The sequence below is a fragment of the Numenius arquata genome, chromosome Z (genome assembly GCF_964106895.1).
Source record: "Numenius arquata chromosome Z, bNumArq3.hap1.1, whole genome shotgun sequence".
Lineage (NCBI taxonomy): Eukaryota > Metazoa > Chordata > Aves > Charadriiformes > Scolopacidae > Numenius > Numenius arquata.
In genome coordinates, this window is record NC_133616.1 from 73,415,257 (window position 1) to 73,487,345 (window position 72,089).

A 72,089-nucleotide genomic window follows, 5' to 3' on the forward strand; every position below is an offset into this window, starting at 1 on the left:
GATGCTGTTTTGCTCAGGGAATAAGATAAGTTTTTACGTTGGTGGAAGGGGTTGTGTCTAAATTGACCTGAATAATTAGGAACATAAAAATGGTTTTACTTCATTGGGGTCTCACTTAAACTGATCACTTAACAGAATGCAGGTGTTTTGTTTTCTTTACAGAAGAAAACAAAAGGAGTTGATATTTCCACTATGATTTCCAAGATAACTTAAATTACCCTGTACATTTCCCTCCTTTTACCTGAGCTGACAAGGTAGTAATTGCAGTCAGCTAGAAGAGCTCCTGCATGGTCTCTGGATTACTCCGTTGTCAAGCAATGTCCTCACCTTGTGCATTATTTTTTCAGAACTGCTCGTAAGTCTTTATGCTGGCTTCTTTCCTAATAAGCTAGTAACATTAGTGTGGCATTGTTTAAAGCATCCCACATGTTCTTAGGTGTTTTAGAGGAATGCCAAGAGTTTACAAAAGCACTGTGTACTGTGTGGAGACTTTTTTTTTAATTTGTGCATGCGTTTTTAGTGTTCCCTATAAATGTTTACATTCAATGGGTAACTTGCCCTTTTTTCCTTCTGTCCTTTTAGTGCAGTCACCAGGACTACCAAGCTTTTTTTCTGATAGCAGAATTCATGTCTATACCGATGGCTGTTTCTTGTTTAGCTGTCTGCAGTTGTCCACTTGTCATCTTATTGCCTACCTGGAATGGGCGAGTCTGTCTAGCTGCCTCTTCATCCTCGCTGAAGGCTTCTGCAGATTATCTTTTGTGGCACCAGTCACGAGAATGAGTTAAAATGCCTTTGCTCATGTCCCATATGACTTTTTTTTCATATCTTCCATGTCCTCACTTTCTCACCCTGCCTTTGAGGCCAACGTATAGAAGTGTTAAGTAGTACTGCTTAGTTATTCATACAAGAGCCGGTGTGAAATGGTTTCCTTCCTAACCTGTCACCTTGGGGAGACTGTGTAGTTGGGTTGTTGCTCCATAGGATTCCTCTGCTTTCTGGTCTTAGAATTGCCCGTGTTTACATTAGTAACTTTGTAAGTTACTTTGAAAATGTTGAGACCAATTTATTATCAGAAAGTAGTTCTAAGTTTTCTGTGAGGTGGTGGGGTTTTTTTCCAGTCTTTGATCAGTATGGTATCACAGAATTCTTCCTCATAGCTCTACATAGATCAAGAGATACTCTATTGGTTGGTTCTCTTGGGCTGAGTGAGTTTTCTCCTGGAGCAGTACCCTAATCTAGTTCATGCTACAGTTTTTTTTCCAATTGTGTAATGAAGGGAATGGCACAAATGAATTGACATGCAAAGGGAGAGGGCTGCTAATGGAGAAATGCTGGTTTAAAATAACAGTGAAAATACAGACTAAGAAATCAGGATTGTTTAGCCTGTTTGTACAGACTCAACAAGCACAATATGTGCTGTTAAACATGTGGACATCAGAGTAACCATCAAGCTCTCCTTGACAACTATCCTTCCTACAAGGAAACTGAAAGAGTGAGTAGTGTTTTGTTCTGACAAGCAAGGTTGTTGACTTGAAGAGATGCCCTTTGGGTTTGTATGTGCCTTCATCTGTAAAGAATTTTGGGGTCTTCTAGCAGCCTATGTAATGTTTGCATATGTTGGGTTCAACAGCCTCCATTATCTCTTATTGGCACAGATTTTTTGAAAATGCGCAAATGTTGTGGTTTTGTGCAGGCTTATAAGATATTTGACTATTGAAGAACAAAAATAAGCCTTTCAAATTAACACTCCAGTAAAGATAAAAAACAGTAAAGAGGAAGCATTAAGAATTACAGCTATTCAAAGTACAAGTAACTGTGCATTTAAATATTTTTTTTCAGAACTGATGAATTTTTTTTTGCTGAGTTCTGTTTTTTTAAAGTGAAATTCAGCATCTAGGTTATGTCAGAGCTATTGCCTTTTACTGAGCCTTCAAATTTTTTTCTTCTTGTTTAAGGTGTTCAGCAACACTTCACAGAGACAACAAACAGCTTATCCTTGCTAAATGACCTTCATTACCTGTTGTGAGTCAAACTAGGTTGTATAAATCATCTGTAAAACACACTGAACATTTAAATTTAAAAAAAGAAACTTTTACAAGCTCAGAGTAAAGTTTTGGTGTAGAACTTCATATCTGGAAGATATAAAGGACCTTGTATTCAGCCATGGTGTTCTGATTGTTCTGCTATATGGTATTATGAAAACAAAATCTAACATCTGCTTGCCCAAATAACATGTGATAATTGTCCCATACTTCCATTGCACTGGCTGTATCCAAGAGGTCAAAGGGCAAATACTAAATTCTAAAGCATGTTCTGAAAGTCTCCTGGTGTGTAACTCTTCAGGAGGGTCTTCAGGACCATTTTTAGGATCTCCTAGGATTTCATCAAGAGCATTGTATGAGCAGTGACCCTTGAGGCTGGAAGCATCTGAGGGTCCAGCTTCAGTTGCTTCTGAACAGCTGGAGAAGGCAGAGGTGCTTAATACTTGGTTTCTGGCCACTTAGATTCTGGGTGCTGTTTTTTTCTGTAATCACCTTTATGTAATAGTACCATTTAGAAGTATGTGGCTTAACAAGGGCAGGCATCATTGCAGTCATTTTTCATGTGGTGTCTATAAATAGAAGTAAATTCTATGTATAAAGCCTATGTGAAATAACTTTTTTTTCCCTCAATGACAGGAGTGCACAGGTATGAATCAAAACAGGTGGTAGAAAGGTTTTAGCCAGAAGTGTGATGCACTAGAGGTTTCTCCCTAGTATATATACACCTGAGGTGGTAAGTGGTTGAAGGCTTCTCTGTTTTGTCAGCTCACCTTGGTTCTGTCTCAGCATTGCTGGGAACCAGTCTCAGCTTCCATTTATCAACTGAACATGAGCAGTAAATTATGTTACATACCAAAATCCCTGTTTTGCAGGGAAAATTAGTAGACCACTGTGACTATTGTTTTGCTGGTCTACATCTTGCTAGCTCCACTTATTTTTGTAAAGCTCTCATACAATAATCTACTGTTAATACAATTGAAACTGTTCTATGGCAACCAGAACTAATCACTTAAATGATACGGCTTTTTAATTCCTGATATCTTTAGTCTTTGGAAATAAAAAAAAGCCTAGTTGCTTCTCTGCTAGACCAACCTTACTTACGACTTGAAATGAAGCTATTTAGAAACTGGAATTCAGTTAATGCCACAAGCAATGTTTAAGAGTGTTTGGATTTATAATCTTAACTGTGCTTGGTGAATTAAAAGTAACTTCTTTGAAAGGCAGATGGTTCCCATGTACTGTATGTTAACAAAGGGAACCACTCACAGTTTGCTGAACTGAACAACTGTCTTTGGTTCTGCTTCCTTTCAAGACTGTAAAGAAAGAGCAGATTTCCTTTTCCAACTTAATTTACTTGTTCTCTTCTTAATATGAATGTATTTTAAGACAAACTTGCATTTCTTTAAGAGGCATAGAGCTCTGTTTCCTGAACTTACTGATTTCTTAGGTTTTTGAATGTGGTAATTGCTGAACTATTTCAATAATACAAAGTGCAATACTGTCTTTGAGGCTAATAGTCAAAAACTATTAACTTTTTTAATGATACCAGTGATTCGTTGGAAGTTCGGTATTTTAAAACTCTTCTTGGAGACTGTTCACAGCTCAAACTCTTATGTTAATGTGCCATTTTAATTTTAAAGTAGTGTTTAGTCTGAAAACTAATTTTGAAGAAATAATACTTTTATTTGGTGTAATTGGCTGTATCCCTGTTTTTTTTTTCAGGTCAGGATTGTAAGTAAAAGGGTAAGAGGTCTAGTTTTTCAAACTAGATGTAAAGAGCATTCTGTACAGCTTTGAAAATAAAAACGGTAAAAAAAATCAGTAGAGCAAAACTTGGTTTTAAAAGATAATGGTGTAGTAATTAGAGAACTGACTTGTACATTGATGCAAGTACCTTGTGGAACACTTCACTGAAGATAGATGTGTTATGCAAACTGGAAATACTTCAAATGAGAGATGTTGTTTGCCTTTTTGAGGAGTGCTGTAATGCTCAAGGGCACAGTGAAGTCTGTCCATCGAGTATACTGAAATCCTGTACACACAAGTAAGCTGTCCTATTGGAGTTTTCCATCTGCAGCCTATGGTTCACAGGAAGCAAATCATCCATCAGGTCATGCTGCATTAAGAGCCATAGAGATCCAAATACGTCATTTTATTCGCATCACTACAGTCTCTGTAGGATAGAGAATTCTGTAGACTGCTACTTTGATGCAGTCTCCTTAATAAAGCTTGTCTGGATGTCAGTTGAGACTTCCAGTTTTTCTTCATGTAACAAGCAGTTCATCAGACATACTTGCCTGTATACAATGGAGAGCTTCAGAGGTGAAGTTGTTAGCATGGGTTTTGGCTTGAGATCAGAGAGAATGGCTTGCAAGCTTGCAGCTGATACAAAAGCCTCGGTGTTTTGCATAAAAAGAGGTGATTGAAGGTCTTCATCAATCTAAGTTAGAAATAAAGACCAGACATGAAGTCAGCCAACCATATGGACTTCAGTAGCAAACTGAAATGAAGACTAATTTACATCGTTTTAAAACAGGAAAAGTTGTTTTGAAGTATGTGTTTATAAACCCTGGATGCAGAAGCTTTCCAAAACCTCGGTCCTTGGGGTTTTTGTATCAAGTTTAGACTTAACCTCATCTGCTAACCAGGGGCAAGAAGGAGCTCTTTTATTTACACCGGTCTCAAACTGTGGCAACAGTCAGGAGTCTTCCTGTTTGTGCCAGTATTGTGGTTACATTTAACATCTGGACTACTTGTAATCATCTGCAAATGGCCCATTAGCTTTTTTGGTATCCTCCTAGCACTGTTCAATTAAAATCCAACTGGGTTTGCAATGGTGTTCTATTTAAAAGCAAACAGCAATGTGCTTGGTGACAAATACCCTTATGAAGAACTACTTTGTGCATATTTTGCTCTAGTTACTTCACTTGAGACATCCTTGACTCGCCTGCCACTTGTATGTCCAGTTAAACAGCTATTGTGAGGAAACTTACTAAATACCATCAGTGCAGATTGTAATTTACTTGATTTTTAAAATCTAGGATTTTAAGAACAGACTGTTCTAGCGAAGTAGTTTATTGTCTTGTGTATTTTTTTGTAGACTGGTAAAGGCATGTAAGGGGAGCTGTTTTTCAGTGGTGCATGGTCATCCTCCATGCTAATGGAAAACCGACTCACTGCGTTTTCGTTCTTTCCTCTTCCTTTGGTCTTGAAGATTTAATAATTTGTTTTGTGGTATAGTTCCTTTTAGGTATGATGTGGTTCTGGAGGTAGTTTCCAGGGTAGATGCAGGGGTAACTAGACTTATCTTTTAAATCTTACTAAAAATAAATATCTTATTTCGTGTAAGAAAAAAACTTTAAAACTGAATTTGGAAAGATTAGATTGGAATTGCCTCAAATCCAATTAAGCCACACTGCATGGACGTGCTGGGAATATAAATGCAATTACTGTAAATTTGTACAAATTGATTTGTTGCATTATCTTGCTAATCTAACATACGGTACTTTTTGTGTCCATATTGCAGACGGCAACTCCAAACTAACATGGCAGTCAGACTGTGTGATGTGGCTTCTCTGCTTAGAAGTGGTTCGTGGGCAGCAGAGCCTTGGACTGGGGTCTGTGGGATTTTTCTTAAATTCTGTAGGCTTTTTTACATGTTAATAGTGCTGAGGCCATACCAAACTCTTTAATCTCCCATTTGGAACGTTAACTCTCTTCTATGTTTTGTTATAGGCTGTAGGTTGTGTCCTTATTCTGAGAGAGCCTAGAGCGCACTGGCGTACCATGACAACTTTTACTATAATATGGTGATCTCCTGTAGAAATTATACTGCAGTGGCTTGCCTTTCTTTTAATGTCAATTAGATTTTAGTATTAATTCAAAATACCTGGTGGATAATTGAAGAGTAGCATTGTACTAAAATGGTTTTGGTATGGTCTGAATACTAAATTGCAGTAACTTTAAAAACTTGTATACTGTGTATTTATGATTACTATTTTAAAAGTATATTTACAAGCCTTATTCTAAGAAATTGTTTGAAAACTGTAAATTTATCTCTTAAACTATTTTTCTGGGTGGAAAATATTTAGTAACTGCTGAAGTGCGTTGTGTTTTATGAACAGTTGTATTCAACCTATCAATAGAATATGCATTATTTGTAAAACATTAGTATCACTTTATTCAGAGCAGATGGTTCTATAGCTGAGAAATGCTGTAATTTCAGCGCACAGAGGCTACTGCAGCTGTTCACTTGAATGTTGGCTTAGTATCTCATTCTTGCCACCTGAACATGAAAATAAATGTGCAATTAAGTGAGGATTGTTTGTTGTCTTTGCTAAATCCTTCTAATTTTGATCAATGAACACTTCAAATTTGAGAAAAAAGAAAAAGAGGAGGGAAAAAATCAATCCTAAAGAGCCTCAGTCAGAGCATAGCATTTGTGGTTGCTAACTGACAGATATACTAGTGCTTTGAAAAGTAATTTATCTTAATTGGGATCATCTACTTTGTCATCTTTTCAGCAGACCTGTTTCATCACAGGGCTAGGAGCCAGGTTACCCCTTCAAGTTTGTCACAAGGGAGGAAAATGCTGTTCCAGTTGTAGTTCCTCAGGAAAACTAGATCACATTTTTATATTAAATGTTCCTAATAGATGAATCTTCCCTTTTTTGTATTTGCTGAACTAATCTCTTGGAAAATACTTACACATACAGAGCATAGAAGTGCGTTCCCAGGAACGTCTGAATTGCAGCTTAAGACACTCAACCACTTTCATGTTTTCAGGAAATTCAGAATTGCACTCCCTGAGTACAGTTGACCTAATCAGCTGTTTGGGTACGCATGGATTACATATGTTGCTTTGAACAGGACAGATAACCTCCAGAGGTCCTGACACTATGCTGTGATTTTACAGTAGGCTTTTTTGTGTGAGAACTCCTGCTAGAAATTTAAGTATGAGGTTGGATTCAGTGATTGCTGGTTTTTTTTTTAGTGAAACTTCTTGATTAGTCTTGCTTCTGTGTTGACATGTTTATTCCTGGAGAATTAATATATTGCATTTTCTGATGGATGTTGTTGTATAGTTGCTTTCAAACACGGTAGGCTGCCCAAGTCTTGGATATTAGGCTGCCATTAAAAGTTCACTATATTTACCAACTCTTACCATTCAGTGACTGACTGAGGTGGCAGAGCGAGCCTTTTGTTCATGTGGTAGCTTGTAAGGAAATACTGACACTTGCCAAATGATGGCTGCTGTATCTGCCAGTCATATAGTCAGTTACTTTGAGGTGAAACACAGTAATTCCTGGAGTGTTGATCACTCCCTTTTGATGTCTAAAAGTAAATTTCAAGTATCAAACTTAACTGTTTTCAGGGTGCAGGGGAAGGAAGAAATGAGAGCCACGAATTGTCAGTTTAATCAAACAAAAGCATTCAGAAACCAACCTTCTGTCACCACAGGTTGGAAGTAGACCTAGAGGTTATGAAGGAAGAGGTTGTTTTCCATCCCAGCACATTCATATATCTCTTATTCCATTAAATTACTAATCTTGCTTTCTGCTATTGCGTATGAAAAATAGGCTTGGGATACAGTTAACACCCACTTCTTTTTGAAAATAACCAAATGTTATCACTTTAAAATACATTTCATATCACTTCAGTTATCAGTTGTAAGTTAGTAGAACTGATTACCGTTGCAACAGGCCAATTCTGCTTGGTAATTTCTGTGCTAGAAAGGCTGTGATACCCCTAAATGAAGGGAATGGGGGAGCACGGAAACTAAGCTTTGAGTGTTGACTTCATTGAGAGAGCTCCTAGGAAATTATAGTGACAACTTTATTTGCCTATGAGTTTTTAAAGCATTACCATGGCTAACAGTTAAAACCCTTCTCTACTGGTGGGATATTTTTGCATATAGAGGCAGTATATGGCCCTGGCAATGCTACTTCTGCATAGTGACAGGGCTTTTAGATTGTTGTCTGGACTGTCCTAATAGATGGTGAAATGTGAATTTTGATGGTTCTTGTTTTCTGTGTTTTTCAGCAGGTGGTTGCTGCCATGGAAACACAACTGTCTAATGGACCAACTTGCAATAACACAGCCCATGGTTCAAGTACCATAAACAATTGCTCATCACCAGTTGATTCTGGGAACACAGAAGACAGCAAGACCAATTTAATAGTCAACTATCTTCCACAAAACATGACACAAGAGGAGCTGAAGAGTCTGTTTGGCAGCATTGGTGAGATAGAATCCTGCAAGCTTGTCAGGGACAAAATAACAGGTATGTTAGTTTGGGGATTTTCTGCATCTTTTTGTTTGCCAAGCAGTGAACTGTCAGATGGTGTTTTGCAATTCTCTTAAATCATGGAATAAAGGCAGAAAAGACCAATGCTGATGTTGCTAGTCAGAAGGAACTTAGGTTCATCGTTACCTAGATTCTACACCCAAAAATTAAATGTATTTGCATTTCATCCAGGTTTGTATGAGCGCTATAATGCTAACGGGGCATGTAAGTCTTCTGACTTTAGAATCTTTGGAAAGAAGACTCAAATGTGGAAAAGCAGATATTTATACAAGGTTTACTTGAGGTTTTTATTTAACTACATTGAAGTCATGACTTCATCAGCCCTAGCTGATGCAAAACTTCCTTTTTCAGGGATGCAGGTAATTAAACTTGTACCTTGGGAAAAGGGTGGACTGCATTTTTTCAGCTTCATAGGTAAAGCTGCTTTTGCAATGCAGCACAGTAATTTCTTTAGGATGGACACTTGAATCAGTATCTACTGTCTGAACTGCAGTGTGATGTATTCTGTTAGTAGCTGGGTTTAGTAACAACTAGTGCACGTGTGGCATGTATTTAGACCAGTTGTTTAACTTTGGAAGAACTACCGGATGGATGCCTGCACTTTAAAACAAGAATAAAAGAATAGTTGGCAAAGTCCAGTTTGTCTGATCTCCATTTCTCAACTCTAAGCTTTCAAATTAAAAAACATTGATATACCACTTATGTCAACATTTCATTAGTTTTGTTCAGAAATGTTGACTTTGATACTTTATTTCCTGGCTCTTTTTTTTTCAAAGTCCTCAAATATCCAGCTTTCGAGAATACATCTATAACTTACGTTCTTGATTGCAGCTCTTGAATGTGCTAGTTAGCTTCTGTGTGCTTAAAACTACACCTCTTTGAGACTGCATGTTCTCTATGCTTTGGTTTAAGGGATGGAATAAAATACTTTCCTATCACTGAAAGGCAGTGGGCAGAACACGGACTTTTTTCTCACTCTGTAAATGAGTAAAAACATTTTTGTGATTCATTGTTCCCTGAGCAGCAACAGTGGAAGGCAAAAGCTTTAGTTGACACAGATTGCTTTTGGCTTCAACCCCTACCACACATTTGTGTTGATGGCTTGGGTATGCTGGAGAGATGTGTTCCCCAACTGTGTATGTGAACAGTGGAGGACAAGGCCTAAAAACCTTCAGGCAGCTCTGGCACCAAACCCAGGACTTGTCTTTGGCATGCAGTGCATGCTTTCTTGTCGTGATAGTGTATTTGCTTCTTCAGTGTGGCAGAAGGAAGTTACGCCACCTTTTCCCACATTAATGAAGACACTGCTGTTGTCAGTACAAGGATGATGCTTAAACACAAACCTGGCAGCAAAAATATACCAAGGGGAATATTTCCCAAGTGTTTAGTTCATCTACATCTGCACTTGCTTAGAGTGAGCAGAGTGAGCTAAGTTAGGGATCTCTTCTAAATCTTATCATCTAGTCTGCTGCCCAGTGAGACTTGTTTTGAATAATACAAAGTAGTTTAATTGCCACTGCTTATACCTGCATTCTGCTAATACCCAATTAGTGAAAATACTGATGTGACACTGAATAATCACCATCTTTTTTGAGAATGCTTTTTTTTCCTCTCATTATTCTCTGCATGCTGGAGAGAGCATTTGTAACCATGTGTGATAAGTTTTTCACTTGTGCATGGTGTGAGAGAATAACCTGTTGCATATAAAAGGATGTTTTTGGCGTTGGTCACTCTTGATTGTTGGTCTTGGCTACTGTCCTCTAAACAGTTTTGTTACCCTACACTTCGATGTCCCCAGTCACAAGGTAGATTCTCAAGCCCTACTTGGACTTCCTGCAGTTCAGCTCTATACAGCATCAGTCAATTTTATGTTTGACTTCATGTACCTTACAAAGCAGAAACTGAAGAGAAGGAGCAAGGTCTATAATCGGGCCTAGTGAGAGGAGATGCTGTACTTCTGAGGCTGCAAGAATGGGATTTTTTTTAAAGTCTTGATTTCTTCTACTGACTATTCTACACAGAGTTTCTTAATTTGAAAGCAAATTGCCCTAAAACAAGGGAATTCTGCCTGAAGAGTGTGACTTCTAAAGGACAACTGCCAAAACATACGCTTCTGTCTTGGTGAATTCACTAGGCCATGCTTCATGGCTATTCCTCATTTCGATTAGTGATTGCTGATAGCATACCCTCCCTGAGATAGGGTGCATTTAGTGGCACAAACTTAGTCAAACTAAGACTGCTTAAAGCCCAACGCTGATCCTTTGGCTTCCTTCTCATTGAGTAGTCTCTGAGTTCTGTGCCTTTGAATGAAGGCTGCTGTTGATCTGAGTAGCTCTTCTTCCCATAGCAGGTGGCTTGCTTTTAATACATTAGGTAGTGGAGTGGTTAAATCTCTTAAGTACCCTGCTTCAGTATGGTAGGCTTGGCTCCTGAAACTGCAGCTTTAAGTTTTTCTAGGCTAACCAAACCTCAAAGCAATCTCTGCTCTTCACTGTGAAGAGTACCTAATGCTCTTGGGGATGCCAAAGAAAGTAGGCTGTGCTCATGCCACACCTTGCTGTCTTCAGCTGAAGGCTGGTTGATGTAGAAAAAAGTCTGTCTTCTCTGTAGGTCATGGCAAATAAGAAGTCACTTCACTGTTTCCTGACCTTTTGTTCCAGGTGTGGAAAGATGTAACTGGTACTTGATCAGTTAGTGAGATGGCTATTCAAAGTGTTTATCTCTGTCTTGCAGATTTGAGTTCACGTATTTAGCATTCCTTATTAAAGTTGCTGGAGGATTACATGGTTCTCCCAATTAAGAGGCTGCTGTAGGCACACAGAACTGAGCCTCAGGGTCTTAATGATGGGTGTGCAAATTGTCCACATCCTTAAATGATGGTTTTGATGTTTTATATCCTAGAAGCTCACCTTGCTGCTACTTAGTGTCAAAATGGGACTGGGACTTAAACGCAGACCTTTTGTTTGAAGGTGTGATGTCTTCTATATAGCATAAAGTGATGCCTAAGAAGGATCCAGAATTTAAATTAGGGTTGGAATTACGGGAGATATAGTTTGTTTCTCCTTTATCAGAAAGCAGCCCCTCAGCTTTGAGGCGTACTTTCAGCTGCCAGCAAAAACATTGCATCAGTATTGTTCCAAAAGGCTTTAATATAAATGAGATTGAGAAATATGGTGTCTGACCTTATAACTGCATTGGGAGCAATACTTCTGATTTAAGTAGCCTGGAGCAAGATTACCTTGTGTTAGCGGATGCTGGGGAGATGCTGTAGTTCCAGTCCTGTTCTTACTCATTTTCAGGTTTTCTACAGAGAGTTCTTGAAAAGCAAATTTTCCTTTTCTTTCTGCAGTTCAGAACATAGATTGTTACCAGGTTGCTGTGAATGAAGAGATTTAGCATGCGTTTCAGAATTATATTGGTTTAATTCCTGTGTTAAAACAGTAATTTTTTCAACGTAAATGAATTGTCACGAGTACTACATACTTGGTGAATATCTTTAATTGATGAGAAGTTTAGGGGAGCTTAGAAATTGAAATACACTTTCATACAGGCTAAATTGTGAATGAGAATTGATAAGGGGCAAAGCTTTGGTCTGCATTTGACTGTTTAATTCGGGTTGTTCCATATCAGTATTGGGTGCATCCTCTCGCTACTTCATGAGGTGAAACCTCATTTATGACATGCTGGAACTGAGAGCTGTTTGCCAAGTGGATAAGACAGCTTCAGTATAAAAGCGCTAAGAAATCTGGTATTATCTGCATGAGTGGATGAAATTAAGCATGCGGGTGAACTATTTCTCAGCAGCAAAACGTTATTAGATGAAGAAAACAAATTCTAACCTGTCTGTCCATGTTAGCAGGCAGTGTCAGTATCACAGCGCTGGACCATGATGCGATCGACTAGTAAATTTTAAGACATGAAGTCTGCTACATTCTGGGTCATGAATGCCATGTGTTGAAATTCAGAGGCATTAAGGATGGCTACTGCCATCTTGACCCAAATACTTGTAGGAGTATCCTGTGGATTTGAACTAAGTTATCTCCCACCCTGTTATTTAATATTCAGTCTGCGGTCAAATCTGCGATGCTGGAGTGCATTTAATACTGCATTATAGCAGTGCCACAATTCCTTGAAGCTGCCTGCACGCTTCAGGGTTGAGATGAGTTGAACTTGAGGGCCTCTTTGCCTCTGGAAAACCTACTGGGGGGAAGGGAGGCACCCTGGAGGTTCCCTTCTTAATTTCGTGTGAGCAGTTTGAAGCCCTGTTTCAAAAGGGCTGTTCTAGTAGTCTCAGTAATGCTTTTCAATGGAGTCAGATTTGCTAAAACAGTGTCTTTAATTGTTTCAACCAGTGGTTATAGTTCCTTGCAGTGTACTGTCAACATAAAGTTTGTGTCACTTACTGATTTTTATCTAAGGGTTTAGTTGTGAGGGAGGTAGGGAAGAAAGCTGAACTGCAAAAGGTTCCAAGCATGCAGTTCATGGGCACAACTGGCTGTTGGTGCAACATTGGTAGCTGAAGTGAAGTTTACTGCTCAATTAATGGAAAAAAGAGCACTGAAAGGGCTCTCAGCAGGAATTAAAATAGCTGATTTCCGTTCTGTTCTACTGAAGGTAGAGAAATAAAATCTTGATACTAATAAGGATTTTAGAGGGTGCTGAATGAGAGTATATCTCACGTGAGAATCCCATCAACAAGAGCAGCATCTGAGAAACGGGGCATGAATGTCACTTATCTTCACTTGCTAACCGGAGGGTCTGTCTGGAATGAGTCATAGTGCCCACATATTCTGGTGTCTATTAACTCCTATGTGCTTTTGACTAATGCAGATGTATGTATATAGAAGGTACAAAACTACCACATGAACTAATTATAGCTGCACAATAGGTGGGAAACCCTGGTCTCAACAAAGTATCTTAACAGTTCTTATCAGCTGCTCTAGGTAGCTGTTTAATTTAGTTTCTTCAGTGTTTCTACATATTTAAAAGCCACGGATAACATTTTACTTAATCTAATGTTAAATGTGTAATTATAAAAATTAAGCTAAAAATACTTTACACGTAAGGGAAAAAGGTAAAATGGGATGAAGGCTAATTATCAAACTGCCCCTGTTCAAGCACTTAAAAGCATAAGCTTTCTGTTCATGCATGACAGATGGATTTAGCACCTGTTGACAAAATGCAAGGGACAGTAGTAGCTACCACTTGAAAATGAACACTTATTTTAGTATGGCAAACTACATTTTCTAGATCTACTTTTCTGAATCTTGAATACAGTTAAAAATGGCAATTAATGTAGTGTCTTACAAAAAAGAAGGCCCATTGTCTTTAGTGCAAATTTGGTTGCATGTGTGGAAGACAAATGTTTAGTTTTCATGTTGTGGAATAATCGCCATGATTTCAGCCCTTTTGCTTTTTGATTATTTACCCAGGAGTACTTGCAGACTTCTTAGCTAAACTGAAACTTTGTGGAATTGAGACTCATTTCAGAGAGCAGCTGAAAACAGATGTCATAAATTTGTGAGAATTTATTAGTTTTCTTGGCTTCAGAGCTGTGGTACCGTTCTCCTGTTATAATAATCATATGTTCATCAAATTAACAGCTCTTTCTGAATGAGAACCAGTTTGTTGATAGGTCAGTTTTTCTTGTCTTTTTGACAGTGTTTTAAGTTGTTAATATTAATGTTAATAATAAAGATATTAATGGTAATATATGTAGACTTTGTTTGCGGTTTAGCATACCTGCTTGTACTACCTAGAAAACGAGGCAGAATGTATTTAGAGATCTAGCCTGGAACAGTAGTTCACTTCATAGACTTGTATAGCTGTGAAGCTCTGGTAACAGACTGTTCCGTTTAGTACGAGGAGCCTGGTGCTCCCCACCTGAAGGTTTCTTTTTGTGTCGCTTCCTGTTGTCAAACTTTCTGCCTTCTAAACCTGAAGACAAAGAGAAGGTCTATTTTGGGACACTCTTGCTGATAACTGTTATATGGGCCTGTATCTCAAACTTGATCCAACGGCCTTACTGTGAAGCTTCTGTGTTGATTGAAAGCCTGATCCTTTTGCACACCTTTTTGCAAAAACCCATGTTCCCATTTGGCCTGTGGCTGATAACCATCATCTTGCAGTGAGGTTTCTTTATGGTCAACATTATAGGCTCTCAATAAAATGCTTCAGGTTTTTTTATGTGACCCTTAAAAATTTCAAAGACTTTTACAATCTAGAACTGGTACAGTGTGATACAGGCATGTTGAAGAAGGGTCACATTTCTTCTTCTGTCCTGTCAACTTAAGTCTTATGGAAATGGGTGTATCTTGTTTAACTGTGGGTATTTCATCTTGCCCTCTGCAGATACTAAGTTCTAAGATATTTAGAAGTGTTGTCCTGTTACTGTTCTGCACATAGTGCAGATGGAAAATGCAGCACACAACTCAGCAGGTGTCTAGAACTGCAGTTCTAAAAAAATTGCCTAGAAGTTGAACACTTCCAGAAGGTTGTTGATGCAGCTGTAGTGAGTATGTTTGTAATTAAGGTTGGTACAGAAATAGTTTTTAGTCATTATTACTGACATTTCTCGTGCACTTTCTCTGCTTTTGTTGATGGACCATGGTAATGTTGTGTTGGTCACAGAAGAAAATAGAAAACCTGTATGGAGTTGGACATGGTGTCATCGGAGTTGAGCTTATGTTGTTAACAGCAGTAGTAGCTCTATAACAGTAGTCATAACTCAGTGTGTGCAATATACATGCGTACAGTCAGTGCAATGTTAGGAGGGACTCCATGCTGTCAGATCCTTCGTTATAAAACTCTCTTTTGGTGCAGAGTCTGAGGAAACACCTGGTGACAGCGCTGAATTGTCTGCCCAAACAACTGAGGCTGTGAGATGGAGAAGGGTTTGTCTTTCTGTGGGGTAGGTGCTCTGTCTCAGCAGAGCATGGGTGAAATGCTAATCTCGTAGTGATAGCTCTTATGCTTGCTGTGACTTCCACAGCAATCTTGTAATCAGGGGAAAGATACTGTGTGTCCTCGGTGGAAGCAGTAAAATACGTGTTGTCTGACTGGCTGCTTGAATCTAGAACATGGGAAACTTGATAACTTCTGTAGTTTTCTCTTCTGTCATAACAAGGCGAAAACTCCTAGCCCATGTTAGTGTCTGGCAAGAGCAGAACTGTTGGAAACCTTATCTCGTGTCAGTGCTACTGCAAAGCTCCTGGCTTGTTCTGTATGTGAACTTCTAAGTTCCAGAGTGATCTAATTGTTCAGTTGAGCTTAATCTGAGACTCTAGACTTGTTGCCACCTTGAAGTAATTTATGTGGAGATAAGGTAGGAGACAAACTAAGCAAGTTGTTTTCCTTTCTTCATGTCCCAGTGAAAGCAAGAAGAGACAAGTAGTATGGCATATCTGAGGAGTGGCTTAGTCTGCAAAGTGACTATTTATCTACAGTGTAGAAAGCTTTAAACATTCCCATGGCAAAAATGAAAATTTTGAGGATGGTAGGGCAGCAAGTAGCTGGAATTCCAGGTATTTGCTTATATAGCACAAGTGTGTGATACAGGGAAGACCACATGAATGAACAGGCAACTATAATTTTGCCACTTCCCAAAAGAGGTTTGCTATTTTTGTGAAGCTCCTCAGCTCTTCTTCCTTCTCAGCCTTTACTTTCAATGTGCACGGTATTTACAGTCCTATACCACTCTAATCCATCAGATGTTTCTGCAATGCTTTGAGGGCACTCACAGTGGGAGAGTAGTTTGGCAGCTAAAAGGGGAGCTAGCTGAAGCTGGCTGCTCTTTTGGGCTCTGCTGAGTCTGTGAGAGGCAGAGGTTCTTGCTACCTGCTGCTTAGTGGTGTCCTGAGGTAAGGAATGAGTTCTGGCAGCCTGGCAGTTTCTGGTTTGAGCAGGGATGTGGACAAAAGGTGTTGCTAGGCAAACTGTTATCTTGCTGGCAGGATCCCTTGTGCAGAACTTGACTGAAATACGAAATCAAGAGTAAAAACCCAACGGAGTTGGAGGCAAATTTATATTTATATATGGTGACTGTTTGATCTCTTCTCTGGAGCAACTTGCTTAAGACCTTGAAGCATAGATTTTCTGGGTGTTGGTGTGAAGGGGAGGGTTGTTCTTAACATCAGCTTTTTAATTTTCAAGATGGGCCATGTGTTGAACTCTGCAGCTGTTAAAATGCAGCTTCTGATGTGGCCTAGGGACTCAGTGTGTTGTAGCACAACAACTAATTTTGAATTTTGTGTGCTTTTTGGAAGTACAACATGAGAGCAATTGGTCTACTTAGGACAGTACTCCAACCACCAGCTATTGTCTGGACTTCAGGAATAATCTTGAAGTTACATTTTCAAGGAAGCCTTATGTGTGGATCCAGAGCACTATTAATGGAGACTTGTCTTAAGCCTGTTAATACTGTATTCTATAGTTACTCTTATTTGATTCTGCATATTGCTATTTAATGTTATTGAAAAGGACTTAGGGGCGTTAACTGTGCCTTTTCGTCATAAACTGCATAATTTATTGCACTTTGCACATCTCCTGAAAATGAGTCATGCAAGCAGGTGGAGATGAAGGAACTTGTTTCATCTTACGTTAATCAATATAGCCTTTTATTGTCTTTGTACTTGCATCCATTATCTTTTCACTCTTTTGCAGGCACCACCGTGTTTTGACTTTTCTGAAGTTTATAGGCTTTGTTTTTAAAAATAAAAAGGATGAAAAAAACCTCTCTTTTGCTAAACCTGCATAGCCTGTTACAGGGATTCAGTTAAGGTGCCTAGTTAGTCAGTTCTTACTACTGACGTTGTGGCAACATAGAACTTTTTAAAATGGTTAAACAGTTTATTCATCCGTACATTAACCTGAATTAATGAGGTGATCTCAATGTACGAAATGAGCAAGGACTTGATGTTTTAAAACTGGAACTGTTTTTATAAGGCTAAATATGATTAGGGACCTCTCTGAACATAGTGAATTGGAACATCATCTTCATTAAATCACTCTGCTTTTCATTAAATCACTCTGCTTTTCACTAAGCACTGTGCTATTTGATGGGAATTAATGCAATATACATATTGTTGCACTTTTCTGCAGTCAAAATTCACTCTTGTCAGTGATTGCAGTAACCTTTAAGAAGCCTGTGAAAGCATTGGGTCTTGCAAATTGGCACTGATCCTCTAATGATGTGGGGTATCTTATGTGCTGTTAGCAGAGGTAGTGCTCTTTGCTTCCTCCTTGGGAGCCCCCAGGCTGCCTGTTTGGCGTGTTTTATCACTGCTTACTCTTCCATAGGTACTTGTAGGTATATACTGCTGTTATGTCCTAGTGATTCTAGGCCAGCTCTTTAAATAAATGCTAATTCTAGTGTATGTTAAGTGTATGTATGTACACCTCAAGTAATGTGAAGTTTTTATAGGCGTCTCACTGTCTTTCAGGGTAACTGTGCTGTGAGATTAGTATGAAGTACTTAAATAATCGAGGTGTGTTTTAGTGAAGTCTAACTCTGGGTAGTAATGTTACTGACCTGCACACCCTGATGCCCTTTCACTCCAAGGATATCATGTGGACTTTAAGGACCTGGATATCTCTACAGAAAGTGAGTACTTCGTCTCAGCCACCACAAGCAGAGTAGTAAGTAATAAGACTTCAAGCTGCCGGTGGTCCTAACTGGTTCATGATTGGTCCATTATGTATTGAAGCAGCTAGTGTATTGCATTATAGAAACAAGACCTTAAATTACATGCAAGAAACTTTCTTAGCTTCATGTATTTATACTTAGTCTATGAATGTACTTTGTTTCTACATTTTATTTATTTTCATCATGGTACACTTCAGCTGGCAGTTCTTACAATACAAACTTGCCTGACATCATCTTTCTTCATGCACAACTGCAGAAAAGGATTTATTATACTATTTTTAATGCATTTTTTTGTCATTAGTGTGAGTGGAAACAGGTAGGAAGTTGTAGAAGGCAACAGAAGAAAAATGTGGAAACCTCTGGTTTTAGTAGCATAATACTTTAACCCATATGTAAAGGGAAAATAACTGACACATACATCTCAATCCTGCATTTAATTTTGATTCCTTAAACAATTTTTGTAAATCTGTCAACTACCAGGCTTATCAAAGGCACAGCCATGTTACTTTCAAGCTTTCTATGCCACTGACCAGTTGTTTCAGTTGCTTTGTTTTTACCTTTTCTTACTTGAGACATTTGGTAGAACTGACTGAAGCAGAAGGAAACTTGTAATCTGAATTCTTTCCTGTATTCTGGGTTTCTGGATCCGTTGAAGATAAAAGTTGCTTTTTATCTCATGGTCTTTCTGGTACCTAACGCTTCATGCAGGTTAAGCCACAGCCTGATGTTGCTGCTCAATGGTTATGAAGTCTTGCATCTACGGCAAGATACATTGATTATTTCCTCCCACCCCCCCTTTTTTTTTAATAATAAAAGCTTTCTTCTGGAAGAATTTTGCCATGTTCCAGTAAGAATTACTTTGTGTAGACGTGTTTCAGTTTCAGGTAATGGAAAACAGAGTTTTTGAGCTTTTCTCAGCATATCCTTTTCATGTGTGTATTTACCAACTACAATAAGAAATGGCTTGTTTTCTACTACTCTGAATTGCAGATTAATAGTAGTTCTTGTTTGTTAATCACAGCTACAAAAAACTGAAAGAAGGATATTCTCCTTTGACATACTTTCAAGGACCTATTTTTTGAGTTGACAGTTAACACTTAGGCTAGGAAAAGAATTTGTCTTTTGACAACAATTTATAATTTTGTTACTGTTTTTCAATTATCAGTAGAGACTAGAAAAAACCCCACATGATTGAAAGCAACTGCAAGTTAACTTTTCTATAATAAGCCCTAGAGGGGAAAACTAGTTTTTAAACTTTTTATCATGGTATGTTTCAGGATGTCTTTCAAAACTCTGAGATTAAGTAGCAGATAGTCTGAAAGAAAAACAAAACGTCAACAATAGTATGTGTTAGTGTGAAGCTTGGGAAAAGAACTTACATTCCAAGTGTCATGCTGTTTTTTTAGTTGGATGCACCAATTACTGCATGCTTCTGAACACCTCAGCGGTAGAACAAGGTGTTTTATCCACCTGCTTATTATTTGGTGTGACTAAGTGGTACAATAGGGCAGAATATTTAACACTGCTGGCCATATTCCTGACAAGGAACAAATTGACTGTGAAAGACAAAACTTCTCAGCTGCATAGAACATGTTACTACTAATAGTGGTAAAAATTAAAAGGTAAAGCCAGCTTGCAAAGAAGTAACTGACTTGGCAAATTCTGTGGGATACTTTTACCTTAGCATAGTAAGGAGCTTCTACTTGTAATATGACAAACTAGTTTGTAATAAAGTGTGGTCCCTAGGTCAGGCGTTATTTCAAGCAGTTCATGGTTGTCACTAATTATCTTTGAACATGAGAGACCGTAACAGGCAAGACTATCAGTGTTCAACCTCCTGCAGTGTCCATAAGCAAATGCCCTATCACTTTTGCTTGTGTGAAAGCATACACCTTCCCATACAGTCCCTGCTTCTAGCTGTGTTTATGGGGTTGGGATTTTCTATTTGGACATGTCATGTCTGTTAGTAACCCTCAGTTAATGTCTGTTCTGGCTTACTGAACATCTTTCGTCAGGTTCATGTAAATCTTAGCATCCACAATAACCCCTACCTTTGACTTTCTCTGCCTGCTTGTGGTGAAGAACCACAGATGCACCCTCATGTTTGTATCTGACATCAACATGCTTGTGTTGATGAAGCAGCAGATGATGATGTTCCTCACATGTGAAGAACAAGAGAATGGCACTAAATTGGTAAAAGGGTAGAGTTGTACCTGGCTGAGATGAAATTTCAGTTTCTTATCCTGAAAAACTCTCTGACTTAGGACAGCTCTGTTAATAGATGTTTAATTACAGACATAATCTTCTTACTGTATGGCAGGATAAACTGTTAAGTACTTTGATCAGTGTTTGATCCTTTTCAGTCTTCAACTTCTATTTTTCCAGATTCAGAGCAATAGCTAAGAAAATGGGTTTAGGAGAAAGAGGCATCAAAGTATCAAATACTGAAATCCAGTAATGATCATGGTTTATAGGCATTTTCTTGCAAGCTGATTAGCTTGCAAGCTCAGTGGTGTATGAGTTATGAGTGTTCAGTAAATAGAATCCATCTACTGGAACTATGAGCAAACTGCAGTTAAATTTGGGATCACTCAGTGGCTCATGTGGTTTCCTTCATTTTGCTGAAGCTGCTTTTAAAAATGCAGTTCAAGCCTTAATGCAAACTTGGAAGGATTGTGAAATTTGAACAATTATTTATGTTAGAAGTAAATGGGAAGAAAGCAACACTGATAGTGTTCTTTGCTTATTCCTTTAGTCTTTCTTCTTAGAGAGGCCATAGGTACGTACGTAGTTTTAGGAACAGTGCTACAGTCTGGGTGTGTGCTTCTAGCCTTATTCAATGTCAGTGACACTGTGGTGATCTCGGTGGCTTCCATCAGATGCAGTAGACAATGGTGATTTATGAAGATGCAGTAACTCTCTTGAAAAAAGCTGGTCCCAGCTGAATGATCCCCCTATGTTGGCACAAGAGTGCTCTGCGGGCTTGTCTCTCAGGAGGGTCACCCTAGCATTTTGTGGAGTATCCTGATGTCTTAAATTACAAACCCAGACAAACAAAAGGTTTGAATGATTCTTACTCCTGTGTCTGAAACTCTTTACCAACTAACTTTACATGCTGCTGAAATTGGACTACAGGCCAGAAGTGCTGTTGATTTTTCCTGTGACCACACTGGCTTGCCTTCAGGACATCATAGGCTGTCAATACTTGCAGTTTTCAGGTTGATCTTAATGCTGTGTCTTTTATGCATTGCCACTTCTGCTTTTGTGTGCTCGTCAGGGAACGCATCTCCACTCTGAAATTTTAGGGGAGTTGTGAAAAATTATATGATTCCATGAGATGAATTCAAATGAGAGCCTTTGTATATAGACTTGTAATGTTGTCATGTATGTTCATGTTAACAGCATTCTTCCACCAGTATGTGCAAGGTCAGGAGTGATGAAAGGCAGAATAAAGCCTAACATCAAGTTACTGTGAACTTGACTTAGTCCTGTTTACAGAGATGTGAAGCTGACTTGTTCTTACAGTACTTTAGTGGATCTTTACCAATTAACTTTACACACAGAGACAGAAATTTGTGGCTTTAAACAAAGTTATGCTTAGTTCATTGAATATAGTGTTTGGTGTAAAATAAACACTTGGATGACTGGTAGCAGAAAATGTATTAATATTCACTAGAAAATGGACTATTCCCTTTTAGTCAAAGACTGGCAGACAGATCTTCAATGCGTAAAGCACTGAAGGCAGCATATATAGCTGAAATTAAATTATGAAAGAAAGTCCCCAGTTTGCTAGAATTCATATGATTTTTTTTCCGTAGACTTAAAGATGTTGAGTTCTAGCTCCTAGACTTTTATTACTGATCCTTAGAAGTGTATTCTTCACTGTCATACATTTATGCAAATAGTAGTTGATTTTTTGGAAGACATGCTTTTTTAGTGTTTCTTCTGTGTGATATTGTAGTTCTTGATGGTTATACTCCTTTATTTTGCAATAAGATAATTTTTGCACAAGTTGAAATGGCCTGAAAGGTCTGATACGTCACTATACTGAAATCAATGACTGTATTGTAGAAATACCCTATTTTTTTTAAGTGCCTGCTTATCTTAATTTTTTTATTGCCCTCTGTGGAAAGTAAATGCATGAATATATATTCTTTGCTATTGACACCTCTAATTTTCAAGAGTGTCACTAGTGTGTGCTTGTGGTCATTTTTGTATTAGACCATGAAACTAGTTTTATAGCTTAGCACAGTATTATTTTCAGATGTATTATTAACCAAATTTACTTACTGTTCTGGCTTTTTTGTTTTTTTATTTAATATGCATGTCAGAATGAGAATTCAAAATTATAGGTTTGGGTGTTTTCTTCTAAGAGCATTGACAGCACTCAATTAGTGGGGCTACTTTTCTTACATTTTTACCTGTTGAGGAGATCAGTAAGTGAAGGAGGGAAGGTGGAACTTACTAACTAGCTCAGGTTGCTCCCTAAAATGAACCCATTTTTCATAGAACTCGCTCAGTCTTACCTTACCAGAAGCTGGATACATACTGAAAAGGTTTTGAGAGCTCAGCGGATCTTAGTGTTTGTTTTGGCTCTATTTATAATATTTTTTCTTTTGGAAAAAGTGATTACTTGAAACTGTTGGTTTTCTATTCTGTTCAGTCTGCATCCCTTACGTTTAAGAATTCCAGACAAGATGGAGGACTAGCTGGTTCCTCTGGTAATTTAATCAACAATTACTTCCAAAAGGAAGCTTGCTTGGTCAGCCCTGGCATTTGGGTGTTCGGTGGCCGGGATGGCAAACAGTAGCCAAGGGCTCCCTCGTGTGGTGGGTGTGCCGGGCTTTCAGAGGCATCTGGCCACATGGTAAGGGGTGAGTGTTCTAGTTTCACATGAGCAGGGAGAACACGTTGAAGTAATGCAAGTAGTTGACCCCAGGAAGAAACACAGCAATGGAAACTCTTCTGGTACCAAAGCTGCTGTTTTTTTCAGCACCTGTTAGTCATCTGGAAATAATACCGTTGTATAGTAATGGAACAATGCTGAAAAAAAAATGCCAGCTGTGTGCTCAAGCAAAGATAAAGTTCTACAGTGTTGGCTCTGGATTTTGTCTTGTAAGTTGGGCCTCTCACAATCACGCATGTAGGAAAACTATCTTCAGCAGAAGCTATTTAGAGAGAAGAATTTTGAGGACACAGATTCGGTAGAGAACTGAGCAGCATGAGACTTCAAGAACAGAAGATAAGTAGGCTTGATATTGGCCAGAAATTTCTGGGGTCAGAAAAAACACTCAGAGAAGACCGAGTAAATTGCCAACATGCTTTAATCAGTCATGAAGTAAAACTGTTATATTAATCAGTTGCTCTCTAATCATGATGTTATGTAGAAAACAATATGCATTCTTTTTCAGCAGTGATAGAATGTTGCAAGACTACTGAAAATGCAGCATTTGAGTTCACTGTGCATTTGTAGCATCACAGGGATTTTTCCTGGGTGATACAGCTCTCACAATATTTCAGAAGTACCTTTTGCAAGGGCTTACTTAACATCTGTTAAATTAAAGCTTACACTTGTCTACCTTTCAAGCCTTCCCTTTAAGGTGTAACAGATGGTAAATGACACTTGGGCAAACTCTTGCTAATAGGACTGTGTAGTTCAGATGACTGAACTCTCTCTTAGTATGCATCGAGCCCTGTAGCCTTGAGTAAAGAGGTGTTCAAGATCCTGCTTTTGGCGCTTGTGTCTAAAATAGTATTTCTTCTTGCTTCTGAGGTGCCTACAGGCTTTAGGGAATGTTTTGCCTGAAACTGAATGGTAGCTCGTAGGTTGAAAACAAAACAGAAGCATTTTTCAGCAATTCAGTGCTCCTACAACTGTTATAAAATAGATTATCATCCTTTGGGCACTGCAGAAGGGAGCAGCCACATAGAGCCATTCCTGCACATTGATCTAATTACAGAAATTTTCTTGTGTTATGTGCTGTAGTCCCACTTTTTTATTTACTTTCACCTGTTTTCCAGGTTTGAGTATAATAGTTAAAGGGAGAGGATCTCTTTAGCTTGACTTCAAGGATGCTCTCTGATCCGAAGGCTTATGTCCTTTTTGGAAGTGCAGCATGGAGGAATTTAGCTGTTATTTGGCAAGTATATTAAAGCTACAGAAGACAAGCCACTGCCTGTGGCTGCTGTAGCTGCTTCCAAAGAGAAAATGGAAGGGAATGAATGCTGGCAAGTACTTTTTCTTGCAAGAGAAGTTGTAAGGCAGGCCACTTCCCAAGGAGGTTGAGAGGAGAGGCTGTAAAACATCTTAATTGTTGGCCTGATGTGGTTGGGTTAAATGGCCCAGGTTCAGCTGTGTGTATAACTCCTTAACAGTAGGCTCATAATGCAGGTTTTTTCAAAAGAAGAAAACATGCTTGGTGGTGGTAGATAACTTAGTTTGGAATGTCTTTCAGTTTTTCTTACCAATGTAGTTGAATTACTGCTTGGAAATAAGCTCTGCATTTTCCAGAGAAACAGGAAGCTTAGACGACCTGGCAAAAATTGAGAAGCACAAACTCCTCAGAGATGGTAATTATGTATAGATTATCTAGGGAGAGTAAAACCCTTCTCATGTTATCTTGCACTTGCCTTTAACTGTTCATTAGTATGTAGAGGTGCTGCCCTCCATCCATTTGAGGCATAAATTGGTGCTTTGGACAGGCAGTAGTAGTCCAGCCCTTAAAACTGTCAGTCAGTAGACAGACAATAGCAAGGACGCACCACCAGCTTTTAGAATGCAAACACTTCGTTTGAATCTAGAAAAAGAGTTGTGTCTCATATTATAATCAGAATATGTGACCTCTCAATTGATAACAAAGTAGAGAGGAATGTGTATGCAACTGAGAATGTCAGCAGACATTGCAAAAAAAAAAAAGTGATGTTAGGTTCCCATTCAAGTAGGGGACATGAACTGTATTTACTGTGGAAGTGGACTTGAAGTGAAACCTTTAGACTAAAGCAACCTGCAGGAAAATGTGACCTGTTGATCTACACTCTTCCTTGATAATGCCCTATTAATTGCCCTATCTAGGGCAATCTCTATGCTTATGTGACCAGTCGTGCTAGCTAGTTTGCCAACACTGAACTGGGAGATGCCTCAGGACACCTAGGCTCTTTCATGCAACCAAGTATGTCATGCATCAACACTTCTTTTTCATGTTACTGACTTTCTTACTTCTCTCTCCAAGATGAATAATCTGGGTAGTAACAGGGCAACAGGAAAAATTGCATTATCTCTGGATCTCTTATTCCTCCCCAACTTCATAACAGCTTTGCAAAAGCAATTAATGGTGATCAAGTGATCTGGATTTTTTGAGCATTCAGTAATTCAGCAATAACCTCTTTTAGTTGGTGTAAATAGCTGTGCCTTATGGAAATACACAGTACAGTGGAGTGGTGCAGTTTTTTAATCCCACAATCCTTCTGAGTTACCAAGGAAAAAACAGACTCTGCTTGGATTTTGCTAAACAACCCATTAAGTTTCTTGATATTTGTCATTTCAGTTGTCACCCCTCTGATAGTCCAACCTAAGTCTTCATTGGGATTTTTACTTCTAAAATAAAGTTTGTACAGCAGCCTGTCTACTTAAAAGTGTTATAGCAGTTACAACCAAGGAGTGCTTTCACATAAGTAGAGTTCTAGAGTGAGATCATTCCTACTCGGAAAGTTGAATTTTTTTTTTGATGTTGTAAGAAGGAAGAAAATGTTGTTTAACCAATTCTATTAAAAGGACTCTATTCTGCTTTAAGGAATATTGCTGTTACTTTTAAAGGCAAAACATTAAGAGTGGACAACAGGCATCACTCTCACATCTACTTTGTATGACCACTTCCTCTGTGGAGATAGCATGCATTTAGGCCCTTCTCTGAATGTTGTATAGAAGAGGTTTTTCTTTGGGCTTGTACAGGTGTGTGCAGTATTTAAATTGTCTTCATTTATAGGAAATGAGTAAACACTTGTGAAACAACCGAGGCAGGATAGAACTAGTTTCTTTGTGATTTGTCCTCTAAGTATTGTGAATTGGAGCCTGTGTGTTTTTAAAGCAAAAAAAAAAAAAAGTTACATTTTTCAAGGCATAGTAGTAAATTCAGGAGCACTGTGGCCATGACTATGTTTTCCTACTTGTTTATTCCCCTCTTCTGACTAAAACTTTTTTTGGTCTTTTGCTGACCAGTGCCTGTGAAGTCTTTCTACTTGGCTTTCCTAAATACAGAATCAATGCATTCTATACTTGCTTCTTATTTAATGTTAAATTACTTTGCTTACACTTAGAGAAGTGTGCATGTGGATCTCCACTCAGTCTCTTGAGCAGTCCTTTCAAGTACTGATTAGAATTAAATTGTTTTAAATTACTTTTTGCCTCTCTCCTCTCAAACTCCATTCTGTATATTGACTGTAATGCCAAAAAGTAACTTGGCATTATTTAATAAATTACTATCTAATTTACATCATCATGGTACGTGGTGGTCAAGTGATATTTATGAAGCTCATAAACTTGACACCTAAGTGGAACAGTTTCCCCTGATAAAGTAAGTAGTATAGTGCTTTCACATTCACGTGTTCTCGAAGGTCACATCCTTAGAGGATGAACATTTATTAGGGACCCACTTAGTGGTGGATATAGCATATCTAGGTTCAAAGAGATGCCTGACTGAAAGGATTTTTTGCCATTTGTGCTTGAATTTGACTTTGTTGCAAGTGTTAGTTACATAAAACACAAAATGTAATTAATGAAGATGAACTTTGAAATCATAACCTTTGCTTTAAGTCCTTCATTATCTTACAGGCTTGCAAGATGCACTGCTACTGCTATGTGGGGTTTGTTTCTTATCAGATTTTGTTGAAGCAAAATTCAAGTCAAACTGCTTTTCCTCAGTCATTTTGTCATTCCTTCCAGATCACTTAATTACTTTGACTTTCTCTGCTTCAGGCGAATCCTTCTTTTACCAATCATTTAGTTAACTGTTGTTTTATTCTACACTACATTGTCTAATTTTCATAGTGTCCCAAGCATAAAAATCTAGTAGAAAGTGTACAGAAACAGCTTTAAACAGGGCTGTGAAATAGCCATGAGAACTGTTGAGGAGAAGCTCCTCAACTGATAGTTTGAGCATGTAACTTCTGTATTCTGCGCTTAGGAAGAACTGAGCTTCTAAGTTCTTGTAACCCAGTTGATGCTTTCTCACTGAGAAATACCACCAGCTGTCAGACATACTTTGTAATAATTGGGGTATCCGATGGGTCGTTGAAATAGCTGCTTCTACTGCATTTTGTGAAATTGTTGTCTGGATTTAACGAAACTACCTGTATACGAACTAGCAAACCTCTTAAACAAGCATCTTCCCTTAACATAAGAAGGAAAAATTAAAAGTGGTCCCTCGAGCACCTGACTCCAGAAATGAGGTTCAACTTCCAATTATTTATATTGCTTGTTGAGAGCCAAGATTCATCTTTCTTATGTCCTTCTGTGAAGAAAGTGATTTTTGACTCTGAATTATTGATAATGTGTAATTGAACCACTAATCTTCAGGCAAAATTTTGATCTCTTAAGAAGTTTTACCTTTTCTTAACCTTTTCAAATATATAAGGTCTCTGGAATGTCAGATCTGAACACCTTTGAATTCTAGATGATAGTCCAAATTAAACAAAACTGAATTAAATGAAAGGAATCATTCACAGAATCATTGAGGGCAGAACGTACTTCTGGAGGTATCTAGTCAAATCCCTTTCCTCAAGCAGGTTCTCTTAGCAGGTTATTTGAGACCGTGTCCAGTCAGACTTTGAGTGTCTCCAGGAATGGAGACTTCACAACCTCTCCAGGTGGCCTGCTTCAGTATTTCACCACTCTCTCAGTGAAAGCTCTTTTTAATTGTAAAATTGCGGAATAAACCTGCAGGAATGAGTTCAAGCTTGTCTTGAATAAATTACTGGATTTTGTTTGTGCAACTTCGTAGGCTAGTCTACTAGTACTCATCAGACTTAACTAATAGAATGTCTCCAGACAAACTGATCTTGAATAATATTCTTCATAACAGCTGGGTATGCTCTGTGCCTGTTCTAAGTATTCATAATGGGAAAAACAGATCGCAGGAACAGACTAGAAATAATTTCTGCACATCTTTTCCTTTTCACTCTGGAATTAGTAGTGTATTGGGAATGTCATAGATGAGATGGCTTTCTGTTTGGGATTTTAACATATTTTAAGGTTGTGGTTTAAATAGGTTCCTTCCTAGGAGATTAATCAATCAAAAATCAGCATTTCTGTATTAGGAGATAAGACTAAAATAAAAGCCCTGCACAAAAAGAGACATTTCTTTAAGTTGCTCTTTTTTGGAGACAGTGCTGGGAAGAGTTTTGGCAGACAGTGGGAGTGATGGAGGTGACAAGCACAGAAATTGCTCTACTGTAATCAAACTAATAAGGAAAAAGGTGCTTCTAGGATAAGGAACTTGGCTATATCTAGTAAAGCTTTAAGAGAATACAGAAATTCTTCTGCATATTTCCATAGTCTTTGTTGCAAAAACACAGAATTGCTGGGGTTGGAGGCACTTTTAGAGGTCATGTAGTCCAACCTTCTGCTCAGAGCAGGGTTGTGTAGAGCAAGTTGCTTAGGACTTTCTCCAGTTGGGCTTTGGATATTTTTGTTAATAACTTTGCATATATTAACCTGTTCATGATTTCAACTAGCCAATTTATTTGCATTTTGTGTGTGCTGTTTTGAGGAGGAGCTTGGGAAGAGTGGGGGTTAGCTTTGGTGGTTCGGGGCTGGGGGTGTCCTCTAACTTCTGGTGCTATGGTAGACTAATTTGTACAAAACTATGAATGCCAGCAATGGTGGGCTTGTTACTAAACCCCCTCTTGTCTTATTTAACCAATTAGAAACTTTTCATCAGTTGTTTGCTTTATATATTATTTCATACATGCTGTATAGATACTGTGCAAGAACTTGATACAGGATAAGTTCTTTTATGTCTTTGCTGGCAATAAATGAATTTGCCGCTTGTGCTTTATGTAATACTGTTTATCCTTTTATATGTTTGTATCTCCAAGCTAATGTTTCAAACTAGCACTTTGTGAATAGATATATTGGATGCTTTCCTTTGGCTTGTTGACTGGTTTTTGGGCCTCGTTGACTCTAAAAAAAGAATGGTCAAGGAGTATGGAGAGTTTCTGAAAAGGTCTGTGCTAATGAAGGATGGTATTATTACTACGTGGTATCCTTTTGCTAATGTTACGTTTTTTGTACCTGTTTGGGTTCTAATGCGCTTAAATATTTTTAAAGGGGTATGATAGTTAAGGATGGTATACTTCAGGTTTTGAAGTTGTCAAGAGATGACTACTGCTATGCTCTGTGTTTAATAAATGCTTAGACAAAATACACTGTTAAAATGGGCTGTGGTTCAGTGATCAAGAGCTAATTAAAAATGCTTTCTGTCCACCTGTCACCTGAATTACCAGTGCTAAAAGAATCTGAAAATGCTGCATTTTTGAATGGTATTTAGCTCATGACCAGTTACTTGTACCAATTGTTATCCATATAGGAAACAAATGAACCCTCAGACTCCTTGTTGCTCAGGAGCTCTGTTTAGTGTGTGAATAACACTTGTAGAAATGTTTGGCTTTGAATTTGACTCAAATTCTGATATTGAAGTATTTGAAACACACTTATTTTCAAGCACTGCTCCAGAATTTTGCCACTGTATTTTCTCTGTTAAATTAAAAAGTTCCAGAGTGAGTGAGTAGTAGATTTTTGATGTCATTTTAACGTTGAAGCTCCTGGACTTCTGCTAGTCTCTAACAAATCATAACAAATGCCTGAACTTATTTTGCGTAGCAATTTTTTAAGTCTTTAATTAAAACTGACTGTATCCATTTCTGCATTGAACTTAGGGTAGTCCATGGGAATAGAGAAAGCCAGTTAAAAAACACCTTACTGGAAAAAATAGGTGTTGTGAGCCTTTGAAGCTTTATCTGGGGCGCATACTGTTCTTTAAGCAATTTTTTCAGTGTGGTAGTTATCCATTGCATAGCACTGCAGTACTGATGATCACTCTTTTTCTCTTTAATCAGGACAGAGCTTGGGTTATGGTTTTGTGAACTATGTCGAGCCCAAGGATGCCGAAAAAGCTATCAACACTCTGAATGGATTGAGACTTCAAACTAAAACCATAAAAGTACGTAGTGCTAATCATGATTTAAAGAAAACGAAGTATTTTTACTTGATCAGATGTGTGATTTGTTTTCCCTGTCCAAGTGTAACTTAAATGTTCTACTAATGTCAATAGAATAGAGTAGGACTTCACCATGTAGCAGATGGGTAGTCCTTTGTAGTCTGTTTAGATTTAGAGAGTTAGATTAAGTATAGAAAATCTTGATATTTTTATGCACTTGATAACTTAGATGTGAGCTTGAATTGTTTTAACTGAGAAATTGTTGTATGCTCTAGTTGCAGAAATGCAATATTGCATATAGTCTAAACACTGCACTGTGTGCTTCCTTCTTATTTTCTCAAAGAAGCTGGTATAGCTTCCTTATTAACACTCCCTTTTTCAGGTTGCTAGTGTCTTGTTTCTTTTACAAATTCTTAAAATGAAATGCTGAAATAACTATTTTGGCTATCTATGAATTACTGGACCCCTGGGGCTCTAGCCTCTATGTCTCTACTGTTTGGGGTTTGTGGTTTTTTTATGTTCTAACTCCTGCTTCTCTTGTTTACTAAATTCAGTTTCTTAAATGTCTAGAAGCAGAAATTTTGAGTTACTTTTTCTCATCTACTGTCTTAATCCATTATCAGAAGAGTAAGGATACTCATTGTTTGAGCTCTGAAATATTCAGAGAGGAGATTAAATACATTTTTTGGGGGAATGCAGACATTTATTTGCACGTTTCACATGTGTTGGTGCCTGAAGGCAATCCATGTTCCAATCAGCCCATTCTTTCTCAGTAAACAGCAGGGTTTGCTAGCTGATCACTTGAGTAGTGGCTGCCCTCTAACTAGGATCATATTTGAGCTGTAAGATAAAGCTCACTTCTAAAAAGGTTTGAACTTAAAAAGCAATGCAGAGCCACTTTAAGATGACTGAGACAAAAATAAGATGGCAGTAATTAAGTTTAGGATGCCCTATCTGTTCTGGATTCATAAGATTTGAAGTGGATTACACTATTTGAAACTTAAATACCGCTATTTAACAAACAATGAATTGTAGCTCCCGATAACAATGGATGAAAGACATGGGTAGACGCTTTGCTGTAGAAAGCTCCTTGTGTGCTTCTGCAAGGCTTCTTGCCCACAGGCAGTCTCTCCAGTTTTCTGCTTTGGGGGAAAACTGAGCAAAGTAATTTTGTGTTCTAGTTTCAAGAAAGTCTTTTGGGTGGAACTGGGTTTGCATTCCAGTGGTATTGCAGGTACACTGCATCTTTGCATTTAATGTCTTGGATTGGACAAATAAAAAATGCATCTGTCCAGGGTGGTGAGTTGGATGCTCTGGTGACTGTATAGCCAGACAAAAAGGATGTTATAGACAGTCAAGCCAGGTCTCCCAAATGGAAATGATCCCTTAATGGGGTTTCCAGTAACTGACTTCATGCTGCCAGTATATGAATTCTTAATCCTCTTCACCTTGCTAAGTGATTAATGCAAACAGTCACTGTATTTCTGCAACTAAAAATTGTAAAAAAAAGTCTGGGGGGGAAAAGATGAAAATGGAGTAGATAGATGTGGGTGGTGACACTGGTGCTTTTCATTTCCTGCGTTCCCAGGACATGACAGTAGAATTGTCGGTTATACACAATAACAGACTGTGACCCTTGCAGTAAGACTAAAGCTTATGTGTAAAATTTCAGGGATTTGTACCTTAGATGTCCTTACCTAAAGAAAATCTGAAACATTTCAGTTGTCACAAGCTGAAATGATGTCCTTTTCAGCAAAATAATGAAAATCTCTAGTTAATTAGAAAAAAATATCTGTAAATGTTGCTTGTTCATGTTACAGGTAAAATTCTGACTCTAGCTACCTATATTCAGCCCTGTTTAATTTCAGCAGCATCTTTCAGTGTTAGTATGCCATGACTAGAGGGGGAAAACTGCTTTACCTCCTTCTCCTTTATTCTTCTCGGACACAAGCTGGGTTTCAGGCTGAGTTTTTGTGACTGGATTCTCCCAAGATGCTGTTTAAAGAGGTTGGTTTTAACTTCCTTCCACACTGCAGAAGGGGCAGAGACTGGGGCGATCCCTAATACGCTGTAAGACTAAGGCATTTGTACATTACACAGCTGCTTCTACTGTTAAAAGAACTAAGATGTCTGTGTGGCAATGACTTGGAAGGAAACTTACCAATAAAAATGCCCAGCCTGCTGTGAAACACCTAATAATTTACATATTCCTCTGATAAGCCTGGAGGCAATACCAAGCAGAAGTGAAGTTCGTGTCTGAGGCCTTTGCTGCCTCTGGGAGCAATATCTTGCATGGAAGGAGTCACTTATAAGATCTCAGTGCCAGGACCTTTGCAGAGGCTACTTACAGTTTATAGACCACTATATATGTTCCTATTTGTCCACAGTTGATACTTCAATTAAAAAAAAGTCTGCTTGGCAAACCCAGAATCCAACCATTAGATTTACTTTCAGCTTTAGAAAATGGATGTCACTGAGATTTTTGTATATTCCTTCCCATGAAAAATCATGGGATACAATAGTGTTAGAGGATATTTTGACTTTCAAACAAAAAAATTGGATGTTTGTTCTCTCTGTGCATTTTTGGGATCTCTGTAGAAAAGTTTAGTAGTTCAGTAGATTGATGGTTGAAAGTGTTTTGTTTTCCATTAGTCTACAAAACTGGAAGTAACCTCATTGGTTAAGTGATGGACCCTCACATTGTGGCTGAACTAAAAGCATTCCCATTCAGAGGCAATTGTCCTGATCCTCATGTGATATGTTCTAGGTTGGGGTCATGACACCTGCCTCTGATCCACTGCTTCTGTGCTAGCCTGTTAGTCATTGGATATATTTCTCTAATGGGTGCCACCTACTGTTTTCTTGAAATAAAATACATTGAAAAGGTGAACTTGCCAAATGCTGGCTTGAGTTTTTCTGTATGGGTAGTGATATTGAAACCTATTACCTGATACATTTTTAAAAAGAACATCCTGTGGAATGCTTTATGGAACGCCTTATTGAACTATTTGCAAAGTATCTTGACCAAATTTCAGATCCATACCTCCAAAGCAAATCACAGCGGTCTTGTCTAACCTAGTGTCAGGTCAAATCAGAAGGCACAACTGAACATTAAAACTTGGTGGGGGGGAAGGTATGCATTGATGTTTAAAACACATCTAGGTGTGTTGGGTACCTGAACCCCACTCTGCTAGGCAATATGTAACTACATATATTAGATGGTGCCCTCTGTGGCATAATTTATGGTTTATTTGCAATGTAAACAGGCTTGCCTGTATTGCAGGTAGCCTCTGAAGTTTGAGCTTTAATTATGCAACTTCATGAAAACCAGTTGTATCTTGGAATTTTCTGTGGCTTCTCTTTTGGAAGAAGCTTCTGCTGGGAAATACTGGATCAGTTCTATTTAAGAGCCAGTAAAAATGTGTATTTCTGTGCCTGGAGTGACTTTTCTGCTTTACCCACTTCTTTGTCCATGGCCTCTTTCATTTGAGTTCTCCTGCAAAGATAAGTTCTTGCCAAATGTGGAAAATGCAGAGGAGCAAACAGCATGTAAGAGTCATTGACTTGCACACAGTAATAAGAAAATTCAGTGCGTATTTTGCTGGCTTGGCTTCTGCTTAGGAGAGGGGAGAACCTCAGTGGCTTACCCTCCCATTGCTCCTGGGAAAACCGCTTCAAAAACAACAAAAAAAATACAGGTGAATTTATTGTGAGATTATCTGAATAGGAATATCTTTCAGTGTGGTGTGAAAGACTTCCAAACTAACAAGAAAGTGTAGTAAGATTATCTGTCTAAAGAGGAGTGGGCAAACAAATGGTCTGTCCTTGAAGTGGTGTAGAGCTTTTTAAGATCCTGAATAGGAGGCAGCTTGTTACCTAGATTGTCAGGGGTAGCAGGAGGACACAGGAATGGCTTTTCTCTGTGGATGCTAGACTGCTTGAATGATGGCCATGGTCTTTTGCTGGCTGTAGCTGCCAAGGGGACACTGCAGATGGCAGTACTGGAATGCTCCTTCCTCCCTTGCCAGGTGAACTGAGGGTGAGGAGCTTCCTGCTATCCTGTCCCCAGCCCTCCAGTGTGAGAGGGCCTGAAGTGGCAGAGCTTTTGCATGCAGGAGCTGGCAGACGGGTTTTATTACTCGTTAATGCTGGTGATACATGCATAGACATGTATGCAAATATGCATTGGAAAGGGGAATGAAAATAGGTTGCCCAGGCTAGAGGCCTAGGAGTTATCCTTCTTTATAAATAGCGTTGATTATTTAGTTGTATTTTACCTAGCTAGTGCTTCTTAAAAATCAGATTTAGTAGGGCTTCCTCCTCTTTTAAATTCTTTGGACTATTAGGGTGTTTACATGAGTAATTATCACCTGTCAGGGGAATAGAGATTTAAGAAATATTTTATCTAAAGTATTAAATCTGTAGGTTTTCTTCCCACTCCTTTATAGCTTTGCATATTAAAAAAAAAAAAAAATCAGGCTTAACATGTAACATTCTGCCAACTTCCTGTTAGAATGAAGTTTGACAAATTCTTTGGCTACAAGCACAGATGTCCTACTTTGCCATCATCACCTAGTTAACTGCCCTACTGTAGAAAGCTGTGTAATGAGAAGACCTAGTTCTGACTTCAACTGAAGAGTGAATACTGAACTATCAGCTTTACAAATGCCTAAAGAAGTACAGTACAGCAAGGGAAGACCGGAAGTGAGGGATGTACCACAACTTCATTAGTGTGCCTCTGAGGCACAGTGTCCTTAAAACTTGGCAATGCAGTTTCCCCTGGTGTCTTGAACCATTACTGAGATTTACAATAAGATTCATTTTAAAGGAATTAACCTTTAACCTAACTGCTCAACATCTCCACCCTTATGACACTATACCTGTGATAGTACTCTTGAAAACACTGTGTAAACTTAATGGAAAATAACAAAATGCTGAAAAAATTAAAAATCTAGTTTGATTTCTGGGTTTGTGCAGCAGGTATAAGATAGAGATTGTTCCTGTCTTCACCATTGATACTTGTAGAGGAAAATTTTGGTAGTGTCAGTTTTTATAGTAATTTTTTCATTAACTGGTGTCCCTGGGGAGCAATGAAATAAGAGTTGTGTAAAAAGCCTATTAAAATACCAGAGGCAAGTGAGCTGTGAAGGTGAGAGAAACCCTCCTTACCTTCTGGAGATTTTTTTTTTCTTCCAGCACTAAAGAATGTTGATCTAGTGAGTAGCAAAACGGGATCCTATTTGGAGGTTTAATTAAAGCTAGTGAGTTTTACTGGTGCTATCAATCAGCAGAGATTGAGAGAGGGGGAATGGTGCCAGACCATTTAGTGGTCTTGACAGGGTAATTAAATACCTCAGGATTGTATTCTCAAGGTAAAATTGAAGTGCTCTAGCAGATCGGAAGCAGAAGAACAATTTGTCTTGGAACAAAGGTAAAGGTGGTGGGTTTTTTTTCTTAAATTTCTGCAGGAGTTATATAAATGGTAATTATACAGTCTTTTAGCTATGTTACATTTAAAGCTTTGACAGCATTTCCATTTTAAACCCCCTCCCCACCCCACACATGCCTTTTCACCCCCAGGTAAAATTTGTTCTTCACTGAAATTCAAATCCCCTCAGACTTTGAATGTTACTTAACCAGCTTAAGCTGGCTGCTTGTTTTTCATGTTGCTGAATAATATTGAGAGGAAGATTCACTTCTAAATGCATATTGCTGTCACTTCCTGTAAAGTACATTACGGCCACATGGTTGTTCATTAGTGCCTAACCACTCCGAGGAAAATAACGAAGCATGTCAGACTGAACTATAAATTGTGCTAATCTCACCTTCAGTAACTGCATAGCTTTTTTTCTCTTTGGACCCCAAGCGCTGCTTTGCAGCTGATGAGAGTTGCTTGTGGGAGTCTCTCCCTCCTTTCCCTGGGGCAGAGGATCCTTAGACTAATGCTAACCCTAAGGCTCCTGAGCAGGTTTGCAGTCAGAAACTTCAGTGGCTGCAGTAAGGTCCTTTCTTAACCTGCATAGAGGCTTTGTGACACAGACACGGAGATGGTTAGAAGGGGCCAACAGTACCGTATAGAGTTGAAAGAAGACTGCGAGCATTCCTCAAAATCCAAGCTCTAAGCAAGTGAAGAAAGCAAAGGAAACCAATAAAAAATTGCATGTTACTACTGAGATTGATGATGCTCTTCCTGTCTTCTGCATGGGACCAAAATGCTACAAATGCTAGGCGTGGAGATCTGTCTGTTTTGTTCTTTTTTTTTTTTTTTTTAATCCAAATAGTTATTTTCTCCATAAGAATGCTTTTACTGTTGTAAAATATGGCTGCATGTATTCTTGAAATTATGGAAGTCTTGAGACAAATTGACCTGTAAGCTAGTGGCTTTGAAGTTTTTTGACAGATTAATTAAATACTGACTCTGGGTGTCTTTCATCCATGCAGAAATTGTTTTTCCTGAAAGGTTGTAAGATATTGCAGTGAAGCGATAACTGTAAGTGGCAATGGATATTTTGTGCATTTCCATAAGATGTCTGTGGAATGAATAATACAAGAGAGACCCAAGGGATGTGCTTGCCATTGTCTCTGTCAGCAGCAGCAGCTCCCTGGATGGAAACATGGGGAAGCTGGGGTATACTTTTTTCCATCAGAAGAAGGGAAAACTGGTGAACAGATTCACCTCAGAACAAGAGGGAATGGCTTCAAGCTCCAGCAGGGTAGGTTTAGACTGAACATTAGGAAAGAATTTTTCACAGAAAGAGTGGTCGGGCATTGGAATAGGCTGCCCAGGGAGGTGGTTGAGTCACCATCCCTGGATGTGTTGAAGAGACGCTTAGATGTCGTGTTGGGGGATATGATATAGGGAAGAACTTTGTAGTGTAGGGTAGATGGTTGGACTCGATGATCCCAAGGGTCTCTTCCAACCTGGATGATTCTATGATTCAACTCCAAAAACAGAAGAACTGGGGTTTGCTGTTTTGAGACTTTGTTCTTGCTTGTTATTCCTGTGGAGGGCTGGATATTATCCTGTGTACTCTTATCCTCTAAAGTATGAAATGGTATGTTTCTTTTAATTGGAAGTGTCTGAAATTTGTGGTGCTCATACTCACTGGTTGAGCATTCATCAGAACAGAATCAAGAACACAAAGTATGGAGGAAGGATTTAGACTATCTGAAGTAAGAAACTGGAAATGTTTGGAGACTGGATCTCCTTTTCTTTCTTTTCTTTGTATTTAAATTCTAAATATTTCTTATTTTTAAAGACTGATAATTATGACTGTAAATTTTAAAATGTTCTATATTAGTCCTTTTAAAGGCAAAACAGAAGAATTGCTGTTCTGTGATTGTAGTGCATAATTCCATCTCCTGTTTTAGTGTAGAAAGAGGCCACTGAACTTAGTTTTTGTCTTTCTCTTAAAGTAGTATGGTAAACTTTTGATCATATAGGTAAACTGCTGTACTATCTCAAGCACTTCTGGGAAAACCTCTGGTTCTGTTTTCATCTGTAGCAGGATTTCCAGTTGGTTGCTGTGTATGTACTATTATATTTGCTTCGCCAAATGGCATTTTGAGTCTCATGTATCAGCTTCAGACCAAATCTTGTGAAAGCCTATTTCTGCTGTTCCTTTGTGTTATGTTTGGCAGCAGTTTTATGAGGTCTTCCTCTTTCACTAGTTTGCTGTCCTTAATCAGTTATATCCTAAGGAAGACTCATGGTCCTCTTCCTCTCAGTCATATAAAGACTGGTCGTAAGTCTAAATTCTTCCTGGAAGAAAGCTGTCATAAGAGATTGTTAGCATATTGGAAATGTGTAGACCTTAAATCTAGTAAAGAGAAACAGAAGAGGAAAAAACCACACTCAAACAGAAACAAAATACAGGAAAAGAACACAATCGAGCTAGGAACTGAAGCTACCAACTGGAGATGAAGTGTCAAATTAAATGACAAATTAAAGTCGGAGAAGCACTAACCAACAAATGTGGTGAATTCTGTATTTCACATCCACTCTTATAGTAGAAAATGTGTTTAGAATTACCTGAAAATGAAACAATTAATTTAAATTCTAATAGGAACAATGCTGTTTAGGGTACATTCTAGTAGAAACAATGCTGTTTAGAGCCTATCCAACCTAGTCATTGTACCTGTCCTTTCTGTTCTTAACCTTTGCAGGAAGCAGCCACTTTTGTCCTCATGAGTGCATATAGCAGGAAACACAGAAGGAAAGGCAGTTCACCCTTTGCAAGGTGGACACTTAAATTTAAAATTCATTGAACCATCCTTGCAGAACATGGTAATACTTGCTCAGAGGTGTCCTCTGGCTTGGTTGCTCTTTCTGTCTCTCACTGACTCTCTGAGAACACAAATGCAGCTTTTTGCATAAGCTGGCCATATCCAAAATACATTGTGCTACCATTTTACAGTTGCCTAAGCAAAGCCAAAAACAAATCTAAGACGACTGCTTTTTTCTGTAACATTGGAAAGTCCTCATCTGGTACTGTGACATAATCTGTAATGATCTTTTTGCTAACTTTGGTCATGCCTTTGACTTTTTTCTTAAAGTCTAGCCATGAAAAATTGTAAGGACTTTAGAGATCTTGTGTTTTAAGACTCTCAGGGCATATTCTTAATCTGTGTCACTGATGTTTGAGGAGTGTTTTCAGAGACCTGGTAGAACCATACAAACATACAAGATACCAAGACAGTGCATTTCTTAAGAGGAAAATCAACTTGATCTGTCCTTGCTTGATGAGTCACAAATTTATCACTGTTACATGAACTAAATTCACATACCTGTGAAACAGTTGCCTGCAGAAAATTCTTGTACAAATTGGAAGAAACTTCTTTTAGAAGCCATGTTCCTCCTGAGAAATGCAGAACAAGGGGTTGTTTTCTAGTAGCTACTTGAAGTCAGAACAGGCCTGCTGATCTAATTGAAACACCCTCAGTACCTAAAGAAACCTTCTGTTGCTAGCAGACAGCCTTGTCAGATATGCAGTGAACTCTAGTTGCTGGTTTTCTCTGGCTTCTAAGAGAAACGAGGGTATAAATCCTTCTGGAGGAGGTTTAGCTGCTGGGAACTGCTGTACAGTGATGCCCGAAATCCCATAAGGATGTCACTTTCCAACATTATGACTGCTGCTTTTCCAAATGAAAGATGGTTCTTCTAGATAATGCAGTGTTACCCAAAGGTGTGGGACTGAGCTAGAATCAAGGCTCCTTGAATCCAAAGCAAAGGGCATCCATCTAGCTGGGTACTCTCAGCATAGGGTGAAGCAGAGGAAGGGCCCATTGAATTCTCTTTTGAAACTGTAGCTCTGGTCAGGCCTGTTACTGCTATGTGTATTCGATCTGATACCATTATTGATCAGTATCACTCCTGCCTATTGATGAGAACTGGCTGTATTTTATTAGAAAACACATGGCATAATGGCTGGCTTGATGATGACAGGGAAGGTAAGTTGATGACTTACTGATGAAAGACCAATGGTTCATCTCAACCATCTCAGCGTGAATGCTCACGTGCTTTATATAGTGAGTTTTCAGCAACTGGGAAAACATCTTGTCTTCACAAAGAGGTATTTTGGTACTTCATCTTAAGATAACCTTGGGAATAATACCGGGGGAAAATGCTTCCCAGACTGGAGAATCCCATGCTTGCTTACAAAATCTTTCTTCTCAAGAAGAATTAAGTATGGGCTTTCTCAGCTTCTCAGTCTGGTGGTCTTTAATGTCTCACTTGCTGTTCTAGGCCTTCATCAGTCTTCCCATCCAGATGAGACCTGCTCATGGTCTGAGTTCCTCTTAAAACTTGCTTTGCTGTGCTGAACTTGCTGCTTCTTATGCTTTAATAATGATTAAGTAGTGTCCCACTCTGAGGAAATGCCAAAGGTGAGAGGGATTGGATTAAAATGCTGAGCCTAGGGCTTAAAGCCAGAATTGAAACCAGATTTTTTCCTGAGATTCAATGCTGATCCAAATAACCTGAGCAGCTAGCTCAGTTTCCTAAGTTTGTTGGAGAACCAGGGCTTTTGGCCTGCTGTTTGCTGGAACATGAGGCAAGCAGGGGCTGTACTGCAGGTGATACTATTCCTGACTGACAAGAGTCAAATAAAGGAACACGGTCAAAGAGAGCAGTTACCAAAAGCTGCAAGAGGCTACGTCTGTAGGGAGACTTCACTTTATTTCAGTGGAAGTTAGCTGCAGAGAGGTCAGTCCTTAGTTTTGAAGAACTCATCCCTGCATTATGTTTTCCCCCAACACAAAAACTATGTTGAGTTCCTGTTTGTGAGTCTTAGTAGATGTGGTGTGGAATTTTCAGCCTACAGCTCTTTGGCAAATTCCTGTCATCTAGATAAAATTACTCGAGTTAAAAGGAAGAGCTTTATAAAATACAGGTACTCCTATGTTGGCTGGTGATGCTCATGTGAACTGTTGTACCCATCAGTAATCACTTTGAATGTTGTATTTTAGGTCTGCTTATTATATAAGGAGCTTGTAATGAACTGGGGCTTCAGCACAGTTCTGGCTGTTGATTTGGACATGGAAATGGCTGCTCTGGTCAGTGTAGCTCTCCTTGTGTGTCAGAGTTGCAGGAGATCCTTTGTCAAGAGTGCATGTAGCAGCTGACATAATTACTCTGTGCTGCAACATCCTGAGACAATTGCTGACTTTACAGGTGCCTTATAAATACCCTGTTCTATGCAGTCCTTGAGGAGAATGCTCTGATACCAGGGCAGTGTATTTATGAGCCATTTGTCTCTGAGGTGTAGCTCATCATGATCCTCCCACCAGTTACTACTTCATGGCCAGATCTGGTTCAATAACTGGGTCTGTTTTGTGGAGGAACAAACTGTCAGGTTGGTCAGTTCGGGCACAGAACAGACATGGATCCCATGGCTGACCTCAGGGCTGGGACTCTGGCACTGGCTGTAGGTGTCAGAGCTGGCACTCTTCATGGGATGTGGACTGAAATACCAAAAGCTTTTCTGATGGTGGTGCTGAAAGGCTGTTGCTTCTGTGTCCATTTTTTGAATGTGTTACCTATTGCAGGGCAGGCTGTAGAAGCGAAGTCTGCATGGGATACGGTTCTATATATTAGCTTGATCTACACACATAAGTGAAGCTGTGTTGAGTAGTATGTTTTTGTAGATCCACAGAGTTGAGTCTAAATTGCCTTTACAGAGGGAAGTCTATCGTGTTTCCAATTTGCTTTGCCCACAGAAACAAATGCTGCTGCAAGCTTGCACCACAAAGTTAAAGTCAGCACAGCATGTACATGTTTAACAAGGCAGTCTTGTGTATACTGGGAAAAGTGACCTTCAAGCTTTGTTTGGAAGGGAACTATCTTTCATTTGAGGGGAGACAGAAAGTAAACTTTGAATATACAGCAACGCACTCTCCTGTTTCAGACAGCAACCTATCACTGGCTAGTGACAGCTGAGACCCGGTCTCTGCTGTGTGCTGCAGCATCTTTTTACTAGAAATCAAATTAAGAAGAAGAGTTCTTGAGTCATGGTATCTCATACGCTAATTTAAGTGCAAGTTAAGAATGCCTGCCTGGCACAACGGTCTCAGAACATCTCTGTAGCAAAAACAAAGAAACACATCCTTCTTTCTATTGTGCTTGCCAAGGGGGCTTATGCATTCCTAATGTATTCCTCTTCCTAATATAAATCTGCCTTGTTTGCAGGAAGGTTTAACCCAATTTCAGCTGCACAGACTGTGTGGTAATTTACTTGGGATTTTTTGTTGGAATTCCCCCCCCCCCCCCCCCCCCCCCCAAACATGCATTTTAAAAGAATCAGGTACTATCAATAAGACAAACAGTGTTCTAAGCTGGGAGTTTACACTGGAAGTTACTGAATGCAAACATTTACTGAAATCCTGATTTTAAGATTTAAAGATTTCAGATTTAAAGACTTGCAAGAAAACCTTAAGTAGAGGTGTTTAGAATTTAATTAAACTTTTTTTTCTGAAGTTTTTGCAGGTAATACAAACACTGTTTGCCCTCTATACTGCTAAGAAGCTGTAAGATAAAAATGTGGACATATGGTGCTGAGGTGTCTAAAGGTAGTAGCAGATAGTAAGAAACTGAAATATTCAGGTTTTAGGGACTGGGTCTCTTTACTCTTTTTGGCATCTTCTTTGTTTAACCTGTTAACTTTCACAGTTTTGACTTGAAAATTGTAAATCAGTTAATCTTGATGTTCAGAAATGAATTATTAAAGCACTGAAAATACTTGAATTTGGTGTTGTAATGTTTGCATTTCTAGAAACAAGTGTCTTTCCTACTAACTGCAGTGGAAAATTCCAGTAAAACTGTTTTTTAAATTGGTGTCTCCGGAGTAGCTGTGTTCAGTGTTGTACAGTGTGTGTCATCATTAAATATTTAAAACTGTAGGCTTTCTGGATGCTTATAACTTGCATTGTGTTCAATGGTTTTGACATTGCATAATCTAAATGCTTATCTATTAAATATTCACTTGTTGAAGTGACTGTAGAAGTAATGTTTTAGCACAGCTATTAATTCAGTGCATATGTATGTTGTTTGAAGAGATTGAATCTAGACCTATTGCCAAGTAATTTCTGAAGGAGCAAACTGACAGGATACAGGTAGGGAGATTGATCTGGAGAATCTCTGCTTTAAATCTGTATCACAAGTGAGATATCTGGACTTTGACATCAATAATGAATAGAAACTATATTCCATACTCCAGCCAAGCTGCTTCTGCATGAGGATTACCTCCCTTATCCCCATAACATTTTGTGGTGTCCTTGCTTGTTTCTAGTGACACTGACTTGAAATAATCACAGATAGCTAGTAATGTTTTGCCAAAGAAAGTAAAACTTCAGTTACAGTTAGTTTTCTGAAGTTCTATGTTTATTTCAGATTTCTTGCCTGGTCAGAACTTCAGGTGCTTAGCAAGATGACTAGAGGTAGTGTTTGGATATTGATAATAAAGTACTGATTTTAGTTTGTATATTATTCCTGTGACTAATCTGCCAAGATTCCAGTATGCATCAGTCAGGATACAGTAGTTGTCACTGTGATACTTTCCATGTAGGGTAATCTGTGATCAGCATATGTTCTTAGATGTTAAAAATACTTTGTAAACACAATTCAGGAATTTAAAGGGAATGATACTGAAACTGAATTTATAATGGTAGTATTTACTGGTTAGAGCTTACTGCTTTCATTTACTTGCTTTCTTTAAATTGCATTCAATATAGGCCTTGACTGCTGTGTCAAGCTCTATTCCGAATAGCATTTACCAGCTAGAGCATGGGCAATAAACATAACTGGATCAATTGTTACCATGAAAGAACTCGTACTCATTTGACAGAGGAAAAGTGAGAGGAGCTTTCCAGATACAGTTTTATTTCTTGACAGATACCAGTTCTGTAGCATAAGGCAAACTTGCAGTAAGTTAGCAAATGTTTTTTGTGTGACTCAGAGTGGGTTTATATCCTTGATACGTGACAGCATGTGTCCAGCGGTATCTTCCAAAGGGGCATTCTCAATGTATCTCTTTTGAGTTCCTCTTGGAAGGAATAAGGGGGAAGTGACTATATCAATGATTTTATACAAAAAGGTGAGTGGTAAACCTCTGTCTTGGCTTTATTACCTTTACTTGTTTCAATTTACTTCCAGAGTCTGTGTAGAAGTCCATTTTCAAAGAATTACCTTAAGGTTTGTTACGTGTTACAGAATCATAGAATGGCTGAGGTTGGCGACGCCTCTGGAGGCCTCTAATCTAACCACCTGCTCAGAGCAGGTTTGCCATAAGCAGGTTGCTCAGGCCTATGTCCAGTTGGGTTTTGAACTTCTCGAGGGTTAGACCCTAAAATCTCAGTAACTTCTTCCAATGCTTGACCACCCTGTGCCATGAAAAGGTGTTTTCTTATGGAATGAAGTCTATATGGAATTTCCAAAATAACTTTTCTGTGTTTCAGTTTGTGTTCATTGCGTCTTGTCCTGTCACTTGATAGTAGAGTCTGGCTCCATCTTTTTTACTCCCTTCATCAGATTTTTATGGCTGAGATCCTGCTGAGATGCTTCAGTCCCTTAATCACTTTTGTGGCCTTTTACTGGACTCATTCTAATTGTAAATGTCTGTCTTATACTGGGGAGCCCAGATCTGGAGACAGCCCCCCCTCTAAGTGTCTCGCCAATGCTGAGAAGAATGATCACCTCCCTTGACCTGCTAATAATGCTTCCACTAATGCAGCCCAGGTGGATGTTGGCCATCTTTGTTGCAAGGGTACATTCTGCTGACTTATGATCAGCTTGGTGTCTATGAGGACTCTAAGGTTATTTACCAAGATGCTTTTCAGCCAGTTGGGTTCCAGCATGTACATGAATTATTCCTTCCCAGGGAGAGGACTCTGCTTTTCTGATGTTTAACTTCCTTGAGGTTCTGGTTTGCTCAGTTCTCCAGTTTGAGATCCCTCTGGGTGACAGCACAACAGTAATGGCCTAAAAACCACTGCTCCAAGTTTCATGTGATCTGTAAAGTTTCTGAGGGTACACTCTATCCCATCACCCAGGTCACTAGTGAAGATGTTAACTAATATTGGATCCAGTATCAGTGGATGCTGGTGATTAGCCTCTAACTGGACTTCATGCTACTGATCGCAGCCCACTGGGCCTAGCAGTTCAGCCAGTTTTCAGTCGATGTCACTGTCCTTAATACTTGTAAGTCCACTATACTTAATACTTATCAATTAGCACTTAAGTACACATAGGTGTATTTAATGTGCACTTTGTGAGGATATTATGGGAAAGAGTGTCAAGTCCATTCTCAGCACTACTGAACTTGAACTGCAGATGAGGCAGGCCTTGTGAGTTAGTTATTTTCTGGCCTACTTAAGCGTCACTGACCCAGAGGGAAAGAAGTTTTAGGTATTAAGCATTGCCTCGCAGGTCACTTATTTGATTTAAGGTTTTTTCTTTGTTTTTTCTTTGCTTTTTATGTGTGTCTTCCCGTCTTCATAAAGAACACGAGCCTCTTATTTCTGCTTACACTGTACTTCCTTGGTATTTTGCTATCTAATGTATCGAATCAGAATGACTTTGACAGTTAGCAGTGGGTGGCTGGAGGCAAAGTCCAATTACTGCATTAGATTGCTTGGAAAATGGATCTATTTATTGACATCTATAGAACTACTTCTAGAGCAAAGTCTAGATAGTTTGGAGACTGCAAAAACGTAGCACCATGAAGTATGGCTTAGGGGTTTTGGCAGACCTTCAGTATGTTCTGTTCATACAGATTTCTTTTATCCTGTTTGAAAGGAGTTTGTGAAGCTTACATTCTGCAACCTCTGTTCTGAGTGCTTGCAAGCATGCATGCTTAGAAAACAGCTTAGTAACAGCTATTTATCTGAGTTCAAAGCTAACGTAAAGTCCCCAATACTGCCTTAATTTTCAGGAAGCCATGGGGTTGGTGGTTTTTTTTTTTTAATTTCTCAGTGAAATGTTTGACCAGCAGTTGCATAGCTTTCTTGTTAAATATTAAGATAAGTCACTGTTTTTCTTCCTTCCTTAGCTGATGGTCACTACCAGGAATTCTGACTTCTCTCCAGAGGACCTGACCCAATGTATACGGGAAGAAAATCTTGTGTCTGACACCTTAAATAGGATTGGATAGAACAGTTTTCGGTGTATCTCAATTCCGGACAGAATTAAAAACTGGCAGATAAAATTGAGATGTGCCAGAAATGCATGCAGTTTCGCATTGAGTTTATCTATAAGTAGTGCCTGTCCTCACCTACTTCCATTGGTGTCAAACTTTACATTAATAATGGTTCATTGTGTTCAGTTAGAAAATGGACTTTGTTGCTGTGCCCGCTTACCGTATAGAGTTAAATTTGGGTGGGTGGAAGGGTTTCTTTCGTAAACCAAACATTTACTCAGCTGTTCAGAACTGCTTGGCTTTGAGAATTCAGGATTTTGTTGTGTCTAATCCTGTCCTTCAGGCGGTCTGCAGTCTGTCTCCATTCTCTGGCCTTGGGTCTCCTTCAGGTCATCCTGTCAAGTGTGGCATGGAGCTTTATTTCTTACAGAAGCACATAGCTAAGTAGGCAAGTAGGGCAAGTTCTTACATTTTGTAGCTGTTGTATTTTGCTGCCTCTTGCGTAGCCATCACTGTTCATACTGCTGCTTTGGCTGGATGCAGGCAAGCTTTACTCTGTTTCCCTGTCTCTGGTGTAACTTACCTCTCAAGCTCTCTTTGCACCTGGGAATATCATAGGTGTATACTTTTTCCTGTAGAAAAGTAGGAAAATGACTCAAGGTCTAGAAGCTGTTTTTTCAAATATGGATGTATGTATTGTGAGGATTGAATATACAGAATAAAAAAAATTTCAGTTTTAAACACAAGTTGCTAGTGGGATTTGGCTGCACAGCCATATAATGGTAGCAGATTTACCACTTCAGGAGAAAAAACCCTGTTTTTACAAAACTTGTGTTAAACTCTTCAGCGCAGAACTGGCAAAATCAGTCACTTGACCCAGCTGTTTCAGAATCTGCTATACAGCTGCTATTCCTCTTCTCTTTGTTTGACTTGAAAGACTGTGCTTTCTGCTTATCTTTATTTCTGTAGTTCCACTGGTGCTCATTGTCCTTTCTAAATCCTTATCTAAAGAAAAGCATGGTTAATTAAGCAGTAAGAGCAAAATGACACCACAGTAGTGCCTCTCCTTTCCTTTCTTCCTCTGAAAGGGCTAATGTTGCTGATGAGATTTGGACTTGAGTACTGAATCTACTCCAGCAAGTTTTAAGAAATCAGAATTATGTATTTACCTTTGCTGAAGGACCTGTTAAATTTCTCATCTACCTTGTTAAAGGCTCTCGGGAATGAAGTATTCTGTCATGTGCAGGAACATGACTGTTGACCTTGTGACATCTTTTGTCCGGTGTCTTGTTTCCAGTAGTTTACAAGATTTCTTCATTCTTATAATTTAAAGTGGTGCTGCATAGTCTATGGATAAATTACTTAATGGTGCTGCAAAATGGCCACAATCACTTTTTACTCCTACAGCTCTGATAATTAGAGGGATTTTCTGTGGCAGGTTACATGCACTTAAGTCCTGAACACTCCTGCTGTGTGAATCTGGCTCTAGCTAGTAGTTGATACTGTCTTCTAGGAATAATCCTATGTTGACTATTTTAAATTACAAGAATCAAGTCAAAATAGAAAACCTAATCTATCAATTCTCAGTCTACGAAATTAACTACTACTTCCTGTTCAAACTGTATCTTGAAAAGTTGTAAGAGATATCAAATATATCTTTTTAAATAAAAAGAAAACTATTAACTGATTGGAAAATACCCATTGTCAGTGTTAAGTGATTGTATTATAGAAGAGGTGCTGAGGTGGAAAGATTTCTTCAGAGTCATATAGCAGACTCCTGTTGTGACCAGATGTCAGGAATATGTTTTAGTATCTAGTACAGTCTTTTTTTTTGGTTGGTAGCTTTTTAACACTTAGCATCATAGACACTGAATCTGTTCTTGCTAAAGGGTCTGTGGTTTTCTACCTGGCACCTTGATGGTGACAACTTTCATGAGCTCCTCTGAACAGTTCCCTAATGCATGCTTCTAATAATATAAAAGAATAACAGGGAATGTAAAAGAAAGAGGACTAAGTAATCTGTAGTTCAGTGGACTTGGCTCCAGTGGAAAACAAACTATTCTTCGGTGCAGCTTTGTTGGAATTCAAACTGTATACAAACTGGGAATTTATGTCATTCCTGCGGTAAAACTGGACACTGCCAGCTTTTCTGTCACAACTAAATTCATGTATCTTTGCACAAAAAAAGTAAATGAGTAGAAAAGACTGAGGTTATTCCCAGCTTGCCTGTGTAGGAGATCAGGAGACAAGTGCTTTGAACACAGGTCTAACCGTTGCGTGGCTCTCGTGTTAGAAGAGCAAGGCACTGCGGCTCCCAGGACTCTGTGGATAGTGTGTTATCTTGGACAGCTACAAGTTTTGTAGGTCAGCCCGGTTCAGCCAGCTTTGGAAGATAGCTTGTACAAAGCCTCTGGGTAGAAAATCAAAAGATCACCTCAGTGTTCAGGATACTCCTTGTTTAGTCTCCAGAGTGCTCTATTTCAATTGCCTTTTTTGTTTTGCTTCCACAGGAGTCTTAAGAGTCTGCTGATCTGCATGGAAATGAGACAGGGAGGAGGGACAATTTGAAAATAAATGTCAAGGGATTAGGCAAAAGATACTTTTACAGAGTTAAGTTCGGCTGCCCAGAGTTGGCTGATCCTGCATTGCAGAGAGGGAAGGAAAGAGTATAAATCTAACCACTTCTTGAGGCTCCTTTTTACCTTTATATTTTCTACAGTGAAAACCCCAGATAAAGTATTTTGTCTTGTCCTGTTCCACAAACATAGAATATGATCTGTTCTAATCTTTCCTGTAATAAGGGTAAGCCACTTGCACAGACTTCATGGAAAGTACTGAACTCTTCAACATGCTGTTTTTGTAGCATGTATCTAAGGATTGAAGAACCTAATCGATAATCTTAAAATATTTTCGACTGACACTTTGAGGCAACAGGTAAAAAAAGGGCCTGTCCAAGAGGGCCTGAGAAACTCAGTGTTACTAGGCTCTTGGTTGTAAGACCTCTGTGTTGCAGAAATTGGCATGCTGCTGGACAGCCAAAATGCAAGTTGTGTTCCTACTTCTGCCATTCATTCTTAGGTCTATAAAAGCGATGTAGCAGAGTTTATCTTGACCTCAAGAATGATAGTGGATAATTTGATAGCAAGCTCAACAGGTGTATAAAGGGCACAGCACTTGAAAAACACTTGCAAACCTCTATGTGCTCTGGACTGTCGTTCTGTGTTTTTCTCCTAGGAATCAAAGAGCAATGTTTATTCCTTGTATTTTTTAATGCTTTTTTAAAATGATGATGAAAAGGAAAACATGCTTGGATCTTTTTAAACTTGTCTTTTTAATCTGACAGTAAACTGAGAACACTTTTTCTCCACCAAGGCTTGCTAGTTTTTTTCCTTTATTTGAAAGTACTCCTTAAATTATATATGAGTTTATGTAGTCAGCCTGTACTGTGTAATCTGTTATGTTCCTTCGGTGTTTTTACACCAAAAAACCCACTTAACTGGCTTTGCAAGGTGACTTTTCTGATGGCCCTCAAAAACATTTCAGTGTTGCAGAACAAATTGCACTGTGCTATTCCAACTGTTTTTAAAGTGTTTGATTCCTAGTTTTTTACTTTCTTTTTCCTAAGGTTTCCTATGCGCGACCAAGTTCAGCTTCTATTAGAGATGCAAATTTGTACGTTAGTGGACTTCCGAAAACAATGACCCAGAAAGAACTGGAACAGCTCTTTTCCCAATATGGACGCATTATTACTTCTCGCATTTTGGTTGACCAAGTCACCGGTAAGTAGGCAGTTTTGCACTTCATCTCATTTTTGGACTGGCAGTTTAAGAAATATTTCACCTTTCAGTACAGTGGTCTTGTCTCTAGAATGTATGAAAGGTGTATGTAGGCCAGAAAATGCAATTTTCTGCTGGAATTGTTCATAAATATGCATAGACAAAAATAGATTGTGGAGTGTACTGAGCCAGCTTGAGTCATTTCCACCCTGAAGGTGCAGGTTTGAAGCCTGTTTCATGGCTTGTAATAAACTTACAGCTGCTATAATCTTCCTTTCCAAGCTGCTGTGTGAAAATAGTCCCTATGTGCCTTATGAAATGCTATTAAACACTTTTTTTATAAAAATAAAATTTTATGCAGAAATGCACAGCTGGTTCTCTGAGGCTAGGATTACAAAAGACCCAGACTGGTAATTGCTGGTAAGACTGTTTTCAAGGTTGCCTCATTAAATTTGGGCACTCCGAAGAACATGAACTTTGAGTTCCTCGGGAGCCAGATAGGTTCTGTGTTTAGCAGTGCCCTGAGGAGCTAAGGTCTAGCAGGTTAGTTGGCATTGTTACAGTGTCTTAACTAGTGAGTGTCAGTCACGCTGTGTAGTAACTCTTTAGACTTGGGCAGCAGTGCATGTGTTTTTGCTGCCTCAAATGGCTGATCTTCATAACTTGCTGCTTTTATAATTTGGCAGCTCTGCAATTTGCCTCACCTGCTTCCAGCAGGCTTGCTCCAAAAATAAGCAATCAAGTGAAATGCCAAGTACATGACAGAAATATTGAGTGTGCAAAGGAAAATACAAAGGAGCATGGCTCTACAAACTCTGATCTTTCAAAAAAAAAAAACAAACCTAGGGGTATGAGGCAGAAGAATTCATTTACTCACATAATTATTCCCTGAATAATAAGCTAGCTTGGGTTCTTTCGTAGTTGTACCTTTTCAAAGGCGCATGTCATTGTGGGTGACACAAAGCTTTCAGCTGTACGAGGTCATAAAGTTCTCAAATGGTCTTACTTTGAAAGGATTGTGCATGCCAGTGTTTGGCACTTGGCTGACCTGTAGAGAATCTCCTGTGTAGTATATTGCAATTCCATTTTGTTAACAGAAATCTCAATATTGACACATAATACAAAGAGCATTTTGTGAGCTGGTGTGAGTGTGGAGAGGCAGGGAAAGGAAAGGAAAGCTAAAGGCCAAATAGTGACTTGTAGAAGCAGCAAATTTGCAGGTCAAATTTCCAGTCTCTGTGCAATAAATAGGTGTTTTCAGTATGTTCCTGTATGTTTTTACATAGAAACGGTGGGATTTGACAAATGGGCCAAATAAGTAAATATAAATAGCATTACAGTACACATGTAAAAGTTTAAGTACTCATAAATCCTAGTAAGTGCACAGTAGTTCTCTGGCATAGGTTGTTCAGGTTTAAGGTTTCTTCCCTCCTCCTTCTTAGTAATTTGGAAGAGGTGGACTCAATGGTATGAATAATAAGGTTGTGACACTGACAGATGAAAAATGCAAAGTTGAGGCTGTGACACTTGCTTCTTTAAAGATCTCTTACACCTGCTCATTGTCACTTTGGTTTTAAATTGTCATTGTTTATGAACGGAATACTTTCTTTGTCACTGGTGTCTTTCTCAAGTGAGGACAAGTGTCTAACATGTCTGTTTATTCCTGAACCAAAATATAAAGGGCCTCTAAATGGATTTAAGAATATTACAGCAAAGCATGCAACTAACTAGTGTTGGCTGTAGTAGCTTTAATGTTAATTGGTTCAAGTGTTGACACCTCAATGTGTTTATGTTTAAGCCACAGTACAAACATTTGAGGTGTGATGTTCCTGAGACCTTCCATAAACACTTTCTGATCCCTTTGCATGGTATCTTTGTTTTTTCTATACCAAGGAAGAATCTATGGCCCAAGAAAAGTTTACTTCAAAAAATAATACCTATGAAAGTGTGATGGTATGCTTAAACTGAGTCTCTTACTTAGCGGTAAACATGGACTGTTAAAACAAGACTATAATTCCCATTACGGCAATCTAGAATTTGCACTCCATTCTTTGTCCGCTCAGCATATTTGCTCCAAAGGGAACTTCAAGGGTTGCTGGAGGAGAGCATAAGCCATTTCTTGCTGCTAGGGAGCAGATGACTAAGCTACTTACAGAATTTCTGTGAATTTAGGTACTGCAGAGTAGCACAAACTGAAAAGAGGTTACAGTGTGTCTGGTTCTGGGTTCACTTCCACCCTTACCACAAATTGCTTTGGTTCAGAATTACCCTTTGGCTCACTATGTGTAAGTTGTCTCCACTGTGTTTTCCCTCAGCCTGCCAAGCTTTCTACAGAATGTATCTTAGGTCAGTTAAAAATTAAAAAAAAAAACAAAAACATTTCAGTATGAAAGTATGAGTTCAATTCTAATAAGCTCAAAATTCTGTGTTCACAGCAATTGGCCATTAACTAGCAATTGGCTATGAAAACCAAATGTTAACATCTAATATTCCAGAATCTCTGAATGAATTATTGTATACTTTCTTCACTCTTTGCAGGAGTATCAAGGGGCGTGGGGTTTATCCGGTTTGACAAGCGAATTGAAGCAGAAGAGGCTATCAAGGGCTTGAATGGCCAAAAACCTCCAAGTGCCACAGAGCCCATCACTGTAAAGTTTGCGAACAATCCAAGCCAAAAAACCAATCAGGCCATCCTTTCCCAGCTGTACCATTCTCCAAACAGAAGGTATCCGGCACCTCTAGCTCAGCAGGCTCAGCGTTTTAGGTAAGTCAAATACATACTTGTGTGCAACTGTGCTGGAAGCCACATGTTCCCATGGGACCTCTTTGTGTCCCTCCACTCTTTCCCATCACAGCTTGTCTGATTTCTGTGTGTGAAGGAAACACATGAAAATGCTGAACTTGAGCTATGCTCCTACAGTGCAGCCAAAAGCAAAAGAGCATTTTGTCCTATTCACAGCATTTCAGTATCTAATAAATCTACTTAAACCAAGATGACATCTTTTCCTTCTACACAGTCACTGAAAAAATGCCTTTTTAAAGGTTATTTTTAATTTCCTAGACTATTGTTGATTAATGTGCCGGTTGATTCAGTTAACATTGACCTAGGCGATTCAATTTTATTTTTAGCCATATGGCATGCCACAGCCAGCCTCCTCTTCCCCACCCTCTAGCTTTACTCCCAGTTTTCTGGCTTTCAGTTTTTTTCCTAGTTAGTTGTCCAAATCCTGCATACCACACTTTGCCTTTGCTTATTACAAACTTGTGTAGTGAAGGTAATTCAAATACTTTTTGCGTGTGTGTTTTTGTCCATCATGTTGAAACTAGAGCCATACAGTTCCCCATGATATTTACTGTATTGAAGAGGACAGATGGTGAGAACAAAGGGAAACAAATATTATCTCATCTACATTCACAAGTACCTCAGATTTTTTTCAGTGATTTTGATCGTTTCTTCCCATCCTCTGCGCCTGGCCTATGTGACTGGAATGTGTTAAACAGTAGTATATTCAAACAGTTTCTATTTTATTTTTCAAGAAATAAAACCAGCTAGCAGTTTGCTTCAAAGATAATATACCAAACTTCAAAAGCTCTGCATTGATCGCCCTTGCTTTTAGGCCAAACATCCAGAGTTCATGGACTGCACTTCTGGCAGAACTTCTGAATTCTTTTCTTTCATGTTTCAGCCTTTTGCGCTGCAAGTGTCTCGCAGGTGTGAAGGTCGGTGCTAGAGTAGGTTTTCTGCCCTGAAGGAAGGGATAACCAATTTTATTTGGTTTTTGGTGGATTTTCTTACCATTTCTTAGGGAATAAAAGAGTTAATTTAAACAGCGTGCTGAATATTGAATAAAACTTGGTTTGCCATTGTTCCATAGGCAGAGCATAGGGGCAGAAGTTTTACTTGCAGGATGGACCCAAGTGAATTATATGAAATATGATCATGAGGAGTTTTGTGTAGCCTGTGTGTTAGGACACTCAGCATATTCTGGCAAGTCTGGCCTGCTGACTCCTTGAGTTCCTCTGAGTGCACTTGATCCCAGATACTCGGTGTTCAGTATTACTCTGATACTGGCTGGGATAGCATCTGTATTTCACTGATAGATATCCAGCTAGATCTATCATGATTTGTAAAAATCTTGAACTTTTGGAGTTTTTTCTTTGGATAGGACCTAAAGTTCTTTGCAGTAAAGGAATTTAAATAGACTACCCCTGTCTTGCAGCATTAGGCTTTGAACCTTAAAAATTTTGATTGACTGTGATTTGTTTAAAAGGGAAATGTATTTTTATGAATGCTCACTTAAATTTCACTGGAAAGTTGTTACTTTTCTGAGATACTAAGTGTGAAGTGATGCCTGAAACTACCGTAAGAGAATATTGTGATTTGCTGCACTTAAAAGTATAATGGTAACAAAAAGCACTGAGTAGGTACTAAGTCTGTAGTGAATAGCAGGGAGAGTAAAGTGTTTCTCACTTCTATCAATGTGGAAGGAAGAACAAGGTTGAACTGACTAGTAAAAAAAATAAACTGGGGTTGCTGACAAAATTAAATTTTGTTTTTTATAATTTTTTGGAGAAAGCCTTCAGGCTTCTGTTTCTTCTCTAAAAGACACCCTGACAAATTTTAAATTTTTATAACTCTAAAGGCAAATTTTTTTTTAGTTTTTAGGTCTTTGCTTTGCTGTTGTTGCAATATTGCAGCTCTGTTGCTGACTACGTAGTTCAGATTACACCGATGCATCGTATCTTTCAAGTCTTTTACATGCAAGAAATCTTAGCTGTTGACATTTCAGACAGGATTACCTGATGCAGTTTCCCTGTCTCTGTTAAAGGCTGAAAACAGAGCATAAACTTTAGTAATGAAGACCAATAGAATCACTACAGTGCTCCTTTTTTTTCATAGTATGAAAAATCTTGAGCTGGACTTTCAAAAGCAGCTATATATAATTGTTCCTCAGTTTCTGTGGCATGTGTAATTTTAAAAACCTTTAAAAATTTATCCAGTGAATGGCTCTGAGAATTTTTCCAGAGTATTTTTAAGTTGTCCAGGTAACTGATGAAAACAAGTTATGATCACAGGTTGGATCAATGGGCCAAGGCCAATGAGATGAGGTTTAATAAGGCCAAGTGCCAGGTCCTGCATTTTGGTCACAACAACCCCAAGCAACGCTACAGGCTTGGGGCTGAGTGGCTGGAAAGCTGCCCGGCAGAAAAGGACCTGGGAGTGTTGGTGGACAGCCGGCTTAACATGAGCCAGCAGTGTGCCCAGGTGGCCAAGAAGGCCAACAGCATCCTGGCTTGTATCAGGAATAGCGTGGCCAGCAGGGGTAGGGAAGTGATGGCGCCTCTGTACTTGGCCCTGGTGAGGCCTCACCTCGAGTGCTGTGTTCAGTTTTGGGCCCCTCACTACAGGAAGGACATTGAGCTGCTGGAGCGTGTCCAGAGGAGAGCCACCAAGCTGGTGAGGGGTCTGGAGAACAAGTCCTATGAGGAGAGGCTGAGGGAACTGGGCATGTTTAGTTTGGAGAAGAGGAAGCTGAGGGGAGACCTCATTGCCCTCTACAACTACCTGAAAGGAAACTGTAGAGAGGCGGGGGTTGGCCTCTTCTCCCAAGGGAATAACGACAGGACCAGAGGAAATGGTATGAAGCTGTGGCAAGGGAGGTTTAGATTAGATATCAGGAAGAATTACTTTACTGATAGAGTGGTCAAGCACTGGAACAGCCTGCCCAGGGAGGTGGTGGAGTCACCATCCCTGGAGGTATTTAAGAAACATGTAGACATGGCTCTTCAGGGCATGCTCTAGTGCCCGGGATTGTTGGTTTGTGGTGGGGTGTTGTGTGTGAGGTTGTGGGTGTGGGGTTTAGTTGGTGGGTGCTCTTTTTTTTTTTTGGTGTGTGGTTTTTTTTTTGTTGTGGGTTTTTTGTTTGCTTGTTTGTTTGTTTTTGTGTGTTGTGGGTTTTTTGTTTGTTTGTTTTTTTAATGTGGTTGGACTCGATGATCTCAAAGGTCCCTTCCAACCACTAAGATTCTGTGATTCTGTGATGCTTGCTGTGCAGCAAGCACTTGCACTGGTGGTGTTCCCAGAACTCTTCACCTTCCTCTTCATCCCTACATGTTAATGACAGTAGACCTCTGTCATCCACACTGAGTCTACTTACAGTAGTCAGGCATTTTATAATTTACTCTTTTTCTCCTCTTTTAGGGGTTCAGTGGCTTGCTTTCTTGCCAGTACATCCCGCAGACTCTGCTCACGGCAGTCATAATGCTCTGTAGTTTGAGACCTTTACTTAGCTGCAAACAAGAAGAAATATTTTTTCTTCAAGTTTTTTTTGTGCACAAGTGTAGTTACACTACTGCAGCACTTGAGCTTGGATTCTGTATAACAGTAACGGTTCTTAAACCCTAGAGCTCATTACTATGAGAAATGACAATGAGGTGCAAATCTGTAAAGTAGCTGTAAACTGAAAACTAAATCAAGTGTATCTCTTCTACCTAAGCAAGTATTTTCTGGAGTCCTGAAGAGAACCTTTAACAAGACTTTCTTTCTTTTCACATGTCTGAACTTTGCCAGGAATCAACCAGAGCTGCTTTAGGGCAGAAATTTCCTTAAAAAGCACTTTAACAGACTTCAGGAGTAAGATTAATAGGGCTGGTAGGCACTGCATGTTCTGAGTATTGGCTAGATAATTCCAGAGGGTTTAGAATTGTGTTTGCATACTACAGTCTAGCAGCTTGGGGGAAAGTGAGGGAAGAAATGCATGGAGAAAGCTTGCAGTCTATTATATATGTGTGTATATTCTAAAAACACTTTATTTTGGGAAAGAGTAGGAAATTGAAAAATCTTTTTCGCAGTTCATCTTCTGACGGTTGTTACTGCTCCAGAATCCTGAGTGAGTCTGGGTATTCATGTCAGGAAACTGTTGAAAGCGTCAAAAAATTCATCCAAAGCAAGTTAGTAATCTTGAAAAATTCACTGAGGGGTTCACTGACTGTAAATTTATGCTAAGTATTTGGCTTAGGCTAAACTTGTGGAAGTGGTGCACTTTGTGAACTAAACTATTAATGGTTGTGGATACTACACAAGAACATCTATTTTTGTATTCACTGACTGTATCAGGTGTAATAAGGTGCTCTTTCAGCTCTTTCAGTGGTGACACTTTAACTTTGCATGAGGTTCTGTACAGTGCAAGGGACGTGGCAGTAATACACAAGTTTCCTTAAGATTAAAGGGTGGAAAAGTCTGAAGACTGAACACTTTGCTAAATGTTTTGCAGGTTGGACAATCTGCTCAACATGGCTTATGGAGTAAAGAGGTAATAAAGGACTGTGAGGTTCCTGATAACCAAATTATTTTTAAATATTTTGCGTACTCTCACTTTTTCAGTAAGACTTTGGATTTTTGCATGTTGAGACCAGCTGAAATTTTTCGTTTTGATGCACTGTGCATGAAAGACATACATTTTGTAGCAATTCCGTGGAATTATGTTTCAAATGACCTGTTAATCCTCACTGGTTTTATAGCATGCTTTTGTTCTGTTTTTCTGTTACTTCATTTCAGACAGACCTAGCACTGTTCCCCCTACTTGTGTATAGTATTGTACATAATATTTGGGCAGTTGAAAAAATATATTTGTGATGTTACCTTATTAGTCTGGCCAACATGTTCATGCTGTGAAAAGCCCTGTATCACTTTCTTTTCCATTTTGAAATTTCTTTGAGATTTTTCTGTGAACAGCTACTTCATGATTCCATTTCCCTCATTCTTTAGTAGGTTTCCTCCAATGACCATTGATGGAATGACCAGTTTGGCTGGAATTAATATCCCCGGACATGCAGGAACTGGATGGTGCATCTTTGTGTACAACTTGGCCCCTGATGCTGATGAGAGTATCCTCTGGCAAATGTTTGGACCCTTCGGAGCAGTAACCAATGTGAAGGTCATCCGTGACTTTAACACCAACAAGTGCAAAGGGTTTGGATTTGTGACTATGACAAACTATGATGAGGCAGCTATGGCAATAGCCAGCCTGAATGGATACCGCCTTGGGGACAGAGTATTGCAGGTCTCTTTCAAAACAAACAAAACGCACAAAGCCTAACAAGTTATTCTCAGTGCATTAATACATGAAAACTATACAACAAAGGCAATTTACAAGAAGCTTTATGCGTTAGTAAATGCCTTTGTTGTATGACAGTGTGGAAATGGGGATAAAATGACTACTTAGCATCCTAAGAATATGTGAGATTTTTTATTGCTAATATTTGAATTAAAACTTCTTAAATATCTTTTGTGTTTGAATATTGACAAGAGGTACAGGGTTTTTACCTGTCACAATACATATTCTATTGCCTTCTTTGAAGAAGGTGGACCTTTTAAAATGTTTCAGCTAAGGGAAGAAGTTTTTTCTTTTTACATGACTGCCTTTATCCTATGAGTAAATATTGAGGCTTTGTGTTATACTTTAAGTTGTTTTTATGTTACTTCTTGATTTGCCTTGTGTTTTATTTACATTTGAATGCATTGCTGTTTTGTTGTTCAAGAAAAGTATTTGAAGTTTACATTTAATTTATGAAGTTATAAGCAGTATTTATTTTATAATTATCATTTGGGTTGGGGAATGGGAACACATTATAAAAGCTTATTGTAAGAATACTGGAGAACTTTTCGTAAAGCAGTACCTTGCCAAAGAGATAAGAGCCTCTTTGATGTGGGTTTAAAAAAGCATCTATTTTTATAAAAAAAAAAAAAAAATTTGGAGAAACTTTTTACTGGTCCTGGAACAAATATTTTGACTTGAATACTTTGAGAAATCTCTTCATATGACACCTAGTGAGCTTTTAAAACTTACCAGGAAATTTGCAGTTGTTGGGGAAAATTTAGAAAGATTTATGATGTAGAAATACTTTTGAGATCTTTGTATTAAGAGGTAGAGTCAATGGGATGCACTGTTGGTTTCATTTCTGTAATCATCAGTGGAGTCTTTGATCGTCCTGGTTATTAAGTGATGGGTGGCTCACATTAATTTGTGATTTTGAAACAAATGAAAATTTAAAAAAAAAAGAATATAAGAGCAAGCAGGAAACTTAAAATACTGAGATGGGGGAAAAAAAAAAATCTGTTCTTCCTAAAGAATTCCCTTCAGATAGAGCTCATGGTGTTTAGTGATGTACTTGCTATTGTTTGAAGAATTGTTTTGTCTTAATAAAAGACATTGAGCATGGTTTGCACAGTAGCAAATCAGCAGAAGTGGCCTGAGTTGGGTATATTTGGAGGTATTTTGAAAGTTATGTTCAAGGCTAACACCTGAGCTTTGTGTAATGTAAATAAGACCTTGAGTTACGAACCTTTCAGCTAATTTTGATTTCAGTTTATTTTTTAAGTTACATGCCAAGTGATGTTAAATTTTGAATGTTTTTGTATGAGTTTTTTCTTTGTAAATGGCATTAACATTGTTACTTGAGGTCTGCTTATTCATTTTTGTTGTCCTGAGGACTTGAATTTACAGTGCATCAGATCTGTTGCTATTTTTGTCTGTAGATAGTCTAGCTTCAGCTGTTTATGGTGATGCTACATTTTTGTTTATAAATATGTTTGTGGTAAAAAACGAGTATAATCATAGGTTTTGAACAAATTTCCTTACATTTTTCATACAAAAACCATAAATACCTGTATGCTATTGAAATTTAACTTTGTATGATGCTTAAATCACTATTTGGGGAAATAGAAAAAGTCTTTACCATGTATTGAAGAAATTTAAGGAAAAAAATACAGAATATTTTCTGATTAGCATCTAGCTTATAATTAAATTTTTAAAAAAAAGCTGAGGGTTTGATGCCTTCACCAGGATGCACTGACAACTATGTAGTTACGTCCTGCTTTTTGTATAAACTGAGATGCTCATATGCTTCCCCTTAGAAAAAGCAATGTTCTATGCATAACATAGTTGTACACTATCTTTGCAGTTGCTTTTGGTTCTTATTCTTTTAAATTGTAGTTATAAATTTTTCAGTATAGTACAGTACATATACTGTGAAGCGCGTGCTAAAGTGACTAAGCGAGTTTTCATGCTGACCCACTCAATGCTATTCAAAAATCAATTGGCTTCCTGAACACTTCCTCATTCTTAGGTGCATTTAGATTGTTAAAGCTAATCCTCTGCATTAAAAATTGTATATACTATAGAAATCACAAACTTTCCAATGTGGGGAAAACAGTAGCTACATGCTTCTTCCTATACTACTGTAGCAACTAACGGCATTGATGAGAAGGCATGTAAATTGGGCTTCACTTTACAGTGTTTATCAGAGCACTTAGTAAAATATAAGGCTCGTATTTATTTGAAGTTGTATAGTATGACTTAATTCACATCTGTTGGAATAGAAAATATATTCTGTTGAGTATTTAAGAGGTTGTACATGTTTTCTTTTGTGTTTGGATCCTTTGTACTTTTTCATGTTCAGTACATCAATAAACAAAGTTGAAGGGAAAATAGTGTCACGAGCAGGTCCTTTACCATATTGTTCTCTCTTTAATGGATAAGCCATCTGAGTGAAAGGTTTCCTCAAAGTTCTTGAGCTCTTTTTAACTTATCTTGGGGTCTTAGTTACAAAGAAGGAGGTAAGGCAGTGGAGCTGTGTACCAGTTCTGCTATGTTAGAATTAGTATCGAATCTTTCCACTTTGGCTTTATATGAACCACTCAATACTTAAGCTGATATAATAAATGAGGGTCATTAAACACATTCAGTAAAAATTAATATGCTGTCTGTCTAGCAGACTGCTATCCAGTGTAGCTAAGTTAATGCCCTAGTGTGTTAGAGTAAATACAGAAGAGGGGAGGATTTAGTCTTTATTGGAATGTCCATTTGCTGTTTAATTACTGCATTAATTTTTGGACTCAATTAATTGAGTGGATATTCAGTTAACCTTGGTTTGTTGTTCTTTTCCCTTACCATCTCTTGAAGAAATTCTTTAAAAATTAGTCAACTGTCTCTTGCCCTTTTAAAGAACATATACTCCTAAATTTGTTTGCTTTGCTCAATTGAATGAGAGTGAATTTCCGTCTGTGTGAATACAATTCCAGGTGTGGCTTACGCAGTATAGCTTTTATTTCTAATTGTTTTCTTTCACCTTCTCTTTTACATCAAAGAATCTCACAGTAAAGATACAAAACCTTGTAGTGTGTGTTGTGGTTTGGAGCACTTCCCATCACCACAGTGTGATGGTGTTGAGTTTACTTGGATGATGGGGTCATAAGTCTGTGAACAACACACAGAGATAACAGTACCTCAAGATGCCAGTCATAACCAGTGTTAACAAACTGACACTCTATATTTACTTATGGTGTGTGCTGATGACTTTTTCTGTAGTTATGTTCTTTGGCGGCTGGAGTAATGAAAGGATGCAAGACAGAGCTTGGCAGCAATTGAAGAGCTATATTTGGAGTTCCTATTCCAGCAGGGACATCTGTGTGTTCAGCTTGCACTCTTTCACGGAAGGATAGTTTTAGTCCTCAACCTACACCAGTTTGAGTACAGTGTAACTAGCCACGGTTGAATCATTTTGTTATATGGAAATGAGGACGAAATGTATTTATGTAATTGCCTTCAGTTTAAAATCAAAACTGCTTGTATTTTGAGGATTAGCTGCAGATAAGCAGGCAGTCGAGGAGCAACACTCAGAATTATCAGTCAGGAGTGCAGTTGCCCAGAGGAAAGGTTAGTGCTGAAGAATACAAATGTGATTATATGTAGCTGAGCACCCCTAGGTAGTCAGAGCTCACAAGTAAGGGAACCTGGTGCAAATTTATACAGAGGTAGTACTTTTATTACTATATTAAGTTTTATGATAAAGCTAAGGGAGAAGATGGGAAACTGCTTCATGTGATACAGTGGAGGAGGTCTAGTTCCTTTTGTACCTAAATAATAAGAGTTCCAGGACTGTCTATAAACCTGTGTGAGACTAACAGTGGTAGGTAAGACAAGCTGGAAGTGTGACCCTGGCAGAGGCTGAGCTGTCACTGAGGAACATGGGAGTTATCTGGGGCACTTGTGGAAGGGGTTCGTTACTGCAGGAAGATGACTGAGGCTTGTGAGCCTCTTCTGTGAAAGATGTATGCAATGAAATCAACCACAACAGGTCAACTTCCCACCTGCATCTAGAAGAACCTGCCTTTGGCAAGAGAGTGTCTTCCCAGTGTAAAAGGAAAAAGGTGCAATTTTTTTAGAGTTGATGGGATGGCTGTCTGTTGGGCTTGTATGTGGTGTGTATTCACTGTGTATTTTGGGGGTCGTCAAGGACTAGTAAGTGAGGTACTCTTACCTGTACTGCTGAGCAGGCCTGACTGGTGCTTAAAATCTATTTCCCTTTGTATTGTCACCTCAAACACTGCATGAAGGTGACTAAATGTATAGGAATGGTGACTTGAGTTAAATCTTGAGAAGCAGCAACTAATTAGGACTTGCTATCAAATAATTTGTAGCTTTATTTCATGACTAGCAGAGACTATCTCGGGGGTTTTTTACCGTAACAGTTTGAGAAATACACTCCATCGTGGGTAAAATAATAGCCGGGGATTGTGTTACTTCATCCCTGTCATCGCTGTTGATCTAACTGTGCTTGCACCTTCCTTTACATTGGGCTTTGTCTGCCTAGTTGTGGCATTTGGATTTCAACACTTAAATATGTGCATCTCCAAGAAGAATGCACCTGTTCTTACACTGAAAAATTCCTGATTAAACTTTGCTGTAGGGGCACTTGCCAACAAAACCACTACCGTGATGACTAATGCTTTGGGCCAGCAGATGCGTTGACACATCAGAGGTCATCTGGGCCAAGCAGCTTAAAACAAAGACGGGGGAGAGACTGGGTCTTTTGGTGGGAGGAGGTGGAACAGGTACACTGTGATAATGTGTGGGAAGTCTGCTCTTGGGGTGAAGGGAAGTTTTAATCTGAAAAGCTTGACTTGTTGCCCATACTCCTACTAACTATGACAAAAATTGAGGAAGCAATTTAAACTTTCAGATACCTTCAAAGCAATGTGAGTGACTTCAGTGAGTTAAGAGGTTGCCTAACTTCATGCTATGAAGTCTGGTGCATCACTGTCTTACCTTGTAAGAACTCTGCTATTTTCTGGTTTTGACCAACATCCTGCTCTGAGACCTAAATGGAGACAAGGAAAACTTATTTTTACACTTGTAAGGCCACTCTAAAAACCAAGCAAAAATGCAGAAAGCTAATAAAACATCTGATTTCATATTTTATAGCCTATATCATGTGACTCCTGTACATAAGTGAATTTAAGTCAACATGACATTTTTAGTGGCCCTGTAATACTGTAAGGAAAGTTACTACAACTGCTGACAAGAGTATTGATTATAAATGCTGCATACTTTAAAAAAAACATAGAAGAGCTGAATTTTAATTTGAAGCAACTCCTATTAAATTATTCTCATTTAAGTAGTAGGACCCTTGCTTCATACAGCACATGTATTTCTGTTGCTTTGAGTGCAAGGATGTTCCTAGTTTCAAGTGTTTATATGAACGTTCTGCTGATAAAAGCTTCTGCACATCATCCAGCTGCTGATACAATAGGGCTATTTGCCAGTGCTTGTGAAAGACAGTATTCTCCAACAAAAAATTAAATAGTCCTGGAAGCTAGTCCACCACTTCTTGATGTATCTCTGTCTCAAAAGTTTGGTGTTAACTTCTAGAAATGCAAGGGATTCTGTAGCAGCCTGTTGTGTCAGAAGGAAGGTGGAGATAACTCGAAGTAGAAAACTTCTTTCCCGCTGCTATCCGTGCTTTGTGCCGTCATACACAATACAACAAGCAAAAGCGTGGTGGCAGACTATTTTTTTTTTCTTGTCCTTGATTAACACTGGCACTATTCTAATGGATCCAAACGAGTTCAGTTGTACCCATCACTTCAAGCTGCCTGTCTTCCCTGTTCAACAGTTCATATTTTCTGAGAAGTTACGACTTCAGAGACTTTCTGGTTAAATTACTTCTTTCTTGAAGCGTTTGTTGCATAGTCATTGCAAATAGCTGCAGGATCCATTTTTATTGCCATGGCTCAGTTACGTTAAAAATCTGAATTTTGAAAGTAACTGTAGTGCTTGCTGTAAATGATGCCCACTGTCGGTGGGCTTTTTTTTTTGTATTGGCAAAGTATTTAGTAAAGTGAATTTAGTCTTCCTCAGATTCCTGATTGTTGTGCTAACACTGAGCAGCCACATGACCTGTGTGCTGTGCCCCAGCCCACCTCTCTGATCTGTTACTAGCCAGCCCAGTCACTGTGCCTCCAACCCACGCAAACAGATTTGTGCCAGTAACAGAGGAAAAACTTAAGAATGAGAACACAGGCTACATGTTTTACAGACCAGGGAAGACCAGAAAGGGCAAAATTAGTCTTCTGATTAGTTCCATCAGATTGCCTATACAGGACTTCCATAAACTGAGCCCCAGCGGATTAACATCTTTCTAGTGAGAACTTGTTCCTGGATGCTACTGCTTGCTTTCCTGTTTGAAAACAGGGTCTTGCACATTCTAGATAGCTTAGTAATGTTTGCCATAACCCTGAAACTGATGTGTTAGGAATTCAATGGCCATCCCTTGGAACAACTGGAAGGAAAAGAAGAGGGAACCCCGAAAGGGTCCAAGTCTGGACCAAAAAGGAAAGCTTAAAAAGTTGTTGAAAATTCAGGTTATGTCTGAGGTTCATCAAGATTTCCCTTGTTTCAAAGATTACTCTCTTTAGTCTTTTGGCTTGTTCTTGCTTTCTCTGGGGAAAATAGATATTTCATTTCCTGCTGCCTCTCCAGAAAAACAGAAACAAAGCAAAAAAGGATGTGAAAAAGCCAAAAAAAAAAAAAAAGGGGGCAGCAAAAGCCTGAAAAGGAGCTTTCAAATTGTGATCCCAAATTTCAACAGTTCTATCCACTGCTAGTGGGCTTCTTTGAAATTTATGCGAAGCATGGAGAGCAGAAAAAATAATTGAAAATAAACTTCTAATAAAATTTCTAAAAATAAATTGGAACTGAACTCACTCTTTTGTTGACTGAAGTGCCGCCTGTGAAGTGTAGTATATTTCTTGACTTCACTTGGTCATGGTAAATCTTTGAAGAGACTTTGAGAGCCCCTGCTTTAAGCATTTGCTCGCAATAAAATTCTGTAGCTATTACCTAGAACAGGAAATGAAGAGTTAACCAAATTTCTTTTTTCATGATGGAATTTGAAGTAATTATTACGTGTGTTAAAATAACTTACTTTATTCTCTGTTCCACACTTTTCCTTAGCAGCAGCTCTACATGAGGATTTCTATAGGACAATGAAGAAATTGGTCCATACCAGGCACTTAAAGGCCAGCACAGTTTCTTGGAAAAAGTTGGTATTGCTCCAACTATGTAAAGTTCCTGAAGGTGCTGCCACAAAGCCTTTCTTTTGCCTCTGATCTCTGAGAACTAACAGGAATGTCTTCCATTGATGAAGATCAATTTTGTAAAATATTCCAGGTGGGAATGTTTTTGTTTGACTTCAGGGTACTGAGGCTGAGATCAACTTATAGCACCATCTGGTTCTTAATCTTTTACTTTTATAAACTTTGAACTGTAAACAAGCCATACGAGGTCTAATCCAGGGAATACATGGTGTATGATTTCAGGGAGTATTGTCAAGGCGTTATGTGTTTGCTGCTATTTGACAGCATTTTCTTCCTAGATGATTCCTGAATGTGAAAGGTCCTTCAGTAATATGGCAGCATTGTGACAGATGTCACAAAATATTCTTCCTCAAATTCTGATCTTCAGCTTTTTTCCAAATGCCCTGTTTAGAAAACAACCCAGTAATCTACCCAGTTTCTACCTAGTGATTCTACCCAGTGTCAATATCCCTTCAACAGTAGGGGCTTTGAAAAGTTGGATAAACTTGCAAATTCAAAGCTATTTGGCAGAATCCAGGAGTAGTCACAGTAAGGGGTACCAGCGGGTTTGTGGACTGGAAGCTCATTTGGAATTTTGTGTGGTTTTGGGCAATGCAGTCTCCTCCAAGTGTCCACACATCGGGAGAAAGCAGTGTCAGGCTCTGGGAGAGACCCTGCTCCTGTCATAATAATAATTCCTATCATAAACTTAGCCACCGAGACAGGTGGAAAATTAAGAGCTGAGACTTCGGGTTCAGAAAGTTGCTTTGAACTTTGTGTCTGTTTCTCCGGGATTGTATATACTATGCAAGGGAAGTCACCAAAGTGAGAGTAACAAATGGGACGAAGTGAGCAGCTCTGTGCTTTGTTGTAAAAGTCTGTTTAGCCAGAAGAGATGCACTTCAGCTTAAGCAGCTCAACCGGGCTGTGGAGGAGAGGAAATGGAGTCTGTTGGAGGCATCCAATGTAAATCTTCCATCAGACTTTGACATGTTGTTCTTTACCTAAATGAACCTGCCTACACAACTGAGCTTTGGGAAGATCATTACATTTTTCATGTTGGTGCTGTCATCTCTCCACTGTAACTCCAGACTGCCATAGAAATATCATCTGGGATCTACCTACTTTAATCCCTGCTGTCTGTGCAGGCTCCCTTCCCTATAGATGAGCAGGTGTGTCCTGTTCACAGTGAATGGCACTTCACTTTGAAGGACATGGAGTTTTTGTTTCTTGTTAGGTCCCCTTAAATATCTTTGGATATTGGCAAACCTTACAGATTGTGAACTGTTCTGTCTAAACTCAGACAGCTGCTCACCAGCTGAGCTCTATCAACCCTCTTAAGAGTCTGATTTTCTTAGTAAATGAAGCAAAACTGGTTTGGGGGAGGGTTTGGGGTTTTTTTGTTTCACAGCCTTAGCTACCCACACATCCAGCATCGGACTGGTATTCGATGCATAAAATGCTTTGACAGGAGTGTTGCTTCACACTCAGATTTATTAATATTAGTATATCAGTATTCCCAGTATGATCTTTTCAAACTCTGAAGAAAAGACAGGAGCAGAAGGATATGAGAGTGTCATTTGACTTAGAACACTGATATGTTTTTCTCTCCTTTTGGCTACTAACATGAGCTTGCAAGATAAGTATTTTTCACTGAGGCTGTGCTCTTTTCTACTGTTTGAACTGAAATGCACCATTCGGCTCAAACAACTCTGTATTTTTAATTCCTTTCTGTCCTAAAGTTACAACAGTGCCCTACTGTGTGTATTACTGATGCAGTCAGAAGATCATAAATTCTCACTACAAATTAACTTATGAAAGAGATTGGGTCCTCTGGAACTACTATCAGTTGATATGCAAAATAAAAATAAATCTCCCCAAACATGAGGGAGCAATTCACCTGGGAAAGGTTTAGGAGGGAATGAGAGTTCCCTTGATGTGTAAATGCTGACTTTTTTTTTCTTTACTTCAGACTGCACATGCTCTTTCTATTGCTGCAAGATGTATGGGTGCAGTTGGCAAGATGCATCTGTTCAAGGTGCTGGTAGGGAGAAGACCCAAAAAAAGAAGATCTAGTCACCTCGCTGACTGGGGAGGGTGGAAAGACACTTTCTGAAGCAATTGGAAGGTCACCTGGATTCCCCTGCCAGCAGACGTTTTCACAGGTAAGAAAAGACTGCATTGTTCATTACTTCAGTGTAATCTCTTTCTTTCTGTGCATTTAATCACAACCTTTTCACTATTCAAGTTGAAAGTAAGATTTGGGAGGAGTGTAGGACCAGCAATCCAAGTGGTTTTAAGTATCAAACATGGTGCTGATGCTTCTGCATGTTTAGCTTACAGAGGCAGAGATCCCTCCTAAGGTGGGAAGATCCACCGTGTCCTTCTGCACGTGTGAACAGTACTTACGTTCCCGTGTAAGCACGGCATTTTCATGTGGCACTTCCTCACCAGTGCATTTCTGGCATGTGAGCTCTTGTAAATAACATAGTGCACTTTTAACAGGAGCAGGTTCCAAACACACTAAATTGTTCACAGCTCTAAGACATCCCTAAAAGCACACCTCAGGAAGTCAAAAATTCTCGTACAGTGCTAAAGATATACAAGAATAGCTACATGGGATGAGTGAAACTGGGCTTTTGTTCTTTGTGTATGAGAGTCAGGATGTTGTGTTGGGTATCTCCTGTGCTGGGTCTGGCATGCTGCTCTAAGGAAACTGCCACCCCTTGTCCCCACCTCTCCTCAGGGCTGAACTGGAGGCAAGGCCAAACCCAACTTCAGATGTAGTGTGGGAGCATGGGCACCTCTGGCTGATGGTCCAGAGTTTGCTTGCTCTCTTCAGTACTAGGACTGCATCTAGAGGACCAAGCTGGTGTTGGAGGAGCACAGTGTGTCCTGCTATGGCTTCTCTCTGGCAACAGGGCTGTTGCAGTTATGGTAGTCTATCTGGTGCATATCTTGGCAATAACGCGGGCCTCTAACTTTAAACGTTTATGGACAGCTACTCAGTCAGAAATCTGTTAAAGGCCTTTTCGGAAATTGACATTTAGATAGAGGATAAACATCAATACAACCTACTGGGGTAGTCTCTCTCTTTTTTTTTTGGAGCCTTTTTCCTAGGAAATTTCAGAAATTCACTGTGAAAAGTAGAAAATGCGATAATGATGAGTTAAAAAGAGAAAAATGACACTGAGGTAGAATTGCTTTATTTCTTCTAGAACAGAAATAATTCTAATAATGGTCATTTCTCACTGTTATCTTGTTAACCCTTTTTTTCTGTAGCTATTCATACTCCTCTCTACATTTCAAATTGAATTTGTAAATATATTGAAATCTTTGGAAGCTGCTAGCTGATTATTTTTCCTGAAAATAGGCCACTTACTGTGTCTCAGTGAAGATAGTAGAAATTTTATCCGAAAGGTTAAGGTCAAATCCCTGATTAATGACACTACTGGCCTGTGTGGTGGTATGTTCTCTTGCTGCTCGAGATTTTTCTAAGAGGTTAATGAGGCATATAGCCCATCGTGAAATCAAGAAATTTCATTTAAAAAAAAGTATATACAAAAGTGCTTCATGTTAAACTAGTCTTTAAAGGTCTCTATCTGTGAAAAAGCTTTCTCTTTCCCCAAGACCCTGGGTCAAGTGGAGCTGTGTTTGTTTAGTATTAGATATTTGGAAATACTAGTAATTCATTGCCCTTCAGTAAGAACAGTTATCAATTGTTCTGTTTGGTAGAGGTAAGAGGACTCCCTTTTCCCCAGCATAGTCAATGGAAAAAATATTTTGACCCTGTCTATTGCAGGAAAATAATCTGTGCAAAAACAAACCACCATTTACTCTGAGCTGTATTATGTAAATTCCACTGCTAATGATTTCTTTACTGCATTTTGTCACTGCAGAGAGGAAACTTCACACTGATTTCCGCTGTACCACTGGCAGATGAATCTATACACAGTTTCGTTGGAGTTGCAGGATCAAAGGCAAAATGAGCCTTCCAGTTCTGTGCTGTCAAAACAGTAGTTTTGTGCATAGCAAGAGATGTTGTTATATGATGAGCTGGGTAATCAGCTGAGACAATCAGTTGAGTTTGATGTTAAATTCTGTAGTCTTGGGAACACTGCAGCAAATATTCTGTGTAAAACCAACAGGAGGGAGAAGAAAAGAAACAGAGAGGTATATGCTATTCCAAACAGATTGTTATTTCCAAGATTCACTGGAAAATGGACCTATTGCATGAAACAGAGGCAGATCGCTAAAAGCAACTAGAGGCCTACTCATTAGCAGAAATCATACTTGAAAAGAAATGGATTTTCCAGGCTTTTTTTGAAAACATTGCTCTCAGAAAGCCATCTGTCTCCGTTTCCTGATCAAAATCAGGAAGACCTCCAGGCTTCAAAGTGTAACACTAATCAGTCATGATAGTTCACAGCACTGCACTGACCCCAGTGGCATCCTATGGACATGGTCACAAACAGAAACAAAAGCTCTGTGCATGTGGGAGTAGGTTCCTCCTGCCTGTTTGTTGGGTTTTTTTGTCCGGAAGGTTGTGAAGTCCTTCCGTATGTGCAGAACAGGAATGAGCTGCTGAAATTTTAAGCCTTGTAATCACTCCTTTCCAGCAGAAGACCTGATTTCCCCTGACCTTCCTGTGTGTTAATCACTGGAGTCAATCTTACTACAACCATTATTTTTAGAAGCCTTGCCATACCATGACTGTGGCTAGGCCTATTGCATTTTATCATTGATTCAACTATAAGTGCTGCTGCTTTGAAACAGTTCTTAAGTGAAGAGTATTTGGTTCAATTTGAACTCAAGCAGTATTATCGTAAATGTTGGTCAAGAGGAAAATGCATTTGAAGAATTTGCTTCCATTGATGGGAATGGTCCCTACTTAAAAAAGTTTTTAACATTAGAACTGATGCATTGAATTGGCATGAAAAATCTAATACCACCTTAACCTTGTTTAAGATACTTTGTCCATTCTATGAACAAGAGTCTGGCTACAGTGATTTCATATTTGCTTCACTGCTGAGCTACACCCCTGTATTCACTTAGAGGGAGGCATACAATAATGTATGATTTTGTGCATAATTGTGCACTATTCTTTAGCTTATGCTGCTAAAACCGCAGGGAGCATCTTTGCTAGTGCCTTTGGATTGCTGTACCGGTTTGCGTGGTGCTAGATGCCTTTGTTTTGAAATGCCTAATCAGTGACTGCTAAAGAGCAAATCTATGATGAAGAATCACTAAAGCAGCTGCATTCATCTGGTATGAGGCACACCATGATGTTGTGCAAAGTGCTCACAAGCTCAGTGAAGAGCAATTCTGAAGAAGTTACAGTTATGTACAGACTTATATAGGAAACGAGAATGCAAAGTTTAACCATGTTTAGGGTATGCTGTAAAATATTTCTGTGAACAGGTGGTGTTCTACAAAAGTAAATAGTCTTAGATAAGCAATACTCCATGAAACAGGAAAAACATAAAGCTGTTTTCTATAATGAAGCTTGACTGAATAAGTGCAGAAGACTTCCTGAAACCTTTTCTAGACCATGCTACCTTTTTTGCAACTTAGAGAAGGAGTTTTACCTCTGAGAAAACTTGAACCAAGATTCATGGCAAACAGCAGCTGCCTAAAAATGCATTAATATTTCACTGGCAGAGAGCCTTCTTCCTGTAGTGATTGTTTATTCTTTTTGTTGCTGGGAGTAATTAGCTAGAGCAGTCGCTTGCAGCTGTTAGATACTCTGAGCTCCAGCGGAGATCATCAAGGCTTTGTGTGTGCTTAGGTTCTGTTTGGAAACCAGTGAGTCTCTGGAGTAGTTTACATCAGGGAGTGCTTTTGGCAATTGGTGGTCCACTGAAAGAAATGAGATAAACTTATGCTTTTAATATTCAGTTGAGCAGCTGGGGTCTTACTGCGTAATCCAATTTGGTGTACGTAAAGAGGGAAAAAAAAAATTAGAGATTGACCTGTGTGAATTTCCTAGGTTTTATTGTCTGCACATCTGGACAACGTACAGTTTTGATAGAGAAAAACCTAAATGCCTACTAGGCCAGGTGAATGGTTGTATCACAGCATGTCCTTTTCCCCTTGTGTGTATAGAAAGACATTTGTATATAAAACTGTTTTCTGCAGTGATAGATGTGGGTATTTCTCATCTGGAACAAGACAAACATGAGCATCAGTTGGTACTCTTTTTTTTCCTTCATGAAGGGTTGGAAAACAGATCTAATAGAAAGCCATAGTTTAGTTTTAGTCCCCTGACCTCTAGTATCAGTGTGCATACATCCGATTCAAAAAAGAGGTGAACTTGCCGTTTGTGACCTTCTGCTTTGCAGCAGTCAACTGCAACAAGATACCATGTAGAAAACTGAGTTTCCCTTACAGGTTAGTGACACAAGCAACACACAAGTTCCACCTTCACGTTCTGTAGTTTGCTTCATATTGAGTTGTCTTTGAGGAAAAATTGTAGTGTGTGAATCCGTCATAACTTCTTCAGCTATTCAGATTTAATGTAATTGCTAGCTCCTTTCAAAAAGTGGGTAAGTCTCCATGCCCTTCAAGTATTTGAAAAGAACTGGTGGTATTGCACCTTTCATTTTTTCCCCTGTCTGGAAATGGAACCTCATTAACTCACTAGCAAACCAGCAAAATTTAAACATTTGGATGAAACATGGCTGATTTCATCTGTTTTTTTAAATAGGGCAGTTACAGTAGTTTTCCTGTCCTGATGTCTGGTCAAAGAACTTAAAATTCTACAATACTTGCTGCTTGTGGTGGAGACAATGTGTTAAATCATGTCAGTATGAAAGTTCTTAAAGCATAATATTTGAAATTTTGTGAGATGGGTTTTCCCAGAAAAGCTCTCATTTGCATTTCTGTTGATATAATACTAACAAATTCAGGGGGAAAGACAGACAATGTATGTGGAAAGATCTTGGAGAAAATATTGACTTTTTGGTGTTTGAGACTGAAGAATTCTGAGGAGAAAGTTCAGAGGAGTTCGCAAAACAGTTAACTTCTGATGTCCTGGATTAAAATACATAATAATTTATA

General features: G+C 38.8%; 1 protein-coding gene across 9 annotated transcripts; it reads left to right on the top strand.

Moving 5' to 3' along the window:
- Positions 1-625: 625 nt before the first annotated feature.
- LOC141477655 (ELAV-like protein 2) lies at positions 626-57,711 on the top strand. Of its 9 annotated transcripts, XM_074166911.1 has the most exons (9): positions 626-652; positions 1,091-1,101; positions 5,572-5,662; positions 8,088-8,328; positions 30,107-30,210; positions 49,462-49,615; positions 52,151-52,376; positions 56,887-56,925; positions 57,381-57,711. In XM_074166911.1, exons 3-9 carry the CDS (start codon positions 5,591-5,593, stop codon positions 57,709-57,711), a joined length of 1,167 nt encoding a protein of 388 aa, XP_074023012.1. In that variant the 5' UTR covers positions 626-652; positions 1,091-1,101; positions 5,572-5,590. The 9 variants fall into 9 exon arrangements, with proteins under 9 accessions (XP_074023012.1, XP_074023011.1, XP_074023013.1 ...); XM_074166910.1 differs by lacking the exons at positions 626-652; positions 1,091-1,101 and adding an exon at positions 4,679-4,767; XM_074166912.1 differs by lacking the exons at positions 626-652; positions 1,091-1,101 and having other exon boundaries at positions 5,579-5,662; positions 8,091-8,328.
- Positions 57,712-72,089: the final 14,378 nt, after the last annotated feature.

What these genes read in the sequence shown, in the direction of transcription:
- LOC141477655 (XM_074166911.1), top strand. Translation starts at nt 5,591, where the DNA reads ATGGCAGTCAGACTGTGTGATGTGGCTTCTCTGCTTAGAAGTGGTTCG. An exon ending in TTCAAACTAAAACCATAAAA is followed by an intron (nt 30,211 to 49,461) that starts GTACGTAGTGCT and finishes CTTTTTCCTAAG; the next exon opens with GTTTCCTATGCGCGACCAAG. An exon ending in ATGGCTTATGGAGTAAAGAG is followed by an intron (nt 56,926 to 57,380) that starts GTAATAAAGGAC and finishes CTCATTCTTTAG; the next exon opens with TAGGTTTCCTCCAATGACCA.